We start from the raw sequence: 72,089 nt of genomic DNA on the forward strand, positions 1-72,089 counted from the left end.
AAACCAGCTGGAGATAAACTGTCTTTACCAGAGTGGCTGTCAAACACACACACACACACACACACACACACACACACACACACACACACACACACCACTTTTACATCCCAGTCTCTTGTACATCTAATGCAGACAGCACCTCTCTGGCTGCATCTTGCTGTTTTCTATCTTTATTTTCTTTCGAAGTCTGCTTCAGATGTTCACGTCTGCTTTACTGCGTTGGTACCAGAGTCGCGAAGTTCTTCTAACGAGAACGCCACACGCTGCGTTTTTATTGGTCTCCCACCGCGTGCCAGCACGGCCTTGAGCAGACTCTCTCGTGGTAGGTATCGATGGTTCACATCGAAATAAAATCTATTCCGATGCAATTCTTAAATTATTTCATTAGGGACTATTTTTACAATTGCTGATTAGATGATAGGCAAACCCAGCATCATACACTTTCAGTAATAGTTTTTATTTTTAGCTTGGAGCAATTTCAAAGAGAAAAGAGGTGATTCTATAGTTATGGTGCTACCGACAGCGAGGTTTGCCAGGGCGTCTCCGAGTGCCGTGTCCCTAACGGGCGTGACGGCCTCGCCCCCCTCAGTAGTCGTCGGCGTCACCTGCGCAGACGGCCAGCAGCGCCTTCTCGTAATGCCCCGAGGCAAAATTCTGAAAAGAAAAAAAAATATTATGTATTCGAAATAAAATGTCACAGTGTCTCTTAAAAAGAACCGTAATTCCTCTGAATGGCACTACGAAAGAGCCACGGGCCGTTAGCTTTTCCAGAACCATTTACCTTCCTCATCCGCAGATTTAGTATTTCCTAAGCACTAGTCTCAGTGAACGTTCCTGAAAAATAATACCATGGTCATAGGCAAGGGTACGTATTTCACATAACGTTGATTGAACCGTAACGTATATTTATAAGGGCGATAACGTGCGCTGGAATTGAATCTACTCAACTTTAGAAAGAAATGCCCTGTTGTTGTTATTATAAATCAGTGTAGTCTGGACAGCAAGTTGACAATATGTCTCAAAGGATTTTAAAAGTTTGTATTTATGAGTGCAGTAATTCTACCTCAATAAATGTTTCAGGAAAGTTATCATCAATTATCGACGAGCACAAATGTTTGTGCTAAAAAAAATATATACCATAATATCATGTGTAATAGTGAAAAGCGGAAAAGCAATGTATACCAACGAGAGGCAGTTTAACCACTGCGGTGCGAGCGGCGACTGTGGTCGGCAGCCACAAGTGAACGCGCCCGGCGACGGTAGCCGCCAGCCCTGATATGACTCTTCTAATTTTTCATTTATCAAAATAAAATTGTGAACATTTAAAAATAACCTAATGAAAACGTATATGTACATGTTACCTATTCTGATTTACATGACAATTAAAGCTGCCTGTAAAGTGAAACAAGCTTGCAGTGCTTTCAAGCTTTCCTCGTCACACAGGAGCGAGACGGACGCGTCGTCAACGCGCAGCGCAGACCCCTGTGCGGACCGCGAGTGCGGCTGCGGGCCAGGTGTCGCGGCCGGTGAGCGCCGGACCCAAGTGGTTAAGTACTTTACAGTCTATACAACGGGATACCATGATTCAATAAAAATATTCCTGGAGGCAGGAAAACATACTGTCGCTTATATGTTTTGAGAAAAAGACCTAACGTACCTGTCTTAGTCCATTCAAGCTGCTATAACACAACACCACAAGCTGCGTGGCTTCCAAACAGCAGGGGTTTGTGTCTCACGGTTCTGAGGCTGGCCAGGCAAGATCAGGGTGCCCGCTGGGTTGGCGTCGGGCATTCCTCTCACTCTAACCTCCCATGGCGGGAAGCACAAAGGTGCTCCCTCGGCCTGTTTTATAAGGACACTAATTCCATGTACAGACTCCACCTGCACGACCTAATCACCTCCCAAAGGCCCCGCCTCCTAACACCATCACCTGGGGGATTCGAATTTCAGCATATGAATTTTGGGGGGACACAAATATTCAGACCATAGCAACACCTACAAGAAAATTTCATCACTGGTTATCTGTGGTAGAGAATTAGGGCAATTTCTATTTTTTTTTAATGTGGTCCTCTTTAGTTTCTAAATCTTCCAAAAAACCATAGTGATAAATGAATATTATTATAAAATTTATCTTTGTTAGAAATCAACTATTATATGAATGTTCTTATATACAAAGTCATCTAATTACAATTCACTGTTTTAAATGCCCATAATAAAGTTGCATTAATCATATGTAAATATTAGCAGACTTTGAGATGGTTGTAATTACAGTAAATGAATTTATTCATCTCATAAATAACGTGCATTTCTTAATGGAAAATGTTGCTTATCACTTAAAGAGTTTGGGGTTTTGAAGGTGGAAGTAAGGAGAGGAAGATTTCTCTTAACTGCTCCATCAACTCTTCCTCTTGGAAACCCCCTGAGCTTCCCCGGGACCCGCAAAGTCTTCCGCGTTGTGTGGTCTCTTGGTCCTTGGGCCATCTAGTTGCCTCTGGATCACCCTTTCACTAAACTAAAAAGCTGTTTCTTGCAATTAAAAATTTCAGCTGAGAGCAATGCCTAAGAGGTAACAGCATTGAGCTCTGTGCAAAATACAAGGTAAGATTTATTCTTAGGTCCGTGTGCTTGGTTTAATGCCCGATCATACTTCAGAATTTAGCTCTTCAAGCAAATTGCAGAGAGTGAATATTTAACATGACTACATTCATGACTTTGCTGAAAACACATCGAAGAGGAATCACTTCTGTCAGTGAGGTGAAGGGATTTTCTAAGTTAGCCCCTGGGGATGCACTAATCGCTGTCTGGAGGACTGAAGTAGATTGTCCCCGTCTGAATACTCAACTTTTAAGACTCCACCATGAAGCGTAAATGAAGCTCTTAGCTCAGTTTCAAAAAACATAAAATAAATCGCGTGCGGGAGACTTACTTTGATATCATGAAACAGGGACTTTCCGTACCGCTCTTTGTAGCGCTTCCTTATGGTCAGCAAGTCTATTTCACTCCTGGCGATGAGAATCCTGATTACGGTTTTATTATGGAAACCGAAGTCCTACGAGATACAGAAAAAGGGGGGAGGGGATGAGACGATGGTACCTTAAAGTCAGTCGCAAATGGACACACTCCTTTTTGCGGCAACTTGCTTCTCTTGCTGTCTTCCTCAAACACTGGCGTCACCGTGCCCCTGCACCCAACTCTGTCCCTGGGAGACGCCTGTGTGAACCCCCTTCCCTCACTGCGTATTGAAAATGAGCTATTCTATTTTACTTCTTAAATGCCTTGTAACTTCTACTCCAGTGCTCCGACCCTGACCATTTCACCCGATTCTGCAATAGTTTCTCCCTTTTTTCAGCCTTGTCAACCTCCAAACTGTCTCCTTCGACCTCCCTGCATTAGGAAGTGCACGTCTGACCGTGTGGTCTTTCTAGGTAAAAGTTCTTCCTGCAGTGGGGCCGTTCTGAACTCTCTTAGATGAACACTGCCAGGTCGAAGACAGCAATTATATCTTCATTTTGTAGTGTGCCCATTATTGAAAAATTGTAAAAGTTATATAATTCTAGGTGCTTCGAATATTTGCTGATTTAAATTCAAATACTAAAAAATACAAAATCAATGTCTATGTACCAGCCCCAGAAATAATACTGGCTAACAAATATGGTTCACATTTTTCTTTTCAAATGGAGTAATCATGACATCTAGTGGCCAGAAAACATAATCTATTTTTTTGATGTCTGAATGTTTTGGATGTACTACTAAACATGTAATAATTTGAGGTGATAGAAATGAATGATCTAGCTGAGCGTCCAAATTTAAATTGTATAATAGATCATTCATCTAGAGTGCACCAGAGAAAAACACAGAAGGTTTCTTTGGTTCAGGGTGGTTGAAAGCAGCTTTTAAACAAATATTCGCCATTCGCAGTCCTCATATATCAAAAATTTGATTACCTGGATATACAATCCCTCTTACCGCCAAACCATTTGTGAGCACACACACACACCTTCCTTTTTGCCTTGTAATATGCACACAGCAAGGATACAGTTTTTATTATTAGAATCTTGAATTCTAGTCTTGAATTTGGGAAAAGTCATTCACAGGTAGAGCTTCATTCTGCTGTTGCAGTATTTGATTCTTTGGAGAAAGAAACTGTTGAAATCATCCTATAGCTTTGCTCAATACACAATTTCACGTAAATTTTTAATCAAATTGACTTTTTCTTCTTGGAAATAGCATAAAAGAGGAGCAGAGGACTGTGATCATTGATCAAGCTCCTGCATCCTGAGGGTCCATAGGTTTTCCTTGTGCATAAATTAAATATACTCTCTGCACAGGATTCATGATAAAATATTCTTGACTATTAGCATATTTTCCCAGCATGGTGGCTACTTTCAGGAAGGCGGCCTGCAAAAATTACTTTCAGAATAAAACACCCTGATTATTAAAATTACTATCTGTTGGATCGTTTTAAACAATTTCCTTTGAGTTTTCAAGGCTGTGAAACATAGTTTTCTTTTTCTAACTATGTGTCATGCCACTGTGGATAAGGTGTGCACTATCTGATGCCCTTCAGTGTTTGTTTTCTTAAAAATGAATGCTCCGAAGGATGTGTGACTGAACATCACACTAAGGTATGAAAAACATCCCTATTTAATTCCAAAAATAGCTTTAGAGTTTGTTGTTGTCTAGTTATCTCTTTAAGTACTTTTTGAAAAATAACACTTTGTGTTTAAAAATAACCACTGACATTATTTTGTGTTTTTAAGCTTCAGGAATATAGCAATTTCTTGCTCAGAGTTTGTAATGTTTTGACATTTTCTGCTTGATGCCATATGCTTTGTACTTGCATATGTATGATTTGCAGGTCTTTGGAAATATACAGAAACATTTGAATTTATCGGTTTCTGCAGATGCTGAGAGACTCTAAGGCACACAGGGGAGACAGACCCCCAGAGAACCACACTTCTTAGGTACCTTCTGTGATTTGATGCAGAAAGCAGAGTATCATTTTTATTTGTCGGGTCTTGTTTTTGGTGTATAATGCATTTTTTTTTTTTTTACTTCGGCCTATTTCCTTAGAAATGTAAATAACTAAAATAATGGAAGTAAAATGAATCCTTTGAGAAAACAGATACAATTTCTAGAGAAATTTAAAAAACCTATGTGCTTTACTTACATGGATTGCACTATGTAGTCTATAAGCAAAATAGGCTGGTTTGTCTCGAATACAGAGAACTAGAAGAAATCAGAGAAAAGAAGAAACATTGTAAATGACGATATATATATATATATATATATATATACATATATATATATATTCTCAGGATTTGAGAAACAATGAGAACACTCTCTTTTTTCTGTTATAACCCTCACACTTAAAAAATGGTAACACCATAACCCACAGAAAAAGATAAAGCAACAAAATTACAATGAGCCATGAAGATTATCACTTGGTCTGTCCCCATCTCTTGGGACTCTGCCACCTCCTTCCTACGGTCTAGCGAAGAAAAATGTATCCTCTTTACCTGAAAATTAAGTAATAGAGCTTCGAGGAGACCCAAGTGTCGCCGTTATTACAGACGTTTACCGCTGTGGGATTCGGGGTGGCGCGGCCCCGGCCCACTGGTCCGTCTTCCGGAACGCTATTGTTAGTCCCTCACAGATTTGTGAGTAGATCTGAACTCTCTCAAGGAGAAGCCGTATGGACCATAACTGGTCTGGACCAGTTTCAGAAGTCGCCTGCTCAAAACTGCCATGGCTTCGGGGCGGCCTGGAGCCCGGTGGGCCTGGTGGGCAGCTGCCTTTGGTGAAGGCCAGGTGTCGCCCACAGGCGTTCAGCCGTGTTTACGCGAAGAAGGGAACAAATGCGTGCGTCAACGAGTAATGTCGGAGAGGCCGTAACTTCTGGCCAAAACAAAATCACCATAGCAGCGTTTGCTCTGTAGTTCAAGTAAATTATTTTACATTGTGAGACCATATTCTCATCTCTTCCTTTTTAATACAGTGGAGCCCGTCGTAGCTCTGCGGTCACTGCTAGAATGTGAGCTTCCCAGGGCCGGGGCTCTTGTTGTTGTTTTGCTGTTCCATCTGCAGTGCCTACACCAGCCACCGCAACAGTAGGTGCTCAATAAATGCTTATTGGATGAATCAGCTAAAACGTTTTCTGGCATTTCTTATGCCCGCTGTTTCCCCCATGCCCGCTGCCCTGGGGCGGCGTCTGTAGTGGAAAGGGAGTGACCTTGAGACTCGGACAACTCGAGTCCTAGTCCCGACTGGCTGCCAACCCGCTGATGGACTTGGGGCAGCCACGTAACCTCCTGGTGCTTTGTTTGTAAAATGCGGGGTTTTGATGGGATCTATAATTCAATGCTGTTGAGAATTTGCTGGACTATGGGCACCTTATTCTCAGAAAAATACAGAGACATCAATAGTCACGTCTTGTAGACTACGCTGGGGTTTTCACGGAACCCATCGAACTGTTTTCAGGGAACCACAGACTAAAGCTCCTTCATAAATAAGCCATACCAACCCCCTCTCTCGGCTCCCACGCCCATGTCTGTCTCTGCCACTCCAGGAACGGGAGGCCCCAGGATTCATTTGTTCAACAAACAGCTAAGTGATTAGTTGACGTACAACCACCGTGGGGATGTTCACAGTGACCCCTAGATCCTAGTCCCTGAAATGTGGGCTGTCGGGTCATGGTGCGGTATGGGATAAAATGCAGGCAGTTCCACTGCAGCGTTTCTGAAAACTGCCACCGCGTCCCTCTGTGCAGGGCTCTCGTCTCCTACCCAGGAGAGAGTGGGGTGGGGCCGGGGGCCACTGTCACCACAGCTGCAGGGACCACTACCCGGCCAGTCTCTCTTACGGCGGCATTGACTCCCAAAAGCACAGTTAGCAGAGATGGCGACAAAACACAAAAACAGAAAGTCCCATTTTCTCTCAGCGGGAGGAAACCACGTTGCCAGCATTTATCTGCTTTTGACCAAGTGAGTTAGTAAATACACAGTGGGTGGAACAGGGTGAGAGGCCAACTCCGGGTGAGAACACCTGAGAATCCTGTGTTTCCTGTGCGGACGCTGAGCCGGCCGTCGGGGAAGAGAGTCGGCTCATCAGATCGCCAGGCCTCGGGCCGGAGCTCTGTATCGGCAGCTGACGGGTTTTTCTTCTACGGGGGCGTATACGCCTCTTAACCCTTTGCACTCGCTTGCTTTCTTTCTCGGTTCCTTTATTCTACTCAGGATTTAAATTTTTTAAATACCCCAGATTTTATAAAGCGGGGCAGTAGAATAAAAAACTGGAGTTTCTTTTCATACAAACTTATTTATTTGGATTTTTTTTTTATATTTCAAATTATCGATACATTCAAAGAGTGATTTTAATCTCTATAATTCTTGCTAACCGTGTCGAGTCACACTCGACATTCGAGTGCAAAGGGTTAAATAATGAAATTCAGGGGGAAAGGATTCAGTCAAGAGGTCACTCATGCACCTGTAACTCAGTCAGCGCCAGAGGCAGCATTTACCGCAGGACAACAGGCCTGCCGTGCTCCACATAAATGATTGCTTACCGATTGCAGCCAGCAGCTCCTGGAAGTGTCCGTCATAGCATTCGTTAATGGCATCTACCAGGTCTTGCCCAGAAATATTTTGAAATTCCTGGAAAACTTCAACACACCGGTGTAATTCAAAGGAGATTTTATAAATATTTTAAATTTGAAAATACAAATATTGATTAGAATGCTATACCCAGTATGAAAACAAACATTTTCTATAAAATAACTGAAAATGCCACGGCTGTTGGTTGTGTTTGATAGAACTATTGTCTGAAACGGATGCAAATGCTCTGAATTAGTAGAGCCAGCGTAAGTCGTGAAGCTCGGAGACCTGTCACCGCTCTGCTCTCCTGGGGAGCAACTCCTGCCTCGAGGGGGCCCCCCGCCCACGGCTGGGTTCAGGTGAGGGGCAGGTGTCCAGCGGTGTCAACGGCCCCTTGCCTAGGGCACCTGTGATAGTCAGACTCACGTCAACAGTGAACTCTCCACCAGGGCTTAAATACGAGAAGTGTAGATGTGCTCTGAGCTATGGTTGAAATAGTGGTCACAGAATCTAGAAAATGTATTCTGAGAAATACGGAATCATCTTCAGGGCATACGTTAGCGTCTGTTAACTTAAAATTGTGCTAAATCAAGCTTCCTTCTTTCAACAACTTACTTATCTGGCTTTATCCAGGCAACCTGTAGTCCCCCTCCATTCTCACAGCAAGATAGAAGCAAGGAGGGGTATTATTATTGTTGTCTCTTATTGACATATAAAGAATAGCAGTGGGTGTTGGGTTAGAGTAGGCGATTTTGAAAATAGTTTATAGGATTTTGTGGTGCTTTATATATAAATAAAACAAAAGTGTTGCTGTTTAACTCTTTGCACTTGGACGCTTCAGGAAAGTCAGACAAAGTGCAAACCAACAAGCGTGCACCCTCCAAGACCAACACGGCACCATCGTCATTGCACAAATCACGGCACCAATAATAACGACCTGATGCATCCTCCCGCTGGTTACATCACGCCCCTGCATACTTTCCAAGACGACATATAATACACCTAATCAGAAGTAGCTGCTGTAGTTGAGTAAGTTCTCCATCGAAAACAGAGATAAGTCTTTAAATGTTCAGTATTTGAAAGTCACACAATTCCGTCACTGGGAAAAACAAACAATGGAGAAAAGTGTATCCCTCGCTAAATGAGGCACGTCCGTGTGAATAAAACTCAAAATCAGTGCCTTGGAGAGACGACTGACTTCCTCTCCTGCTAGGTAACATTTTCCGCACCCAGCTAAACTATCTGCTTCTGTCTCGGCCGCCCTAGTTACCCAGCCACAGCTGCTGCTGGCTCTTGTTGCACAGGATGGTCTGCAGCATGGCTTTGTGCTCGCCCGTCTTCTGCTGGCAGGCTTCCCACAGCACCTGGAACACCGCCACCGGGCGCGGTCAGCGCCGGCCGCCCGCCAACGTCCTCCCCTTGGCCGGGAGCCGGCCTCTTACCGTCGCGTCCTGGGCCGCCACGCCGGGGTCTGCGTATCCCTCCTCCCGCGCTCCCTGCAGAGCAAGCGCAGGTGTCCTTTGTAGACCTTATTTCCAAATCGTGAAAGTGCCGGGGTGCAGGGCCCTGAGGGCCCCAGCCCTTATTTTTGAGATAAAAACAAATGGACCTAGAGATATCAGTGAATCCATCGCTCAGCGTCTGACCGCCGGGGCGGAACGACCGTTAGACTTCAGCGGCTGCTCGGGCTCTGGGACCTGTCACTGTCCTCTCCCCGCAGCTTAAAGACTCATTATTGTTAGACAATCTCTGTCCACTTTTCAAATTCTCTCTTTTGGTTTTAATGTATACCAAGCAACAAATAACTGAAAGCAATAAGTTATGCTCTATCCTCTGTGAATGTGTGAATATATGCCGTTTATTTAATGACATAAACGTATCACGGCTATCCTTAGTCTCACCTTGCGTGACCTATCAGTGGATTTGATGCAACTGACACTGTCTTCTTCCTGCTGCACCTTCGTCACCTGGCCTCCAGGCTCCTGCAATCTCCTGAACGGGTTCCTCTTACTTTTCAATCTCTTAATTTTGGAAGGTCCCAGTCATCAGTCTTTGATCACCTTTGTGTCTGGCTTTATGTGCCTTCTCTTGGTAATCTTCTCTGTTCACGTGACTGTAGATCCCAGCTGTGTTATTAGCATTACGATACCCACATTTACCTCTCCAGCTAAGATCTACCACCTGAACCTCAGCTGAGCGATGTCAGGAGGGTAGACTCATGAACGGCTTGGTGGTGTCCCCGCTGTAATGACTGAGTGCTCCTTCTACTAGTCCCCACCCCCAGAGCTCCCTGGAATGCTGATTGTTTAACAGAGTCTAGCACCTCCCTCTCCTCTCTCTCGTTGCCTTCCTCTAGCTTGATGCCTGCTTCCCGTAGCCTTCTGCCACAAGTGGAAGCTTCCTGAAACCCTCCCCTGAAGCAGACACTGGCAACATGCTTCGTGTACAGCCTGCAGAACTGGGAGCCAAACAAACCTCTTCTCTTTATAAAGTACCCAGCCTGGGGCATTCCTTTATAGCAACAAGAAGTGGACTAAGACGCCGTATATTACAAGAAAGAGATGAGCTTAGTAGATGATCGGCTGCTTTGCAAGCAGAAATAACAGTGAGGGGAGAGAATGTTTGGAGATTTGGTGCCTCTAAGAGTTAGAAAGGAAAACCACTTACTGACTCCAAGCATCGTGAGCATAGCCTTGAAGACACTTTGAAAGGCAAGGGCCTGATAGGACTCAGCCCTGCAGTGACACCCAGCTAACTGCATTGTCTGAGAGAGACCTTGAGGTTTTCTCTTGGAGTCATAAAAAAATGAGAGGCATAAGGGCGGGTGCAAGGATTTACAGAAGTTAGCCGTTTTTGGGAAACATACCTAGGAGAGAACTTCAGACGTGAAGTCACGTAAGGAACTAACTGGAAGCAAGTAGAGCATGATTCTTTTTTGAGTGTTTTAGGGATTCTCATTTCAAACACATCATAAACCCAGAGTAAAGGGGACGACTTAAGCTTTAAACAAACTGTTAGGCCTCTACATTCACCAAAAGCGAGCAGCGAAGGAGGCACCGGCCTCGAGGAGGATGCGCAGACGCTGGCTCACTTACATCTCCATGAACCCAGCCCACCGCAATACCGTCAGGTGGAACATGTGACACACCTGAGCCACCAGACGCCACAGCTGAGCCCGGCCTGGCTTTGGCCTTCAGTTGGCAAACTCTCCTAACGCTAAGCTTATTTCATAATAAAGTGTTGAACGCCTCGTGCAATCTATTGAATGCTGCACATTACATGGAAGTTGTGATGACTACGCACCATCGCAAAGTCAAAAAATCGTAAATTTCGTCCAAAGGCGGGACCAGGACTGTCTGTCCTGCACGGGGCCTCTTTGGGCTAAGCCAGGAAGGATAAAAAACAAGAAAGAACCCCTCAAAGCTCGTCAGCAGTAGCCACAGGAATGTTTAGGCTAAAAAAAAAATCCAGAAACTCATGGAGACTATTGGGTCTAGAGTGGTTCAGAGCAAGAAAGAAAGAATGGACAACGGTCTGTCTCGTATCTCTCTCCATGCTCTCCCCGAAAGCGTGGGGCGCTGGGTTCCCGGGGGGCTTGAGGCAGGACTCGCCCCTCCCTCCCAGACCCCGGGTCTTTCTCTGCCATGGGTTCCACCTGCCACCTTCATTCATGCTAAAAGGGAATAATTTACTCTTCGTTCTTTAAAGGCAATGAAATCTTTTCTTAATTTCACATTCTCGTGTACAAAATTCTATCATCTACCTATGGCTTTCAGTGAAATTTTCTGCTAAACACTCAGCTATATTTTGATGCATAAAGACAAGACTTAGGGATTTAGAAATGTTTGTTTCATTTTAAACACACACACACACACATGTGCATACAATACAGAACCAAACCAAAATATTGGCTTTTAAGACATTTTCCCAGCTGTGGGAAAGACATTTCCCAGCTTCTAGGTATCTGTCCAGTAATTAAGGGCTGAACGCTGACTCTTTCTCTCTGCCTTCCTGGATGCCTCTGCTAAAGGGAATGACGGGCACACAAGAGAGTATGCATAAAACAAAAGATAATTATATCTTAAAAATGTCATTCATATTACAATGCTAGTATGTGGAATGTTTTAAAGAAATGTGAATCGAATGGAAATAATAACATACCATTTAGTGCAGAAAAATGCAGTATATGACCAAACCAAAGCCTAATTTTAATTTGAAGTCACGTTCCTCTTTGGTAACATACGGTAGGTACCACAAATTTTTGCAGGTAGCCCTGGGATCACAGGCTGCATTTGGAGTCTGTAGAGTCAATTAAATTCTGGATTTCTACTTGTTAGCTCTTCAGACAGTCAGACAGCTAGAACCTTATGATTTTGATTCTGTTTTTTCATGTCTGAGGAGCTCATGAGAATATTTATATTGCAAGTGTTTTTCTTTTTGTTATTAGATGAGGAATATGCTAGTCTCCTTGCACAATACCAGGGACATAGGAGGAATCTAAAAACGTTAGTGTTACCCCCAACTTACTTAGCACTTTTAAAAATTGGAATTAACTTCTAATTGTAATTATAAAGTGTGGCTTTAATAATTCTGATCTTTTCACTCCTTTGGACTATACAATTATGGACCATCTGTTTGTATCTGTGGTCATCTCAAGTGTGGTAGATTTTTAGCTTTTTGGGAACAGAGCTGGTGCATCGCCCGTGTTAGTCTCTACGCCGTCTCCACTCAGGTTTGCAGCTCAGTGCTCTGAAGGTTATTGCGCAGAATCTACTGCTGGCCTCTAAGACGGTGGGTTTTCTGTTCTATTTTTTGGAGATGACGTGTATCTATTTTTTAATAGTGCGAAATGGTATGAATTTGGGAACGCCATACCTGGGCCAAGTTTATGAGAGTGTCTCTGAAGTGTCCTGATGTCTCCGAATAAATGTCCTCTTGAAGGTCCCTGCCGTACTCTGTACAAGAAACCACGGTAAAAATATGATTTATTACAGAACCACGAACCAATGTGCTTTGGGTAAGTTCATGCTACTTCCTCAGCAGTGAGTGCAAAGTCCAGCCAATATTGTCAATCTGTTGACATTTCTTTGTTGACTAACTGTCCCCCAAAGAAATCTGTCACCTGGTGGTAATGCAGGTATAGGTCTATTTTTTTTTTAATCTTTATTCCAAAATTTAAAAACAGGATTGAGAGTTATTTCATATTCTCTAATTTTCAAAATTCAGAATTGTATGTTCTATTTCCATAGACTGCAGCTAGCCCACCACTTTCCCAAATGCTTCCTCTTGTTTTAATATTTGAAGTGAAGGTTCTCACTCCATCCCTCTTGGAAAAGTCTCCTTTTTGTTCAAATGCAGTAGAGGCCACTGTCTGAAACGTTTTCTTGACATTCAATGTTATATAACCCGTAACATAATGGAACTTAAGGCATTAACCATTTTGTAAAAGTAGATATAGTTACCTTGTCTACTTTTGAATGTGCAAAAATCTGATTTTGAGGTAAATTGCAGGGATAATGAAAGCAAAGGAGACGTCTTTATAGAATTCACTGAGAGATTGCACTTTGCTTTATTTTGTGTATGTCCTGCGTCTCTCCTGGATAAGGGGTAAAATGCCCCCTAACCACCACGCTGGGGACTTCCCTGTCTTGATGAAAACATTCACCTCATCGAGACCTGTCATCATCTCCCTGGAAAACTTGCTTTCTCGATTGTCTGGGGCATTGTTGCATTTTGAGTCCACTAATCACCAGTTTTACTTAATGTTTTGATTGGTCTCGTGTGAGTCGTATTTCAAATGTAAGAGTGTCTTAGAAAATTCTTCAAAATGCATACACTGGAATATTTTATGTTATTTGAAAAACATGAAGTCCCTGTGCGTGTAAAATGTATTCACGTATGTGTGTTTCCTTACGCAAACTGTAGGCTTCTCGCATCTGGAAAATTTCTCCATTTGTCCTTGAAGCTAGTATGTCAATGAGGCAGTTCTCGTCGGTGCCCGCTCCCTGGGGGATGGAGAAAGAGGGAAGCACAGAAGCACTTTTACCGGGAAGGACAGTGCACCTCGAGTGGAATAACGGGATCCGGCACACTCGGGGCTCCGAGCGGAGGCAGGAGGAAAAGGAAGTTTGTTTGGGGCAAAGAGAGGCCCGATTTCTGTCTGGCCCTGCCACTTACTAGCTGTTTGACCCTGGGAGATAACACTATCTGCAGGAAACTGTTCCTTCCTTTAGAATAAATCAGGGTAGGGATTTCTAAACAACGTGGAAGAAATGTGTAAGCCGTGTTCATGGCGCCGAGTGTGTGCATTTGCTCTTGGAATATCAGCTCTTCAGCGAGCCGGAGTCAGAATATCGGCCTTCCAGTCCCCCAGGAGTGTTCCGGGCACCTGTCCCTGCCTCTCCCTGGTTGTGGAACTTTGTACAGTTTGTCTAAACACCTGCTCTCTGTGGTCTCCTACAGACAGACCATGCGTGCACTAGTAATCGCGTGTGGCCGTCGTTCTAAAGACGTGTCTTTTCAGGATGGGCTCATTTGACCTTGCCATCTGGGGACCACTGATAAAATGCACCGGCTACATCTAAACAGCAGCACGGGACTTTATTCTTATAAATTTTAGTCATATAATTTTGCAAGAGGTAGAAATTGATAGGCAACACTTGTTAAAAGTGATTAGTTAAAACGCACATGCATTTTAGACTGTGCCTATTCTGATCAGTGAACACGACGGCCCAAATCCGTGTTTCTGTGGCTTTTTTTCCCCGTTGCCTCTTTCCTGCCACACGCTGTTCACAGACTGTGGTGATCTGGTCACTGGCAAGCTTCGTGTTGGGATTACTGGACAATTCTGCAGGTGTTAATATCAGCACTTGGGAGGGAGTGAAAGACCCTCTTTGTTCCCCGTCCCCGGGCAACAGAATCTGCAACAAATCCACAGCTAATTCATTTCATGGAAATGACTTTCCCGTAAGGAAGAATTATTCTAATCGTTCAAAAGCAAAACTGTGATACATTTGAGCAACTGTTTTTGTAAAGGACTAATTTAAGGTCATAAAAAATAAAGATGCCATTTATATACTGTCTCTGATCTGATATCCTATTTTGACTTGAACCAAATTTTAACACATAATTTTAAAAGAGTTCCATGGTGTTTAACATGTTCTTCTCAACACGCAAACCCGAGTTGGGGAGAGGCGAGTGGAATCGCCCTGGATCCTTGTTAATCCCTTCCTGGGGGCGGCGCAGGGGAGCCGGCTCGGGAGGTCTGAGTCTGCCCCACGCGGAGCAGCGGACCGGCCACGGCTGTGCAGGCTCGCCTTGCTACCAAGGCCACTTCCTCTGACCGCGTTTCCACGGTTACCTCGTTGCTTAGCTACCCCTCCTCTCTGCCGTCTTACGAGGATGTGGGGGTATCACCGGGCAGTTTCCCCTCTGTTGCAATGCCAGCCTGTGGCCGTGACAGGTGTATCTGGGACGGATCCTTACCTTCATGGCGTGCCAGAGCTCGTGAGCGTCGTAGCAGGGCGGCGGGTACATGAGACCGACCATCACCTCCTTGAAGTGATGAGAAAGCCGCTCCTTCAGGTCCTCAATCAGGTCCTACAGAGACACAAATAAAATAGGTTTATTATACCAATAGTTTTATTACATCAGTTACTAAATGAGAGATGGGACAACTGGAGGAAGTCTTCTGGTAAGATTTCCTTTTCCATGGCTTTTTCTAGAAAACAAGTCAGTGTGGAAGTGAGAATGTGGAATTTCTGATTACGTTCATTGCCACAGAAAATCAATGGCAATGTCCGGTCTTACGGCCAAGACCGATCAGATCCAAGCCTGTGGTCTTCCCAGGGTTCCATGATTTCTGCAATTATGCTTTTGTTTATTTACTTTATTTTTTATTAGCAATCAACGTGTTATTCTGGAAAGATGCTTAAAAGTTGCACGATTGTCTAAATAATTTACCAGGAGAATAAACATAACATTAGATGTTTTTGTCATCTATTAATATTAGAGATTTCCTATGGCTTATATATTTTTTAAGTTAAAAAAGTTTCTGCTTTATTGAGGTCTAATAATATATGTATGATGAAAGACATGTATTTATTAACATATTTATTTTATTAACATATTTTTTTAGGGAATCACTAAAAGTGGACTGGCTGGGTCAAATGGTAAGTAAATGTTTAGCTTTTTAAGAAACTGCAAAGAGTTTTCAAAAGTTGCATCATTTTATATTCTCAGCAGTATGTTAGAGACCTATTACAGATCCTCACCACCACTTAGCATTAAATTTTTAATTTTAGCCTTCTAGTGGGCTTGTAGCTGTATATAAATATTGCTTTAATCTTATTTATATAATAATTTTAAAGAAATCCTGGAATTATCCATAAAAGTCATTGTGTCAAAAACAATAGGCAAGAAGTTATCTTTTTCATATAGAAATTAATGTTTTATATATAACACAATTACTGTTTTGTTATTACTTTACTTTTAATTGGTAAAAATCCCGACATCTAACAAGAGCAAAAATATAATACTCTTTAATATTGTGTTGACATTTTACTCCAAAATCAAAAACTCTTTTCATGAAGTTTCCCCGGACATGGAAAAATGACTGGTCGTATTCTCATTAATTATCTCAAGCCATGAATGACACTGAACTGAAAAGTGTTCTCTGACATATTCCAATTTGAATGCTCTCTCTTTACCACAAAAAGGTCCATTATAAAGTGATTGGATGTCTGCTTCTGCCCAATGAAGATGTAACTGTTCCAGAACCTTTCTGATAATATCAAGAAGTTTAACATATGCTATTGGAGTCGGAAAAAAGGGAAGTCATGAGGGATTAAGAAAATTGAAAGCATAATAGTTAAACATCTACCAAATGTAAAACCATAAACATTTAAGACCCAAAAATCTAAGACAATTGCGGGCACAATAAACACAATTAAAACTATACTCAGGCCGGGCGTGGTGGCTCACGCCTGTAATCCTAGCACTCTGGGAGGCCAAGGCGGGTGGATCGTTTGAGCCCAGGAGTTCTAGATCAGCCTGAGCAAGAGCAAGATCCTGTCTCTACCAAAAATAGAAAGAAATTAATTGGCCAACTAAAAACATATAGAAAAAACTAGCCAGGCATGGTGGTGCATGCCTGTAGTCCCAGCTACTCGGGAGGCTCAGGCAGAAGGTTCGCTTGAGCCCAGGAGTGTGAGGTTGCTGTGAGCTAGGCTGACGCCACGGCACTTAGCCCGGGCAACAGAGTGAGACTCTGTCTCAAAAAACAAACAAATAAACAAACAAAAAACAAAAAAAACTATACTCAGGCACTTCCTAATCAAGTTGTTGAAGAAAAAGTAATGTAATAAAAATCTTAAAAGTAGCCAGAGAAAAAAGACACCTTATGTCTTTCAAAAGATATAAGAATAAAGAAAAGATAGTCATACTATAGACTTCTCGCCAGATATTATATAAGCCAGAGATGATGGAAAGTATTTACAGGTGAAAAATGAAAGGAAAAAGTGAAAATTTATACTACTATAAATAGCAAAATATTTTTCAAAAATAAAGGTGAAATAAAGTTATTTTCTGATAATAGAAAAATTTCAAAATGTGTCACTAGTAGACAGTGTTAAAGGGAATTCTTTGGGTCAATGGAATGAGATACCACAATAAAACCTGGATCTACACAACTGAAAAATCTCTCTCTCTCTCTCTCTCTAAATATATATATGTATATATAAACTGTTAAATATGTAGGTAAACAAAGGAGACTATAATTTTTTTTTCAATCTTATTAAAAGAGATCACAAACTGTTTAAAGCAAAAGTAATGGCTCGTAACCAAAATGTCTGGGAAAAAAAAAAAAAGTAATGGCAACAATGTCTTATGGATATATAATGCGTAGAAGAAAGATATATGACAGAAATAGCTTAGAAGACCATGGGAAGATGAAATTATATTGTTATAAGGCTTTTAACTTATATAAAATTGTTATATTATATAAAGACAGACTTTCATAAATTAAGGGTGCATATTACAAACCACAGTGCAAAATTTACAAAGAAAAACACAGAAGTATAGCTAATAAGCCAATAGTGGATCTAAAATGAGATCCAAACAAAGGTTGAATTAGTCTAAAAGAGGACACAAGAAAAGTAGAGAAGAGGAAATATGAAATTTAAACAAAATAAATAATAGGTGATAGTGGTACTGACTGCTCAACTGTTTGACAGGTGATTTAACCCAGCCATGGGCTAGGTACGGCACCTCATGCCTGTAAGAAAATGCATGCTTTGGGAGCATGCCTATTGCTTTGGGAGGCTGAGGTAGGAGGATTGATTGAGCCCAGGAGTTTGAGACCAGCCTGGGCAGCACAGTGAGACCCCATTTCTACGCCCATCCCTCCCCCCAAAATAAGCGTAGTGGCTGGGCCTGTGGTATCCCAGCTATAGAGAGACTGAGGTAAAGGGGTAGCTTGATCCCAGGAGTTTGAGGCTGCAGTGAGCTATGATTGTGCCACTGCACTCCAGCCTAGGCGACAGAGCGAGATGTTTTCTCAAAAAAAAAGGCATATTAATAATTTCATCAAATAAAACATTTAGAACATTCCAATTGAAAAATAGCAATTATCAGATTGGAAAAATCAAGAGCCAGTTATATGCTGCTTATAACATACACATTTTACATATAAAGGCATGGAAAAGTAAAAGTAAAGTGATGGAAAATGACACATCATGAAAATGCTTATTTTAAGAAAATTTGAGTGGCTATATTATATCAAGAAAAGTACACTTCTGAGAAAGGAATATTTCCATGGATGGACAGGGATATTTCACATGGACAAAGGGTCAATTCATTGCTACAAATACAATCCTAAATATATATTTACCTAATAACATAAATTTGAAATATGAAGAAAAAAACTGACAAAACTGAAAGGAGAAATAGCCAAATCCACAAGTAGAGATTTAAAAATCTCTTCTTTCAGTAGTCGATAGAAAAATTAGAAAATAAATATAAATGATTGTGAGACTTGGCCTTCACTATAAAACGGTTGTATTTATAGCACATTACTGAGCAACAGTGGAATGCAGATTCCTCTCAAGCACACAGCCAACATTCATCATAAAAAACCAGATACTGGGTAAAAATAAAGAATCTCAATAAATTTATCAGAGTTACATCATCCAGTGTATATTCTCTCACCATAACACCATTACTTTCAAAATTAATAATGAAAAGATACCTGGAGAGTCCCAGATAGTTGGAAATTAGACAACATACTTTTATATTATCCAAAGATCAAAGAATAAATCACAAGGAAGTTGGAAAGTACTTTAAATTCAGTGAAGCTGAAAACACAACATGTCAAACTTCGTGAAATGTAGCTAAGACAGTGCTTAAAGATAAATTTTTAGCTTTATATATTTATAGTAGCAGAAGAGAAACATAAAATAAATCACCTAAGCTTTCATTTAAAAAACTCTAGGGGAAAAAAAGTAAATTAAATCCAGAATTAGAAGGAAGGAAATAAAAATTATAAGAGAAGAAATAAATGACAAAAAAATTAATAAACACTAGACACTGTCAATAAAATCAAATTCAGATTCTCTGAAAAGTTCAATAATGTTGGCAAAATTCTAGACTGATCAAGAAGAAAACAGAGAAAATACAAAATACCAATATTGGAAGTGTAAGCATGGCATGTTATAGACATCAAAGGATAAAAAGAGAATATTATGAACATATTTATGCCACTTTATTTTAAAGTTTAGTCGAAATGTACAACTTACATGACAGATACAAATTACTAACATAGATTCAATCATGAATAGAAAGTCTGGATTGCCCTGAATTAATTAAAGAAATTAAATTTGTAATTAATGCCCCTTCCCCAAATCTCTAGACCCGGGTGGAATCACTGATATAATCTGACCAGCATTTAAGGAAGAAGTAAAATAAACCCTACACAAAATCTTGTAGAAAATAGTGGATGGAAGATTTCTTAATTCATTTGACATGGCTGTGTTGCCCTAATACAGAAATCATGAAGGACTTCACAAGCAAAGACAACCGCGGGCTGATTTCCCTTCTGAACACAGATATGAAAACATGTATTCAATTATTTAAAATCACATCTCGCAATTCATGAAAGGAATGACACATAATGATCAAGTTGGGTTTATCTCAGGAATGCAAGTTTGGTTTCTACTTAAAAATTAATAAATGTAATTCACCACTTTAGCAGTATAGGGAGAAGAGCTATGTGAGGATATCAACAAATGAAGCACTAGAGAATGTTTGACATGCAATCGTGATAAAAACCCTTGGCGAAGAATAGGAGGAGACTTCTCCAAGGTAATAGATGCCATTTGAGAAATTTCCACAGCTAAGATGATACCAGTGAAAACTAAATGCCAATTCCTTAAGATTGAGAACAAGGCAAAGACATTTGCTCTTATTACTTCTACTTCAAATTGTTCCAGAGATATAATAGATATTTAAAAAGAAAAGCTAAAACTCTCAGTCAGCTGGAAGAAAGCATAGGAAAAAATCTTTGCTACTTGGTGTAGACAAAAAATTCTTAGATGATAAATAAAGTACAAACCATAAATGCAAAAAATGATGACTTTGACTTTGTTGAAAGTCATCACCCATTGTTGATGATGACTGTTCACCACTTTGTTGAAAGTCATCACCAAAGTCACCTCAATTCTTTGAAAGGAATTTTAAGGAAGTAAAGAAAAAGCACAGGTTGTTACTTCACATATCTGATAAAAGTCTTGTGCTCAGAAGGTAAAAGGTAAAAGGTAAGGTAGAAGGTAAAAGTAGCTCTTAAAACTCAATAGTTATAAGACAAACAACCTGATAAAAATATGGACATGTGATCTGAAATGATACTTCACCAAATAAAACATACAGTTTAGAAATATGCCCAGGAAATGATGCTTAAGACATTAGTCATTGGATGTTAAAACCACAATGAGATACCACTACATATTTTCTAGAGTGGCTAAAATTGAAAAGACTGATAATATCAGGTGTTTGGTAAGTGGATCATTTGAAATTGTCATTTTATCATCGATGGGAATGTAAAATATTGCAACCAATTTAGAAAATTATTTTATAGCTCTTTATAAATGTAAATGTACTTTAAAATGGTCCATCAAATCCACTCCTAGCTATTAACCAACAAAAATAAAAATTTATGAACACACAGAATATGAATGCTTATAGCTCCAGCTTGGGAATGACCCAAATGCCTATCAAAAGGTAAACGAGTAAGCAAATATTCATATATCCATATGCTTGAAAAATACTCAGCAATAAAAGGAAATGAACTACGAACTACTAATATACATAGCAACACCTATGGCTCTTAAAAACACTAGGCTGGGAAAATAAATCCAAACACAAAAGAGCACATGTCACATGATTTCACCTATATAAAATTCCAGAAACAGTAAAGTTAATCTGCAAAGACAAGAGGAGAGCAGAGAGGCAGCCGCTGTCAGCAGGAGGGTGGCAGGGTGTGGCCTACAGAGGGGCAGGGATGAACTCTGGGGTGTCGGACATGTTCTAGATCTTGGTGCTGCATGTGATCAAACTGCACTAAAATGAATATCTCTTATTTTACAGAAATTGTACTCAAAATTGTGGATTTTTAATTTTAAAGCATTATTTTTGGCATCTATAAAGTGAATATTTTCTAAATCCTTATATACTTCTTTCGAATAGATCTTCTACTGTATTTATGTCCCATACTACTCAATCCCTGGTTTCAAGTTATTGATCAAGTAATTGACTAGTTTTTAGCATTTTTCCACACTAGTATAGTTTAGAAAACGTCCTGTTATTAATATCGGTGACATAAAGCAACAATTCTTTCATAAGGCTGGGGAAAGAGGCCCTCGAGAATTCCAGGTGACAGCAGGAGTCTGTGAGGTTGTTCAGGTGAGTGTGGTGTCCTCTTGGGAACTGGCATGCTTGTGCCTTTGCTCCAGCTGAACATCACGGAAATGAAAGAAACAGGACACGTGCACTTAAGCCATGCTGCCATAAACCTACTTTATTATTAGGGGTCAAAACAAGGCCCTTTGAGGACAGGCATTGAAATTTATCGAACTGTAAAAATTCATAAAAGAGACAGTATCAATAAAATGAGGGTCCGTGAAAAAGTGTAGCTATAAGCTTGGCCGTGAAAGGTGAAGTGAGCCTTGGTCGGGCCAAGGCTCGGTGATACCAACAACAGTGTTTAAGGACAGAGACAATTCCCGTCTGGGTAGAGCAAACAAAAGCTGCATACGAAACACACAGTTAGCCTTAAATCACTGTTGAATTTATCTGAAAGCTAACTGTTTTGCAAAAGACTGTGGATGTCTTCATTCCAGTCCTCCCTGCGCAGAGAGGAGAGGCCCTCTGGGTGGGGCCGGAGCGGGCTGAACAGAGGGGCGTGGTGACAGTGACAACCACTGATACTTCCTGAGTGTCCACCATCTACCAGACAGTGCCCTGAGCATTAGAATGACTGTGGTAATTCACCATACCGCCCCCAGGGACTGCGGTTGCCCCACGATGCCGATAACAGTGTGCACCTCGGTGCCCAAACCTGCTCCATGTCCCGCAAGGGAGTGACAGAGCCTGGGTGTGAGCTCGAGCGCTCGGCCTCCAGGCAATTTTCCTGCCACGTGTGTGGTCCCCAGGGAGCCACTAGTGATGCACCAGGCAGGTGACGGGCAGAGCACGCAGGTGGTGACTGCGGCAATTTGAGACACTGAAATCTCGCCGCAGTGCACTGAAGATCTGAATGCAGACAGACCAGTTCAACACACCAGTTCAACACACCTGTATCTCGAGAGGATAACGTGGCCCTTGGCAACTGATGGAAAGGCAGGAACATTAAAATTCCATCTCTTCCACGAGCCTTCCTCTATCCCTAAGTACAGCTGAATATTCATTTGCCACCACTGTTTTTGCATTTATTATACTATATTTTAGTATAGTATAAAATATACTATACTGTTTTTTGCAGTATTTTTTTGCAAAATACTGTTTTGCATTTATTATACTATATTTTAACAACCACACTGCACGATAAACATATCACATCCCAAAAGCCTGTCATGACATGGACTTTCTCACAGATTCTTCTACATTCCGCATCTAGCTCTAGCACAGGGCTGAGTATACAACACACGCAGAGAACGGGAGCATAAACAACACACATGTGACTATAAAAACAAATGGAAGAGCAAATGAATGAATGAGGAAAGAGGAAAACCCTGACTTACTGATTTGGTGAATAAAGAAAGGTGAGAATAAAGAAATAAAGAATAAATAAATAAATGAAATAAATAAAAAATAAAGAAAGGCGGCGTCCAAGCTACAGCTAGGTCAGGCATTGCAGCGGCCTTTTGTTCGGTCTCCAGCCACGTGTCTTTGGTCACTGCTCCCGCCCCGTCCACTGACCACGGCATCCCGGGCCCTTCACCCACCCGTCATCAGATGGTTTGGCGCCAACCCTGAACGCCACCTGCGCGGTCCACGGCGGGCTGAGGTCAGTTGCGCCACTAGATGGTGCTGGGACCTTTGTTTTGTGATGAGTGTGTGTGTGTGTGTGTGTGTGTGTGTGTGTGTGTACGGTAAACTGATTTTGTAAAAAAAAAAAAAAAATTTGATAAACTAATATAATTTTGGGAAAAGAAACAACATCGGCCACCGTCTAGCATCGCCGGCACGCACAGGTGCCCTCCCGTTTCCCAAGACCCGCCCTGACGTGGCCCGCTGTGAGGCTGACGGGCGCCGCTGAGGAAACTGCAGGTGACTCACGTCGCAGCCAGCCCGACAGCGCCACGGATACATGGGCGCTTATGGATACATGGGCGCCGAGTTACGGATACATGGGCGCTTTCCTATTCCTTACTCTGCTCACCTCTGTCTTGCCACGGACAACGGGCGAGAAGTCGAACTGCGACTCACATTTCGCTTGTCTGAATCTGCTCGGGGGGACAGCCGCATGTGCTTTTACCCCATGGGCCTTTTCTGTTATTATAACAAATGGTATCAACTGGTTCCACGGCCAGTGATGCAAACTGAATAGAGTGAAACGTAGGCTCCGTCTGGATTTCACCCACCCCAGCAGCCACCGTGCACACACTTGCGCAACTTTACGTCATAAAAAGCCTGCGTGCGGGCTCTTAGTCACATCGCAGTGGTGAGCGAACACTCTGTCAAACAGTTCCATTTTGCAGATATTTCACGTTAATGGTTCCATTTGCCGTGAAAACGTGTGGGTTCTTACCTTTCGGCTGATAGTGATGACACTTTGACCTTCTAGAGAAACTGAGTATATCAAAGCTACAATCCGCCCCTCCGCACACCGGGATGAAATACCACAGCCATTCTTGAGACTCGAGGCGAGATCTCAGCAGAAAGAGAACCCCCTGGGTGTGAAGCCCGGGGAAAGTGGAAACCAGAGGACCAGCAAACGGGCTGCCCTTGGAGACGGCCGTGCAGGGCACAGGCCGGCCCTGAGGACTGCATGGTTTCCCCAGGGACAAGTGCTTTGCTGGAGTATAAGTTCTTTAATAGATTTTAAATTCCTTGAGTGTTAAGTGTCTCATTTTCTCATTGCTTTCATCTGCTACAGTGTAACTTTGCAGAGCTTGATAAAGTACTGTTTTAGCCTAAATTTAACCTGATAGAATATAAAAAGCAAAGACTTATGTAAACCTTCAGGTTAAAACAAAAGTTACTGAGAAATGACAGCCCTCCTAGCACTATGGATGTTACAGCACTGTTGGATGATCAGTGATGGAAACTTTTATGGTTTTTATGTTCTCTGTCAAAAGAAAACTAGCACTGGTGTCACGGCCCCAGAAGCTAAGGGAATAGCTTTATGTGTAGAAAATGCTATACCTGGTCGTTGTCTTTGGCCTAATCCAATTAACAGCCCTCCTGGTCTTGGCACTCGTATTGTTAATTCTTTCTGAAACCAACAGCTATCTTTTGTTTCACGTATTATAGTCGTTCAAAGACTGGGGTTGAGAGAGGGAGTCAGCGTATGTGCACTGGCTCTATGGAGAAAGTTTTATGGTAGTGTTTTACCGACAGTGCTCAGCTGAGAAGTAATTGGTATTTCAGGCCCCTGTGGCCTAAAGAGTTTTTGTTCTGAATCTGTGGTTTAAATGCACAACAAAAGCGAGGACTCCTTAATGGGTGCTTGCTTTGAAATTAGAATGTGATTACTTTCAAACACTATGGATAGTTTTATTGCCTTAAAGTATTTTTAAACTGCCATTCTTTTTTAATGGTCTCTATAACTGCATGCTGGTGAGAAGAAAAGCTACTAGAGAATTCTCTTTTGCTGGGAGTTAGGTGAGGGCCTGCAGAGAATTGCAGGAAAAGATGTTATTTTCTTGACCTGGTGATCATTAGTTTTTCCCGAGCCTTCCCTACAGCTCGACACGGGCATTCCCAGCACAGCACTCTCGGCTTAATTGGGCCACCCGGCAGTGTGAGGTCACCAGGCGTTCCGTGTGGGGGTGCTGAGCGATTTTCGGGAAAGGGCTGGTGGGCACCGTGCACACACCCCTCACACACACATGCGTCCTGTGGTCTGGGTTTTATTCCTTGAAGCATGTTAGAGGAACGAGCTGTTCCTGACGTGCAGTGAGGTCTGAAATCTTTGTGGTCCGTGAGACTGAGAAAACAATAGCACCTGTTTTCCGAGTGCTGCAGCTGTGGGGAGGGTTTGCTAGAGACGGGGCGGGCGCAGAGCCGTACCTGGCCGCACATGTCCCGGTAGGCCGCCACGATCACCTGCCGCTGGGCGCCGCAGCGCCGGGGCAGCACGCTCACCAGCACGTCCTTGTCGCAGTCTGGGAGAGAAGACATTCGGCGGTTAGCACAGTTGCCGCCCTGCGGTTAAGGGAGAACCCACCCACCGTCTGGGGATCAAAACCAGCGCGAGGCATTATCCCCGACGGCGCCTTCGAGCGGAGAGCGGTTTCCCCGAGGTTGGGAATGACCCGACAGCCCCGATGAAGCCCAGGCTCCTCCCGCCTCTGATTTGGGCGCTGTTGCTGGCAGCGCCTCCCTCCTCTGCCCAGATCCAGTGAGAAGCACAGGGCGCAAAGGAAGCACAGTCCTTCCTCAACCACCCTTACCCCACCCCAAAAAGGCTTCCTCGGCCTTCGGGCTGATTAATGTGTAATTAATCAATTAGTGTGTGTGTGTGTGTGTGTGTGTGTGTGTCTTGTGCGGGGAGGGCCCTGCAGCTCTAAGGTTTAAGCGGGCACAGGGCCTTTCTCGCCGCGCAGCCGGGCGGCCGGGCTGGCCGTGGGCACGCGGCAAGGTGAGGGCACCTGCCCTCGTTCAGAGCCGCCAGGGGCAGGAGCAGTGATGGAGAAGGAAATCGGGAAAGCACCAGGTGTCCGTGCAGCTCTGAGGGACGGTGGGACCCCGCCACACTCTGCAAGGGACGGGGTCTCCCCTGCCCACAGCACAGACTGCCTCTGGAACTCGAGTCTGCCGCTTCCTCTGGAGCCGGCACGCTGAGCCCACAGACCAGCGTGGCGCCGGCTCGTTCAGGTGAGTGTAGCTCTAAGCACAGTCGCGGTGGAGCCACCGAGATGTCAGCCTTTCCCTCTTATGACCGAGGGTTAGACGGGTTTCTTTCTGACTAGCGGCCTGCGACCTCCCTCTTTTATATAGCATTTGTTTTAGAAAACTTGCAATTGTAACAGAGGGAATGGCCTGAAAAAGGGTAAAATGTCTCCCAAGTTGTCTCTTTAAACCGCACCCTCCGCTCTTTTTGAGAATTAAATCCTGCCTCCCTGCCCACGGCCAGTAATCAGAAGGGCAGGCCAGTGTCCTCTGTGTTTTTTCTGCTGCAGGAGACGGCTCAGGATCGCCGGGGCGGAGACTGTCCTCACCGAGAGGCTACAGTCACACAGCACAGCCCGGAGCTGAGAACTCCTTTTAAAAGCTCTGCGTGGCCGGCGGTGGCTCACGCCTGTAATCCTAGCACTCTGGGAGGATGAGGTGGGCGGATTGCTCGAGGTCAGGAGTTCGAAACCAGCCTGAGCAAGAGCAAGACCCCGTCTCTACTATAAATAGAAAGAAATTAATTGGCCAACTAACATATATAGAAAAAAATTAGCTGGGCATGGTGGTGCATGCCTGTAGTCCCAGCTACTCGGGAGGCTGAGGCAGGAGGATGGCTTGAGCCCAGGAGTTTGAGGTTGCTGTGAGCTAGGCTGATGCCATGGCACTCACTCTAGCCTGGGCAACAAAGTGAGACTCTGCCTCAAAAAAAAGAAAAAAAGAAAAATAATAAATAAATAAAAGCTCTGCATTTCCGAGTATAGACAGGACAGTGGTGCTTGCCAATGAGAGTCTCCCATCCTTCTCACTTACCGGAAAATCAATAAACTTCTCTTTCCTTCTCCTCATTCTTGGCCCAGGGGACCAGTACCGAACCTTTGGTAACACAACGGTAAATTCTTTCTTTGCCCCTTGGCTAGGTAATCTTCCCCCAGCCTTGTGCCTGGTTTTATAACCCAGAAATGTCTTTCTCAAGGGTCTGTGAGCAAGGGTCTCTTTGAAATGTAATCATCGAGGAAGACGGAGCCCCTGTCTCCCAGTGTCTGCGTGACGGTAGGAGCCTGACTTTGCTAAGTGCCAATGGGCGATCACAGGTGGCCTAATCACTAATGCCGGGTCCAGCATCCTCCAGTACTCTTCCGCCAGCTCACCCCAGTGCTTAACAACTCTCCTGCCTTCAGCCTGTGTCACCTCCTGCAATAATCTTGACCCCTATTGCAATAGTCTTGAATAGAGTCTTCCTAGCCTGTTTAATTCTTCCCGGTATAATTTTTCTTTGACAGGAGGAGATGCTTAACAGAGATTTAAAAAGTGCATTGAAAGACTAGTGTTAAGCAAATCATCTATTTGGAAACTGAAGCCATCCTGGATGGGTTCAGCATGAGAGGCAGGCTATGAGTCAGGTGCAGTGAATGAGGGCAAGTGATTAGGGTCTTCACAGGTGACCGTGGCAATGAGAAGCGGGAGGAAGATCAGGTCTGAGAGCTGTAGTAGGGAGGAAGGAGGCATAGACTCAGCTGCAAAGATTGAAACCATGGCTTCTAAGGGAAACAGCAGCCTCCACTGAAAAGGCATAGAGAAACTCAGTATCTGAGTCTAGCCTGGTTAGGTCCCTGGACTCAGGGGAAAATAAGTAGTTGTAGAGGAGTGTGTTAACTGCATGATGAATATTCCAAAATGAACATATCTATTAATAATAAATAGAAGGTTTTTCAATAACTTTCATTGCCTTGTTCTTACTATCATCACACTTATATAATTATTATCATCTTTTATTTTGTTGTTGTTGTTCTGTTGAGAATATCCGCAACCTACCCTACTAAATTGCTCTTTATTTTTAATTTTTCACAGCAATTCTTGTTCATTTTTCCTTCCAGAGATATTTTAGAATAATTTTATATGGATCTCAACATTTTATTACAAATTTTTAATTAAAATAGCTGTAAACTTAGGAATCAACTTTTCCTGCTTCTAAAAGTTTATTCTGAAGAAATAATCATAGATATGAATAAAAATTTATATGCAGGTGTTTGTTACATCATTTTTAATATCCCAAATTAGAAACCACTTTAATACTTTCAATAGGAGAAACCAATTTTGTAAGAGTTGTCTTTCTATAACTAACACGATGCATCTGCCAAATTATGTAAGGGTTTTTCTTTTCTAAAAGACAAAGATTTATAAGAGTCTTTTGCTAAGGAAAAGAAGCTTTATTTTTCTAAAACTCCTCATATTTGCATTTCCATTGATATTTTTAGTTATATTATTTTAATTTTATTTCTTAACACATAATTGCTTAATTGAAAAACATTAAATTTTATGTTTACCTTATATCTAGAAAACTAAACTCTGTTGTGATATTTAATAACTTTTTCTTTATCTTGGATTTCTAGATATAGAATATCTTCTTCAAATATGAACAACTTTGATTTTTTTGTTTAAAATCATTGTATGTTTTTCTTTCTTGTCCTAATGCTTTAGGACAGGGATTTTTAGATAATCCTTATTTTCTAATTTTAACAGAAAATCCTAGCATGATGAACCACTGCAATCTTACAGGCTTTTATGTTGTACAGTCAACTCTTGCTATTTGTGGTATTCACATCCTACAAAATTGCCATGGACATTGAATGAGTAAGTGCTGAACTATAATGCTCCTGGCGAAAGTACAGGGTGAGCTTCCTACAACCCTCCGGTTGTAATATGTTTTTGTTAACTGAAGCGTCATTTGCGTTATCGGTTTGTTTGTCAATATCCTTGTAAAACAAACCAGTTTCACCAGCACTGAAAAATCTTCTCCTGCACTTGTCCTTTTCCTGTTTAACACTTAGGAGACTTTTTTAAATTTATTTTTTTTATATATCAGCATATTATGGGGGTACAAATTTTAAGGTTTCAAATAATGCCCTTGCTCCCCCTACCCCAACAAGTCTGAGCCTCAAGCGTGACCATCTCCCAGATGGTGCACATCTCACTCATTATGTATGTATATACCTGCCCCCCCAACCACCCATTACCCAATTAATGTATTTCCTATGTGTCCACTTAGGTGCAGCTCAGTTAATACCAGTTTGCTGGTGAGTATTTGTGGTGCTTATTTTTCCATTCTTGGGATACTTCACTTAGTAGAATGGGTTCCAGCTCTATCCAGGAAAATACAAGAGGTGCTGATCACCGTTGTTTCTTATAGCTGAGTAGTGCTCCATGGTATACATATACCACATTTCATTAATCCACTCATGAATTGATGGGCACTTGGGTTGTTTCCACAATTTTGCAATTATGAATTGTGCTGCTATAAACATTTGAGTGCAGGTGTCTTTTTCATAGAGTGACTTTTGTTCTTTTGGGTAGATGCCCAGTAGTGGAATTGCTGGATCAAATGGCAGATCCACTTGTATCGCTTTAAGGTATCTCCATATTGCTTTCCACAGAGGTTGCACTGGTTTGTAGTCCCACCAGCAGTGCAGGAGTGTTCCTTTTTGTAAGTTCCACAGCCTCTGGAACTGCAGAATTTGTCTCCCCTGTGGGCCACCAATACTTTCAAAAGAAAACTGACCACGATTTTTATTTTTATTATCAGCTGATATTTTTATTATCAGCTATCATCTCATGAACCCATAATTTGAGCTACTTTTCCATCTTTTCCACAGCTTCATAAGATAGAATAGATTGTTACTTTAGCATTTTCTGAGCAGCCCCCTGCACAGATCAATCAATCCATTTTCTCTTCTTTTTTTCTTGGCTGTGTCATTGAACTCATGGATCCTGCTTGAGTTTAGCTTACAGAACACATACATTTTCTCCTGGGTACTTTTTTTTTTTTTGGTGCATAGGAACACTAGCCAGCGCTTTATGCTCAAGGCCATTTTAAGCAGCAAAATCACTAACAAAAAACATAAAAATGCAAAATTGTGGCACTAAATAGGCCACCAAAAGGCACTTGTTTATAGCAAAAACAGGAAGGCGGAGTGTCAAACCTCGTTTGATCTCAACTGGGAATACGCATTCTAACGACTAGCTTTGCTCACCTCTCTCCACATCTGCAAACGACCCTGACAGCACTGTGAGCATTAATCTGGGGGTGACAGATCATTTTAGTGAGTAGACAAATCTGTAAACGCGGGATCCATGAATGAGGGTGGACAGTGTGGTCAGATGGGTAAAACTGGCCTAGTAAATGATAAAAAATCATTTTAGTGAGTAGACAAATCTGTAAACGCGGGATCCATGAATGAGGGTGGACGGTATGGTCAGATGGGTAAAACTGGCCTAGTAGGAGAGAAAATGATAATTACTAAAATTTCAAATTATGCCTAAATAGCACTGAATGGTCTACAGGAAACAAACTTTTAAAGTGTCTGTAAAGACACAGACAGATTAAAAGTAAAGAGGTGGAGAATGGCATACCATACTAACATAACCAAAAGGAAGCTGCAGGAGCTATATTAATTCTAGACAAAAGACTTTTCAAAGCAAAGAAGATTATCGGGACACAAAGTGCCGTTACATAATGAGAGAGTGGTCAGTCCTCCACCCACACACAAGAAACCTGAATGTGCATGTGCCGAAAAGCAGAGTGTCAAGAGATAAGGAAAAGCTAACAGAAATGCAAAGAGAAGTAGCTGAATCCACTGGCACATCAGGACAGCGGCCGAGAGCTCCAGTGGGCGGGAAACCAGTGAGGACGGAGCGGAATGAGCGGCCCCGTCCACCAACGGATCCACCTGGCTTCTGGGGAACACTTAAGGCAACGGCAGCACGACACACACTCTTGTTACGCTCCCATGGAACATTCACCAAGACATACCACATTCTGGGCCACAAAACACACCCTAACAAATTCAAAAGAATAGAAATCATACAAAATACGCTCTCAGCCCACAGTGAAATTAAACTAGAAATCAACAACAGAGAGACAGCTAGAAAACCCCCAACATATTTAGATTAAACAACACACCTCTAAATAACACACGGGGCAAAGAAGAAGTCTCAAAAGGATTTTAAAAAATTTCAAACAAAATGAAAATGAAAACATAAATTTTCAAAATGTGTGAGATACAGTGAATGCAATACTTAGAGAAAAATTTATAACGTTGAATACGCATATGTGAAAAAAAGAAAGATCTGAAGTCAGTAATCTAAGCTTCACCTGAGGAAACTAGAACAGTAAAAAAAATAAATCTAAAGTAAACAGAAGAAAAGAAATAATAAAAATTAGAATAGAAATTGACGAAATTAAAAACAGAAAATCAATAGAAAAAAATCAATGACACCAAATGCCGTTTCTTTGAAAAGATCAATAAAATCTATAAGCATTAGCCAGGCTAACTAGGAAAAGCAGAGATCGACACAAATCACTAATATCAGAAATAAAAATGAGGCTATATCTACTGATCTCATAGACCTTAAAATGATAAAAATATATATGAACAACTCTCAGAACACACATTTGATGGTCTAGATGAAATGGATCAACTCCTCCAAAGACACACTGTACCCAAACTCATACAAAGAAAAATAGACAATCCGAATAGGCCAGTATCTATTAAAGAAATCGAATTAATAATTAATGACCTGACAAAACAGAAAGCCCTAGGCCCAGGTGGGTTCACTGGTGGACTCTACCAAACTTTTACAGAAGAAATACAATTATCTACAATTTCTTTCAGAAAATAGAAGCAGAAGGAGCACTTTCTAACTCATTCTATGATGACAGCATTACTTTAATACCAAAACCAGAGTAAGACATTACAAGAAAACTACTGACCATCATCTCTCATGAACATATGTGCAAGAATCTTCAAAAAACTATCAAATCAAATATAACATTGTATAAAAAGAATTATACTTTATGATTAAGTGATATTTATTTTTCATCTATGCAAGGCTGGTTCAACACTCTAATATCAATTAATGTCATCCATCACATCAACGGGCTAAAGGAAAACAATCATACGAATATATTGACAGGTGTAGAAAAAGCATTTGACAAAAAGCCCTATACCTATTCGAGATAAAAACTCTTAGCAAACTGGGAATAGAAGGGACCTTCCTCAGCTTGATAAAGAACATCAAAAACCTATGGCCAGCCTCATACTGAGGGGTGCAAAAGATCGGGAACAAGGAGAGGATTCCTGTCCACTCTGCACAGCACTGAGTGTTTCAAAAGAGAATAATTTTGACTTGTGTGCTTCCTTTTCAAGATTTAGGAATGTAGGTTAAAATGGTTCTACTTGACCAGGACCTCATAGGGCTGACCTGACAATTACATACATTAATAGATACAAAATAAATACAGTTCTAAGAATGCATGGGCAGGGGCAGTAGCTTCTAATGGTGAGGGAATGGAAAGCAGACAGCAATATTCGGGAATGTTAGTGAGAAGTGCTCCTTTTTTAGATGATTAGTGAATTTTTCTATAATTTAAGGCAATTTCTGTTGAAACTACTCATTTTCTTTTACTTCAGAATACACTTTTGCTTTTGGATTTTTCTAAATAAAACACAACAGCCAGGGAAGGGAAAACCTTAGTAATGGCCTTTTTCAATTGCACTCTGCCAGGGTCCTCAGACTCTACTTTTAAAGCATTTTGAGCTGTGCTCTTGCTCTGGCGAGCTCCAGTGGACAGCAAGCAATCACAGCCAAACCCCCTGAAATACTCAGCCTAAAACACTGACAAACGACAGATTACGATGGCCAAGATGAGTCCATATTCTGACCCTGAAGTTGCAATGATAGGAAAATTGAAACTGCAGTGAAGAAAACCTTTTCAGTGAACAGATTGCTGTGACCTGTAGTTTTAAACCAAAAATTGTACTCTGGAAGAAAAAGTTAATTTGCAGCTTTTGATTACCTTGTCTTTATATTTTTTCAGTGATGACTTATATTTTAAAAAGGCATAAAAGCGTTGCAAACTCCTAATGTCGACTTTAGAAAGCGTGCTCAAAGTTCTTTCTTGTTTTGCTAGGGGGCGCTGCCAGTGAGCGAAACAGGCAGGCAAGGCCCGTGGGGGCAGCCTGTCTTTAAAGCTAAGAGCTTGCTTTCTCATGAAGGCTTTGCGTGTCTTATGCAAACGTCTCTTTTATGCTGTCTCTGTTTATCTGTGTGCTCTTCAGAAGTCTTCTTAAAACAGGTTTTGTTTTGGGAGGCCATACGGATGGATGTTTCATACCTCCATATCATATCTGAGAGTTTAGATCTTTTAAAGGAAGACCCCAGTGATTTCCCTCCTTTTTTCTTTCTCTATTCTCTTTCTAAACTCTAGTCTCATTTATTATTAAGCACCTGCATGCCAGACTCCACGCTCTAGGAGTTCACCGTCTAGTCGGCAGCGGAGACAAAAGCTAGCTCAGTGCACAGAAGGTGGGGACTAGGAGGCAGGTGGGGCCAGGAGGCAGGTGGGGCCAGGAGGCAGGTGGGGCCAGGAGGCAGGTGGGGGCCAGGAGGCAGGTGGGGCCCGGGAGGCAGGTGGGGGCAAGGAGGCAGGTGGGGGCCAGGAGGCAGGTGGGGGCCAGGAGGCAGGTGGGGGCCAGGAGGCAGGTGGGGGCCAGGAGGCAGGTGGGGGCCAGTAGCAGGTGGGGGCCAGGAGGCAGGTGGGGCCAGGAGGCAGGTGGAGGCCAGGAGGCAGGTGGGGGCCAGGAGGCAGGTGGGGGCCCAGGAGGCAGGTGGGGGCCAGGAGGCAGGTAGGGGCCCAGGAGGCAGGTGGTGCCAGGAGGCAGGTGGGGGCCAGGAGGCAGGTGGGGGCCCAGGAGGCAGGTGGGGGCCAGGAGGCAGGTAGGGGCCCAGGAGGCAGGTGGTGCCAGGAGGCAGGTGGGGGCCAGGAGGCAGGTGGGGGCCCAGGAGGCAGGTGGGGGCCAGGAGGCAGGTAGGGGCCCAAGAGGCAGGTGGTGCCAGGAGGCAGGTGGGGGCCAGGAGCAGGTGGGGGCCCAGGAGGCAGGTGGGGGCCAGGAGGCAGGTGGGGCCAGGAGGCAGGTGGGGACCAGGAGGCAGGTGGGGGCCAGGAGGCAGGTGGGGGCCAGGAGCAGGTGGGGGCCAGGAGGCAGGTGGGGCCCAGGAGGAAGGTGGAGGCCAGGAGGCAGGTGGGGCCAGGAGGCAGGTGGGGACCAGGAGGCAGGTGGGGACCAGGAGGCAGGTGGTGCCAGGAGGCAGGTGGGGGCCAGGAGGCAGGTGGGGACCAGGTGGCAGGTGGGGGCCAGGAGGCAGGTGGGGGCCAGGAGGCAGGTGGGGACCAGGAGGCAGGTGGGGACCAGGAGGCAGGTGGGGGCCAGGAGGCAGGTGGGGGCCAGGAGGCAGGTGGGGACCAGGAGGCAGGTGGGGGCCAGGAGCAGGTGGGGGCCAGGAGGCAGGTGGGGGCCAGGAGGCAGGTGGGGCCCAGGAGGCAGGTGGGGCCCAGGAGGCAGGTGGGGGCCAGGAGGCAGGTGGGGGCCAGGAGGCAGGTGGGGACCAGGAGGCAGGTGGGGGCCAGGAGGCAGGTGGGGACCAGGAGGCAGGTGGGGACCAGGAGGCAGGTGGGGGCCAGGAGGCAGGTGGGGGCCAGGAGCAGGTGGGGGCCAGGAGGCAGGTGGGGGCCAGGAGGCAGGTGGGGACCAGGAGGCATGTGGGGACCAGGAGGCAGGTGGGGACCAGGAGGCAGGTGGGGGCCAGGAGGCAGGTGGGGACCAGGAGGCAGGTGGGGACCAGGAGGCAGGTGGGGACCAGGAGGCAGGTGGGGACCAAGAGGCAGGTGGGGGCCAGGAGGCAGGTGGGGGCCAGGAGGCAGGTGGGGACCAGGAGGCAGGACGCTGTGCGGCTGGCACGGGGGACTAGGTAGAGGCATCAGCGCCCACAGAAGGACTCAGGGAGGGAGGCTCATTTGAACAGACGCTTGAAAGAAGAGAATTTAGATGAAAAGTAGATGAGAGAAAAAAATGCCATAATTAGGCCAATTTATAGAGATGTTATAAAGAAATAAAATAAAAGCAGAGACATTTGAGGGAATGGCCAGAAGCTTGATTTGACTGGAAGTGGAAGTAGCAAAAAAAAAAAAAAAAAAAAAAAAAAAAAAAAAGAATGGCAAAAGTTAAAAAAAGGATGTTTTGTCCTAGATTGAAGTATTTATTTCAGTTTGGGATGTCATTTAGTGGTTGGTGACGAGGCATTTAAGGATTTCAGTGAAGCTTGTCTACACTAGATTTGCGACGTCTCAAAGGCAAGTCTGTTCACCATTCTTGTCTTCTTCCATCACTTTGCTTCTCGTTCCACTCCTTCGCCCGGGTTTCTGTTTCATGTGCGTCTGCCTTTTTAAGTCATCAGCTATTTTACACCCACAGTATAGTCTTCCAAGAAAGTCAAACGAAAGAAGTGGCAGTAAAAGCCGGGGGAGATGATGAGACTCACCAAAGCCTTGCAGGGCCGCCCCGAGCACCTGGGCGTCCAGGACGGGGTTGAAATCGGGCGCCGGGAAGATGGTCCCTTGCACCTGGTGGGAAGAGGCCACGAGAAGGAGACTGTCATGACGCACATCAAAGCCTTCAACACTTTTTACAGATAAATGAAACCACAAGTGTCTTCCGTATGTTGAAGTTACGACAAGACATACACACGAGTCTACCAAACAGACGCCCTGATTGTGTGAGCTGTAGAGAGCAGATCTGGTTGAGTTTATCTTACAATGTCCATTGGCCTCTGCCGTGTCACCCTCTATTTTTCAAACAGGAAGCCGTGACAATTGAACCAATAGTGGAAACATGCAGGAATCAAACTGAAAATATTTGTCTTTTTAACAAACAGTACGTATTTTCTTAGGAATTGGAGATTATATTTCAGGAACTGAGAAAAGAACTGTATTGGGGCAATTCCTGTCATTAACAGGAATTACGAGTGGCACTGGCCAACACAGCTTTTTTTTATTTTTATTTTTATTTTTTTTGCAAATAAGAGGCCCTAAAATCATATTAGAGAAAATTGATATGTTTGAATTTGGATTATGGGATTCACAAAAGTCTAGGTGGCGTACACAGGGCAGAGATTATTCAGCGGGAGCTCATGGCTGCAGAGGAAAACACGAATGCCTGACAGCCATTCCATTTCAGTTCTCTCTCTCGCCGATAATCCGATGGCAGAACATTTAAGGCAGCTTGTGGGCCCCGTGGTTTATTATTTGAGACGGAACCAGCCAGGACTAAGCACTATGGGGCCACACTCAGCACAACAGAGCTGTCGATTAGAGATTATTAATATTAAGCAGGGCAGCTCTCCCGTTTGTAGTCTGTGTGCCCAGAAACACTGGGGGGAAAACGCCTTCCCGCAGCAAGTGAGCCTCCTGGGCCTGGAGCAGGACTCAGACGTTCCCCGAGCTCTCCCGCAGCGACTCAGTCCTGGCTGCAGAGCGTTCCAGTGCCCAGCGTCTAGCAGTTGAAAATTACGTAGTTAATGAGAACGAGACTAAGCCATGATTTCTATTAATAGTTAAATGAATACACACACGCCAATAGCAAAATATTTATCAAAGGATTTGTAGAATTAGGAACATAAAACTGAGAATTAGATTCCGTTTGGATCCCATTTCACTGATATTAATGAACATAAAAGTTGTCTATCTAAAGCATACCAAAACCATATAATGATTGTGGGATGGCCGTATTTTCATACTTAGAAGTATAACTACGTTAGTGGCATGAAGCAGATTCTTTCAATCGTTATATTTATCACACTTATTGTTTTGCAGTAGGAAAACAAAACAGAAATAAATCCAACAGATAAACATGAATTAGCCCGGAGAAGAGGGTTTGGGGGAAAGAGCTGATCCCAGGTGACAGGGCGGACATTCACCCCAACCAGATGCGTGAACAGGTACATCACCTGCTAAAACCTGGTAGTTGAGGTGCATGAGATGCAAGATACAGAGTTGGGGGGTGGAGAGACAAGATTATTCTCAGACATCTAACAATTTTTAAGTAAGAAAGTGATACAATTTGATCTGAATTCCAGTGGTAACAATTTATAGCAATGTAAAGGGTAAATCAATACAGGCTGCAAGGGTGACTAATTTGGAATCCCATTGGAGATATAATGTAGACCAGCACTGAGGCAAATATTTAATAACATGTTTTCAATAAATATAGACTGCTTGGTTAACTGAATTTAACCCACTAATTTTGTGACACAAATTTTAACTTAAGCTAGTAACAGTAGTTTAACCTGCAAGTCAGAGACTGTTGTTTTGGGTGTTTTTCATAATTTATATCTTTAATGCAATGCCTTTTTTAATATACAGATTCCTATTTTGTTCTGGTCTCAGAACAAACTGGCAATTTTGAACAAGCGCACATTTTTTAATGTGACAATGAAAAATAATATGTGTGCATATATTAAGATTATTTTATTGTTATTGCTCTGAAAATGGATGGATTTAGAAATAGTATCACTTGTCTAAGGCAAAATAAATTCTAATGCCTGTCATTTCAATTTGAATTCTTACCACAAGTGAATCAAAACATCATCTTTGCATCTAGTCATTTATGAATTTGGGTTTTGACAGAGGAATAAAGAACCATCCCGTTTTTAGAAGATAGAACAAATAGCCACATAAACTTGCTATGCAGAAAAGCATGAGCACTTTGCACCTAAAATTTGTTTCTAGAAACTACCTCCCCCATCCCATGAATAGATTTCTTAAACTGACAGAAAGATTTCACAATGATCAATATTTGGGACCGAGTACAGACAGAAAAAAAGTCCCACACATTTTGTTCATGGAGTTGATAAAACTATTTTCACCATCTCATAGCCACAGGGACATCCGTAAATGCCTCGGATTCCATCGATTCGCAGCCAACCCGGCGGCCGGGACCCAGAAAGCCACAGCCTTCCAAATGCAGCCTCCCCAACCACCCGCATTCCAATCCTTTTTCCCAAGTGGCTTTTGAGCCACATGCACCTAGACAACCCGAGAACCTCGGGACGTTTAGAGTTTGACGTGTCAGCCCGTGGGGCCGACAGTCTGACCTGCGGCCCGGCTGGCCTGCGCGTTTCAGTGGGTGACGAGGCGTGTTTGAAGCGCCTTAGTTTTGGCGGAGCTGAGATCGTTAGATCTCTAGTTAATGTAGGATTTTTAGAGCCCTGAGACGAAATTCCACGGAGCTCTTTGGGATTCCCTTTTCGTAGGTTCCTTCCCTGGAGCCAGGCGCTGACTCAGCCTCATCCCTGGGGTCTAGAATGGGCCAGACCGGAACGGTCTACACTGCCTGAGGACCTGCAGCCACTGACACCCTCTGCCTCGTGTCTCCCTGAGTTGCTCCGAAGTCTCCCATGGCTGCAGACACAACCACACTGAGGGCGAGTTAACAGCACAGTGTCCTCTGCCTTCCCCTCCCACAGCCGACGAGCCCCTCGGCCCGGTTCCGTGGTCCTGTCCCCCGGTGGTTCCGTGTGACCGCCCTCCTTCCTCCCCCGCCTGGCCCCGTTCCACAGGCCTTCGCCGCTCCTCCTCCGTGTCCCGTCCAGCAAGCTGCCAGGACAGCCGTGCGCTGCGCTGCAGGTGGCTTTACCACCGTAACTGCAACATGAGACATGTGCTCAGCGAACGCAAGGGCAAAGGTGGTGAGTTATATCACAAAGTCCAACAGAATACCACGGAATCCGGAGGGAGGAGAGGATCTTCACGTGAGAAACGGGAAAGAGTTCAAGGGAAGGCTTTCTGGGGAGGGCTGTTATATTTGTTTTTGTGTGTGTGTGTAAAAAACATGTTTCCTATAAAGAATGTAAGCAATGCAGAAAACAATAAGAAAAAATTAAATCTCACTACTCGGAATTAGCAATCATAAACACTGAATGCTATAAAATTCGAAGGATAAATATTTTTAAAAGACAAAATTATTTTTAAACAACTTTTTGTTAAAGAAACAAATACATTCAATGAAGTACAAAATTTTAAGCATACAGCTAACTGAATTATTATATATGCTCTAAGGTATCTGTGTCCTAGATCAGGATAGAAAGCAAGAACTACTTTTTATGAGATGCAATTTGGGATAAATACTGCTTAAATCCAATGAAAAAAGATTAATGAAGAAATATCAAAAATTTTACTACATTAAAAAAATCCATTTTAAGCACTAGAAATATTATTCTTTAAAACATTACTTTCAGGTTAGGAGAAGAAATAACAAAAACATTAGGATTGGGTTGTTATATTTTGTGAACAATTTTCAAGTTTTAGATAGATCCAAATAAAACCATATCAAAGATGAGGATATTAATACTCCCACATTTCTCCTAATTCTCCTCTTCTCACTTTCAGTATTGTTAGGTGTATTATTAATAATATGATACCATCAAAATTTGTAACATTTATATTCTACTAGTATAACATTATCATAATGCCCACAATTATTGAGTATCATTTCAATAAACATATAGAAATACATTAATGGAATTAAATCTTATAACCAATTATTTTACTTAGGCTTTTGTGTACCTAAAGTGTTAATAAGTTCTTAACTGGGTTTTGCCAACAATCATTTTTTTCCTCCCAAGAAATGCCTATGAGTGATGTTTTATTTGAGGTGAAAATCTCATGTTTGATTAGATTGCAACAGGTAGAAGTGCATTATTTGGAAATTTTATGTTTCTTGGAAACCAGGTTTAATTTTATAAAAATAATGTTGCCATTTTTCACACCTGGGACTAGTTCTAGGACCAGAGCTTCACATCTTGATCTTTCTCCTGTGAATCGCATATATATGAAGGTTCATGTATATATTTAATGTTCCTCTGAAATTCCATCTCTCCTAAGTGCTTTCTGGTCGCCACAGCTAAAAAAAATTCTCTCTCAGGAGTGGCTGTAACAGCTGCCCCTCACAGAGCTTCAAGCACCGCACAAAGCTCCGCTCGACGGCACCGCATTCACCCTCAGAGCCACCAGTATTCACCCTCAGAGCCACCCGTGGTGTCAGCGGCGCGTAAATGCCAGCACCCAGGCTCAGCGAGGCTGGGAATTCACTAAACACATCCCTACTTCTGGAAAAATGCTTGCTTTCCTGATCCCTGGCTGGTGTCACCCTGCATGAAGAATGGCACCAGTTTCTAGTGTAATGCCTATGCCATAGTGGACGTTTTTTTCCTTAGTTGTTGGAACATTTGATAGTTGCATATGAATTGGACTTCCTCTAAAACAATAATAAACAAAATACGATAATTTAAAATAGTGCCTTTTGTTAATTTAAGGTTAATAAAACTCTCATACACATCTGATTCAGTAGCACAGACACTGAAACTTCCAGTTTTTTTTATATATAAGTAAATATATTTTTTTGGCAGGGGATCTGGGGATACTAATTACTGATTCTTTAATTTGTTTTTTCTGTTATCCTGCTTACTGAGGAGGCTGTAGTATTCACATCGCACCTCTAGCTCTGTCAGGGCGAGTGGTCCCTGGCCTACCGCTTACCGTCACTGCGCATCAGAAACGGCTGGAAAGGAGCGGTTCTGAGAAAGAGGCAGGAATGCGGTGATTTTGTCCAAAATCTCCAAGCTGGTCGCACACTTCTAGCATCAGTCTTTGGGTTGCACTCATGCCCGTCAGCAGACTGCTGGATAGTGGCTTCTTTGCAAAACAGAACCCCTTCCTTCTGCACCTGTTCCACCCGCATGGAGTGCAGCCGGCCCAGCGTTTCCGACCCAGCTCGGACGCCACCTGTGCCGTGAGTCTTTCCAGATTCTCTCCAGTGTGGTTCGTGTCATTCGCGCTGCATCTCTGCTGCACGGGGCGCTCTGCTTTTGGCATTTGTCTTTACCTCTAAATTTTAAACCTCTGCGGGCGGGTCCCTGTCTTTTCCTGCTTTCCAGAGCGTCTAGGGTCGCGCCTCAGACGTGACGAGAGCTCAAGGAACATTTAAAGTGTAAACATCTATGTACCACAGTGACGTTGTTAGTTTACCCAGTAGTTTTACAAATTCACTCTTCATACAGCAGGCTCTGCTGGAGGCATTTCCACCCGCGTTTCCTTGGTAATCCCCTCAGCGGTCTTGCGGGACCGACATTTATTCCGCGAGGGAGGAGGTTGTGAGGCTGAGTCAGTTGTCCGAAGCCACACAGGTACGTGTGCCATGACGCCAGCACTCAGGCCCAATTCAACTTCAGGTTAGTGCCCTTTCCATCACAGCTGTAATTCGTGTGAAATAAAATAACATGCACTATGCGGGCTTTTTTTTCTTAATTGTTGCAAGGGGAAAAAAATTTCCATTTGCAAAGGACCCGACAGGTAGAAACAAAATGTTAAAAGCATGAGCTCTTATTTTTATGTCAGTTCAAAGAGAAAGAAGAAAGCAGTGTGTGTGCTTGTGTGTGTGTGCGTGTGTGGCTGTGTGTGTGTGTGAGAGTGAGTATGAGTGAGTGTGTGTGTGTGAGTGTGTGAGTGAGTGTGAGAGTGAGTATGAGTGAGTGTGTGTGAGTGTGTGTGTGAGTGTGTGAGTGAGTGTGTGTGAGAGTGAGTATGAGTGAGTGTGTGTGAGTGTGTGTGTGAGTGTGTGAGTGTGTGTGTGAGAGTGAGTATGAGTGAGTGTGTGTGAGTGTGTGTGTGTGAGTGTGTGTGAGAGTGAGTATGAGTGAGTGTGTGTGAGTGTGTGTGAGTGTGAGTGAGTGTGTGTGTGAGAGTGAGTATGAGTGAGTGTGTGTGAGTGTGTGTGTGTGAGTGTGTGAGTGTGTGTGAGAGTGAGTATGAGTGTGTGTGAGTGTGTGTGAGTGTGTGAGTGAGTGTGTGTGTGAGTGAGTATGAGTGAGTGTGTGTGAGTGTGTGTGAGTGTGTGTGTGTGTGTGAGAGTGAGTATGAGTGAGTGTGTGTGAGTGTGTGAGTGTGTGTGAGAGTGAGTATGAGTGAGTGTGTGTGAGTGTGTGTGAGTGTGTGTGTGTGTGAGAGTGTGTGTGAGTGAGTGTGTGAGTGTGTGTGTGTGAGTGTGTGTATGTGAGTGTATGTGTGTATGAGTGTGTATGTGTATGAGTGTGTGTGAGTGTGTGTGTGTGAGAGTGAGTATGAGTGAGTGTGTGTGTGTGTGAGTGTGTGAGTGTGTGTGAGTATGAGTGAGTGTGTGTGAGTGTGTGTGTGAGTGTGTGTGTGTGAGAGTGAGTATGAGTGAGTGTGTGTGAGTGTGTGTGAGTGTGTGTGTGAGTGTGTGAGTGTGTGTGTGAGTGAGTATGAGTGAGTGTGTGTGAGTGTGTGTGTGAGAGTATGAGTGAGTGTGTGTGAGTGTGTGTGTGTGAGTGTGTGAGTGTGTGTGAGAGTGAGTATGAGTGAGTGTGTGTGAGTGTGTGTGTGTGAGTGTGTGAGTGAGTGTGTGAGAGTGAGTATGAGTGAGTGTGTGTGTGTGTGAGTGAGTGTGTGAGAGTGTGTGTGTGAGTGTGTGTATGTGAGTGTATGTGTGTATGAGTGTGTATGTGTGTGAGTGTGTGTGTGAGTGTGTGTGTGTGTGTGTGTGTGTGTGTGTGTGTGTGTGTGTGTGAGTTTTAGAGGGAGGGATTTAGACGGAGCAAGGACAGAAGTTGCCACTGGCTGGGCTGCCGAAACGAGCTGGAGGACGGAACGTCTAATGTTTGATTGCAGGTTACTTGCAGAGCCGCCGTGCGAACCCCCTGCTGACGCGAACCCTAACACAGGGCAGTGGGGAGCTCTAGCTGACGGCGGAGTTCCGTGAGAGGGAAGGGATGAGGGCCGTGCGGGTGACCGGGTGACCCAGAACGCCTGCACGAGCTGGCTGGGCGTCCCCTACGCTAATTAATCAGAAGAAATGGAAACGCAGAGCTTCCAGAGAGCTGCCAACCTGCACCCCCCCGTGCTCCTCTAACCGCAGAGAAGAATTTTCAGGGAAACAGCAGCTCTGGGATAGAACTTTCGTGAACCTAATTAAATATTAAAGGACAGTATGACTTTAGCTTATGTCTGGGTTATGCTTACAAAGACATATATATTATCTACTAAAAATAAAGTTTAATGAACTGATGGCTGGTTCGTTGTCATTAGTACAGCTAGCGATATTAGCATAGGTTTAGTTAGTTTTTTCAAATTGATGCGGAAGCTTTTATAGATATGAACCAATTACTAAATTAGTTGCTGCTAAAGTCTTTACAACTGAGCAGATAGGTGTCAAGGAGGTTAAGAACATCTCTAATCATCAGGGAAATGCAAATCAAAACCACAGCGAGGTATCACCTAACTCCAGTGAGAATGGCTTTTACCAAAAAGTCCCCAAACAACAGATACTGGCGTGGAGTCAGAGAGAAAGGAGCACTCACAGGCTGCTGGTGGGACTGCAAACTATCAACAGTACAGCCGCTATGGAAAGTAGTATGGAGAGACCTCAAACAATTAAAAGTAGACCCACCGTTTGATCCAGAAATCCCATTGTGGAGCATTTACTCTAAAGAAAAAAAGTCATTTTCTCTAAAGACACTTGCACTTAAATGTTTATTGCAGCACAATTTGCAACTGCAAAGATGTGCAATTAACCCAAGTGCCCATCAGTAAATGAGTGGATTAACAGAATGTGGTACACGTATACAATGGAGTATTACTCAGCCATAAAATAAATGGTGAACTAATACCTCTTGTATTAACCTGAATGGAAGTAGAGACCATTCTAATAAGTGAAGTATCACAAGAATGGAAAAATGAACACCACATGTACTGGCCATTAAATTGGAACTAACTGAGGGGCACACCCATGCACATATGGTAGTAAAACTCGATGGAAGCCAAGCAGGTGGGAGGGGGAAGGAGGGGTTGGGTATATTCACACCTAATGGGCACAATGCACACTATCTGGGTGATGGACACACTTACAACTTTGAGTCAAACTGTGCAAAAGCAACTCATGTAACCAAAATGTTTGTACCTCCGTAATATTCTGAAATTTAAAAAGTCTGAAAGAAAAAAAGAAAGAGGAAAACTGATTTCACCTACAGAATCTAAAAGCCCCAACTTAAGCATTATATAAGGTATCCATGCAACAAAAATCATTTGTACTCCATTAATATTTTGAAATTTTAAAAAACAAAATAATTAAGCAAATAAATAAATAAAAAGAAAATCTAAAAGAGTATCTTCATTAACATGATGCCACTATTTCAGGAAACAATTTCCCAGTAAGATATAATTGAAAGTTATATCTTCACTATAATTAAGATTGAAAATTATATCTTAATAGAACACTGCTAAACTTAACCTAATTAGAGTAAAAGAGAGAGAGCATCCAATGACCACTGAGTCCGCAAGGCTCCAGATATCCGATTTCTGATCCCTGGAACCCGCCGTGTTATCTAACAAGGCAGGAGGGCTTTGCAGCTGTGATTGAGTTAAGGCTGTGGAGATGGGAGACTGTGCTGGATTATCTGGGGGGCCGTCAATGTAATTCCAACAGCTTTCTATACGAGTGGGCAGAGGAGGATCTGACTACAGGACACGATAGTGAGGGCAGGGTGCCCTGCTGCCAGCCGTGACGATGGAGGAGGGGAACGTGACCAAGGAACGCAGGTGGCCCCTGGGAGCCGGAGGGCAGGAAACCGCTTCCCCCTCGAGTCCCCGGGATGAGCCGGCCCTGCCTACACCCGAACTGTAGCCCGGGGAAGCCGACTTCAGATTTCTGACTTCCAGAACTGTGAGGGAATAAACCTGTGTTATTTTAAGCCTCTAAACTCTTGGTCATTTGTTGTAGTCTGTGTTGCAAATTTGCCCAATCCCATTCAAGCTCCCTCCACCATCCTCAAAAGATGTGTGTATGTCTGGAAGAGAAAAGAGCAATGAAAGAAAAATAATAATACAGAAAACAGAAAAAAAAATTCAGTTCGCGAAAGAATAACATTTTTAAATGAAAAGGGATCACCTCATATTAGAGCATATTAGTGGAGAAAATGAGACTGACATTTGAAACATAATGTGAAACATAATATTTAGATATTAACAGTCAGGTTACTTACAAATTAAATAATAAAATTGGCCTCAGAATTCTCTTCTGCAAAATTAAATGTGAAAAGTCATTTCATCAGCCTTTCCAGATTCCAGAGGAAAAAGTCTAGGAAGCAAAAGTTTTAAACCCAGAAAAATTATACTTTGAAAGAAAGGAGAAAGGAAAAAATCTATACGTCTTTTCCCAAACATAATACTCAAGAATTATTCCAACCAAATGGAAGCTGAATCAGTGTTAAAAAAAAAAAGCGAGGGGAAGAAAAGAAGTGGCCCCATACCATTAGAACTGTAATCCAAAAATAATAGTACAACACTTACTGAGTTTTAGATATACAACAAGAATAGTGCTAAATAATTTAAGTTACCTTACGCTATGGTATGAGTGTTGTGCGCCATACAAAATTCATGTTGAAATCTAATTACCAAGGTGTGCTATGGAAGGTGGGGCCTCTGGGAGGTGATTAGGTCACGATGCCTCTGCCCTCAAGAATGGGATCTGGTGCTCCTAAGAAAGAGCTTGACAAGGGGAGCCCCTCCCATTCTGCCCTCTGCCTCCTGCCTCAGGAACACACAGCAGTCCTTCCCCCCGGGGGACACAGCACCCAAGTGCCGTCCTGGGAGCAGAGACTAGACCCTCACCAGACAAGGGACAAGCTGGTGCCACGATCTTAGACTTCCCAGCCTCCAGAACTGTAAGAAAGTAAATTCTTGGTCTTTATGAATGACCCAGTTTCAAGGTCTCAGGTACTTTGTTATAGCAGCATGAAACGGACTAAGACAGCTTATTTAACTTCCGGAGATTAAATGATCACATACGTATACAAACAAACGAGGCTGGTACTGTTGCCACAGGTGAGGGAATGCAGACTTAGAGAGGGCCACTTCTGTTGTTAGATTAGGTGGTTAGTAAGTAATGGAGCCCAGATAAAAACCCAAATCTAATTCCAAAGCCCATGCTCATAGTTGCTAGACTAGACTCCCATGTGTGGCAGAAAAAGAGATGGGAATGTTTAAAAAAAGTGGTATGTAATATATGTTTAATGTGATCAGTTGAGCAAATGGGGACATCTCTGACATAAAAAGTTAAGAAAAATCATTTTTTACTTCATTGTATACAAATTTTCAAATATTTTAAAAGCTATCATAAGAGGAAATAGGTTGCCAAGTGCTCTGCTTTGGCTTTTCGTATCTTTACGTATAGGCATAACACATCTGTTTCCAGTGGAATCACACTTACATTTTATTTGGTAATCTGCCTTTTCTCTTCATAATACACCACTCCATATGATATTTCTTGTAATTAATTGTGCTATTTTCTTATTTTTGAAGATAAATATCATGGAGCAGATTGAAAAATGCTACTCCACCCTCCTTATGAATGGCCTAACTAATAGTATAATAATATGTCATTGCATGCTTTTTATTTTCATCAATATATTATTTAAAAAGAACTAACATTTAAATCCAATGAACATATCTATAAAATAGCAAAATAAATAGCAAGTCATCATGTTCTAGCAATGAAGGAGGCACCATAGTTATTTGTGTAGCTACTGTGCAATTTAAACAGTACTTTCATATTCTTTATCTAATTTGATGTTATCAACAAGGGTGTATAAGGCAAAGCAGATATTTCCATTTCTATATTATATATGAAAAAAGGTGACTCAATATTTATACACAGCCACTGGATTAATAATTGGCGGCCTAGAAAAAGGGTGTTCTCGATTTACACCGGTACTATGCAAGCATATCTCACTTGTCAGTCTGCATTTTACTTCCCTAATTATTATCCTCATATTTCAAAAAACTAAGGTTCCTTTTTCTTTGGTTATGGCTTATTAAATGGTTAAAGGGTCTTATGTACACAAATTAATCTAGAGAGTATAAAACATGCAATAACTAAAAAATTTTACAGGGTTAAATGTGAAGCAAATTTACATAATTAGGACTTCAGGGACTGTCCATGCTCAAGGAACACACCCGGGCATGTGGATTTCACACCTAATGTGGAGACTGTTGGCATTTAGTGTATGGAGAATTGCATTACATGGATTTATTAGGACAATTTCTACAAAATGATCTTGCAGACCTTAGATAAACGGTGATTCTAAAACTTCAGCAACTTTTATCTAATTTGATATTTTTAGAGAAGTTAGTAATCAGCACTCTCAAAGCACAGTAATCTATTTCACAAATAGAAACAGACTCCTATTGATTAAAAATTCTCTAGCTTTCAATAACAGAGATCAATGATATTGTTATCTAGAGATCTGTATGTTCTTGAGATGTTAATGAGAAAAAGAATGGTCATTTTGCCTACCCTTTTTCCTTTTTGAATGTAGATAGATTACTGTGGACAATATCACAAAGTTCTATTACCAAGAGATTTTATCTTTATAATAATGCTTGGTTCTGGCTGTTTTTTTTTCTCTTTCCTTAGTTAATAGTTATTGAAGCGAGGGTATATGATTTTAAAGTAAAGCCAGTTTTCAGCTAAACAAAATTCTGGCTAGGTAAGCCATAAATAAGTTATTTAGTTATATAATAAAGAACTTGTACATTTTTATACTAAAGAAATTTAATACAAACAGAAGTTTCAGAATTTTGGAATTAATCTTGATAGACATATGATTAATATGTATTACAGAGTTAGAGATAAAAGCCAGTTTGTTTAGGATAATTCTTACCTTGAGATGTTTTAAATAAGTATCCTACATAGCATTTCTATTCTATTTGGTGAATGAAGATACAGAAATCTCAAAAAAGAAAAAAAGAATTACTCTAAAGATAAAAAATGTGGCCTCATTTTTATGAGTGGAAGGCATTTGATTATTAGAAGTTTTCTTTCTTTATAAACATTAGTTGTACATCTAGCTATAATTAACCCAGAGGATGAAGGAAACAAAAGGAGCATATTTTATTTTCATTGGTTTTATATCAGTTTGCTAACAGGTTTATACTTCTAACATGAAGTGCACTGATGCCGTTATAGCAACAAACCCAAGATTAAGGAGATAATTTAGATCGGTGGTTCCCAAACTCTTTGGCACCAGGGACCAGTTTCATGGAAGACAATTTTTGCATGGATGGGAGGTGGGGAGATGGTTTTGGAATGATTCAAGTGCATTACCTTTATTGTGCATTTTATTTCTTTTATTATTATATTGTAACATATAATTAAATAATTCTACAACTCACCATAATGCAGAATCTAATGCCTCCGCTGATCTGACAGGAGGTGGAGCTCAGGCGCTGAGGGAGGGATGGGGAGCGGTTGTAAATACAGATGAAGCTTTGCTCACCTGCCGCTCACCTCCTGCCCGTTACTAACAGGTTGTGGCCTCATCCATGGCCTGGGGGTTGGGGACCACAGATTTAGATATCTTAGCTGAATATAGCTGAAATGATTTTAAAATACAGTAGAAAGTAATTTTTAATTTCTCAAGAATACCTGGGCTTTATAAGGAAATTGGATTTATATTTTGTTACGCTTTTACCTATAAAAGTTGATAAATAGCAATTAATAGGTGATCTAAGTGTGAATTATATAGCTCAGAAGTCATCATCAAACATATAGGAAGGACTAATGAGCCCAAGTTTAATTTAACTACCTGGAAAAATCATTTTAGTGTTTTCCAAATAAGTAAAAAATTTGTTTGCATAATCAAAAAGTGAAATTTACAATGTGTCCAAGAGACATTTACTGAAAAAAAAAAAAAACTAAACAAAAAACCTATTAAATGCTTAAATGTTTCCTTAACCTTCTCTGAAACTGTTTGTTTCGCTTCACTCCGTTACCCTATTTTATTGACTTTCTTCGTCTATATCTACTTAATCCCCAAAGAATTATTTAACATCTTCGAAATCAAGTAAGTCTACACTTTCTCTTTTCCAGTGGCCTGCTTTTCTTGCTGCCGCAGAGTCTATGTGAAAGGGATCCCATTATGGTAACGGTTTCACCACACACTTTGGTCTTCCTAAGCCGGGGTGTGGGGACACCACTCCTAAGAGCCGCAGGAAGCTGTCAACGCTTTCTGCCACTGACTGAATGCCTCCATCTCCGAGAGATCTCGGGGGAAACACATCTATAAATAACAGCCACGTTTGCATCTCACGTGTCTTCCTTCTGTATTGTGTGCCCCGTCTCTGGGTGTGGGGAGTTGAGCACAAAAAGGAGGATATACATCTATCCAGCAAGTGAAAAATTGGAGCGAATATCATGTACCATGTACCAGGAAACATTTGATAATGTGAAAAATAGAAGGGATCCAGTAACGTTAAGACCTTCTCTTCCTTTCTCTCGAGGTGGTGTGCTCATCTCAGTACAGCGAGGCAGGCTTGGTTTCCATTCATCTGTGTTCCTTGCCGTACAACGCAGCAGTTTACTTAAACTCCCCTGATTCATGCTTTGCAGAGACGTAGTTACAGATACTTTGTAAACTCGAGTTATTATGAAGATTAATGAGATACACATTTCAATTGACAGTAGTCATCATTAATCCTATTCCTATTTTTCCTCCTTTTCCTTATTACGATCATTAGCTTCAGCCTGTAATGTCACTCGGGTTTGGAGCAGTCTTCTGAGAGCTCCATGGAACACTAATTTGTTTTCAGGAATAGCTTCCGATATAAAATTAGAAGTGCCTAACTTAATAGAGTTGTAAAATTAAAGCCTTTTGGGTGCCCACAGATATATATTCTTTCAATTTCCCTTATATTGACTTTAGAAATTCATAATAAATGTTTTCGAAATATTGTTGGCCTGAAATGGTTTGTACTGCGCAACCTTGGGAAGTGCCCAGATCTCTGGATCCTAATAGCTTCCAGGGCCTGCGGGTCTTTCTCTGATCAAGACTGAACAGAAGAAATAAAGGCGACCGTCTACATTGACCAGGCAAACACGGCACCCATGAGACTCGATGGGTGGCAGTGCTCAAGGGAAAATTTATAGCATCAAATGCATATATTAGAACAAAGGAAAAGTCCGAAATAAAAAATTAAGCTTTCACTATAAAAATTAGAAAAATCACAGAAAATTACATTCCGAGCAAGTATTAATAGAAGGTAGGAAGTGATAAAAATGAGCAGAAATAAAAAAAATAAATGAATTAAGAAGCTTATTGCTTGAACAACAGTAAAATTCATAAAACTCTAGCCAGATGGACAAAGAAAAGCAAAGACATGAACATATAACACTTGGCTATATGAATCTGAGGTTCAGGCAGAGGTGCTGGGTTGAGATATAAATTCAAGAAAGAATCTGCTTGTCGACTGTAATTAAAACCATGATACTGGATGCTATGGCCGAAGGAGAGACCATATGTAGGAGAGAGAGAAGTTTTAAGAATTTAGCGCTGTTAGAGAGAGCAGTTCCGGTGGAGCATTTGCAGGGGAAACCCACTTAGCGTGGATTCAGAGAGAACTGGAGCAGAGAAATCAGATGCAATGAGAGCAGCACACTTTTGAGTTTTGCCATAACAAAGAGAAGTTGACAGCCATTGGTGAGGGAAGTGTGTCTACGTAATTTTTAGCATGATAGAACCCATTCACAAATAAAAATTAGGCTGAGTTTAAGAGGAAATATATTTTCACTCATGAAACTTTTGATGTTACTCAACTTTTTCATGACATTTGAGATAATTATATATACACATACATTCATGCATATATATATGTATATTTTTTCCATCAGTAATATTAATAGATACAAACTTAACCTCCTCTCTAGAAGCAGTGCTTTGGGCTGATGAAGACCAGGGATTTTCAATTAGGCAGAAGTGGAATCAACTTTTGGCACTGGTACTTAATGAAACTGAATTAATAACTCACACTGTGGGGGTGCTTTCTATGTTCTAGGTACTCTTGTATTTTTTTTTTTTTTGAGACAGAGTCTCACTCTGTTGCCCTGGCTAGAGTGCTGTTGTGTCAGCCTAGCTCACAGCAACCTCAATCTCCTGGGCTCAGTTGATCCTCTTGCCTCAGCCTCCCGAGTAGCTGGGACTACAGGAATGCGCCACCATGCCTGGCTAATTTTTTCTATATATTCTTAGTTGGCCAATTAATTTCTTTCTATTTTTCTTAGTAGAGATGGGGGTCTCACTCTTGCTCAGGCTGGTTTTGAACTCCTGACCTTGACCAATCCGCCTGCCTCAGCCTCCCAGAATGCTAGGATTACAGACATGAGCCACCACGCCTGGCCTAAGACCAGGAATTTTGAATTAGGCAGAAGCGGAGTCAACCTTTGGCACTGGTACTTAAGAAAGCTGAATAATAATTCACACTGCAGGGTGCTTTCTCTGTTCCAGGCACTCTTCTTAGTGCTTTGTCTGCCAACTAATTCTCAAGAGACACTTACAAGATAGGTGCTACTATCATGCACACTTAACAGGTAGGAAAACTGAGAAGCAGAAAGATTAAGTAAATTGTCCCATCACATGGATCCTAGCAGAGAAGCCGGCTCCGAATGTGTCTGACCACTACTTCGCAGCCACGCTTGCTCACCCCTACGTTGAAAGCAATCTGTGGCTATTACAATGTGATTTTTAAAAATTACCAACATGCATATGTATCATTTCAAGGAAAAAAGTTACTATGTTTCATTTTTCCAGTCCAATACTTATTGGTTCTACAGAAGCTCCAGTAAAACTTGAAACCACGAACCAGCATGATTCATAACCTTTGTTGAGTCAAAGTGTGTAAAGTTCAGACAATGCAGTCTTGTGATAGTGAAAAGCAATCTAAAGTATGAATAACCTTTTAATAGTATTTATTCAGTAAGTCATATTGCAGATAAACAATCAAAGTCAGATTTCTTGGATGGAAGTTTTTCTCCCAGGAATTCCTTTCTATACGAGAGGAGCCTGCTTTGCAAATAACCCGGCCTTATCAGCAGCCTCTGCTCCCACAGGAAGTATTCCCAGCCTGCAACCACTCCTAGTAATATGCCCCGGGTTTCGCTCTGATTTGCAGAGTGCTTTTCCTTCGCTACCTGTAGCCCACTGCTAAAAATAAATGCATGTATTCTGCTCTGGCTGGGCTAAGACGCTGGAAGTTTCCTTGAGAGGTAGACTTTGCCTACCTCCCTGTGCCTGACTTTAGTGCTCTTGAGCCATTTGGGGGCAAACTCATGAATACAAGTATCTCTGTAAAGATACTGTTGCTAATTTTCTTTTACTTGGGTTCACAAAGAATCTACTCTGCTTTATAACATGAAGCCATAAATTATGTAGAATCACCATCCTTAGGCATTTCTCTCTCTCTCTCTCTCTGGCAGAAATGGTTTGGAGTTAGACAGGAACCTATTATTGTATTTGCCTCTTCCTGGCTTTTTGTCCCTGGGCAAAGTATTTAACTTCTCTTAAAGTCAGCATTTTTACCTGGAAAATGGGATGCTAACGTTGTCCTTGAATGATGTAAAGACTAAAAATAATATATATATATAAAACCACTTACTAGAATATCTAGTACCTCCAAGAAGGACTTCAAAACTTCTGCATGTTAAATAGTATTCTTATAAAGCAGTTTGCTGTGAGTGTTAAATTAGACAGGGTCTGCAAAGCCCCTGATGTATAGCAGACAGGAAATTATCACGAAAGTTTTCCTACTTTATATGTAATATGTAATGCTATTTCAGGTATGAAATGTGATATCAATATGTTATATCACTTTTATTAACAATACTGCTATGATTAGCCTTTGTCAGACAATAAACACGGTAGAAATATGAAAAGGTGTGAAAAGGATAGAACAGGGGACAGGATTAAGTTAACTTAGGGGCCAAAGGGAAGGTCTCATCACAGAAATGAATCTGTCATAAATTAAATGCTGCTATACAAAACGGGGGGGGGAGGTCAAATCACTCCCCCCCCCCCGCGTTTGTTCTGTTTTGTCAAAACAGAACAAATCACTCAACAATTTCACAAGAATTGGGCAATATATTCTGAAAAGGTGATACATTTTAGCAAGATAGAATATGAGTTTTAGGAACTCGGGATCCCTGGGTTTGGATCCTGGAGTGGGCACATTTTTTTTACACTGTGTAATGCAGTTTCTTCCATTCAGACAGATATCTTATACTAGCATCTTCCGGAAACACGATTTAAGTCTGACTAATTAATGAATCAAAACACTTTCAGGCTTGCAGTAATCACCTAATTAAAGCTTGCTTTCAATAGGTGGTCTTCCAAGCAAGCACATAGATAAAATACACCTGTTGTACCAAAGGTAAATTTACCTTCTTAATGTAAAAACCACCTTAGTCACTGAGGGCTGACTAACTCCATAATTCTAGACAGTAATTTTTAAAATACTAAGTATGCTTATTTCTTATATAGATGTAACCACTTTTATACCTGCCTCTTGCTTGATGTATATTTAAATTTGCTATAATTTGTAACAACTAACAGTAATGAACCACTTCAGTGGCTTTCAAAAATGGTAACCCATTTTCACCAAGTGTTTAAGTTCCAATATCATATATGCCGAATCAGAACTGCTGAGTAGAGGGGCTAGGAGTGTATTTTTGACAAGAAACCCAGTCAATATTTATCCACATCAAGAAATGAGGGGGGAGGGGGGAAATGGGCATTTATTGAAACCTTAAAATCTGTACCCCCATAATATGCTGAAATAAAAAAAAAAAAAGAAATGAGAACTTTCTTGCCTACAGAAGAGCTTGCGTTTTGCTTGAGGGCACCAGACAGAAGCAAAGAAGGTTAGGTAGTAATATTGGCCCCAATACTGTCTTCTTGACAGCAAATTCTAAGCCCTTGGGCCATATAACTTAAGATAGAAAATTGCTTTAAAATATAATGACATTGATTACACAAAACCATTTTGCCATCTGTACTTGCTGTGATTACACATAAAATGTAGCATTTATCTCTAATAAAACTGAAAAAATGCTTAAAATGGATATTTAGTTATACTCAAATCCAACTCTTTAATCTCCAATTTTCTTCATCTGCTCTAGAAGCATAGCAAATCTTTGCATGTCTTTAAAATCTTGTTATCATGATAATTTTTAATAATCCCTGAAATATAATTTAAATGTTCCCTAAATGTTTCATTTGAAAAATTGACATATAAATATTAATGAAACTAAATAGTGCACAGAATATAATGGTAATTATATCCAAATAATCGTACTTGAATGAATGGATAAACAATAGGCATTTTCAAATTAAGTCATTTGCCATACTGGCCTAAATTATCCGATACATTGTATTTCTCTGCAGTGGAATATAACTGCCTCAAAATTAATAAAACAAGGATGATAACTTTAAAATGCAGCTATATATTCAGGGAACCCAATGGCTACGTGGCCTTTTTAAAAGTTAGTGGACTATCAGGGTGGCTGCACTGAAATGGTTCAGACGAGGAAAAAACTGAAATGACTCCATTATCATATACGGTATGTCAACAGACAATTAGTCAAAAATAAACAATTTTCTGAAGAAAGCATGGAATTAAAAATTAATGATAAAAATTATTTTAACTTCTTATAAAGAGGAATAAATATAGAGGTAAAAATGTTGTTATAACTTCAGTTAGATTTCCGGATCAGGTTACTTAATATAAAAACAGCAGTAACTAACTTGCCTCCATGGGATACTGTGTTGCTTCAAAATTAACACAGATTTGAGATTTAATAATATAAACTCCATGCAATAGTTATATTGAAACTAGGCATTATCAATTTAATGAAAACAAAACACCATTATTTCCTGTTGAAAATGTCAGGTAGGACAAAGGAAACTTCATAAATAAGGATAAAGTATCAAATCGATGGAAAGTTTTACAGAAATAACCATGATACTTACATAGTCCCCACAAAACATTCTGATGACAATGGATAACTTGAGAGCAGATCAAAATATTTCAGTAAGAGGTCAGTTGCAGAGACCTGTCTTGCTGTGAAGCCAGACCAAACTGAGGTTCGCTGTTCAATCAAATTTAAATGATGTTCTCCAGCTCTCAGGCAAGAAACTGTGAAAGCAATTCTGGGTACGGCCTCAGTCGAGATACAGCATTTATTCCTACCTGTCTATCAGTCATCTGTGGGTAGGCAGACTCATTGCACAGAGTAAACAGAGCCATTAACCTAACCCCTGGTTGTGTGTTGATCTAAGACACATAAATGAGCCAACTCATGAGAGAGGTGTAATCTTTCGAAAAACCTGATGACTTAAGGAAAGGTAAGTTGATAAGCCGCAAGGTTAATGATTTATATTCTGCTTTGTTGTGGTTAGTTAACATCCAGACACTGCCAGGTGCTCCAGCCCTGACTTCGTATTCTACACTGCGAGGTTCTATGTGCATCTGCGCCGCTTTACAAATACTCTGACCACTGTAGGGTACGCTCTTATGCGAAAAGGTAACACATTTGGGACAGAATTCAATCCTCAGAAATAAAACTGTCTGGAGAAATACATTCATCATTATTTTCGGCACTTAATTTTCACATATGTATTATTTTAATATTTAACTTTATTGCATTTCAAGGAAACAAATTTTAGAAAAACCTCCAAAGTCCAATATAGTGTTAAGAGCTATCTATCCTTATAAGTTTCCTATGTCAGTCCAAAAATAACAGAAGAAATGTGTGTATTATGTACGTCATGTCACTACTTGCCATTTAGCGAATAGTATAGTATTCATTTAGACTATTAAACATGTTAAAAGATCTTGAAGAAGAATTAGAAATACATAATTTTTGGTTGTAAGAACAGAATATTACAAGGTAAGTGTCAACTGAATGGCCTCCATAGCTCTAGAACTACTTTACCCAAATAAACTTGATGTTAAAATATGAGTAAAAATCATGAGACAGAATGTCTTAATGATATATATATATATATATATATAATGAGCAGAAAAACATCTAAATTCTTCACCATTCAATTCATAATATAACCTCTTAACTTAATAATATCCTTGGTCCTGTGAAACATGTATAGAAGCATGCTGCCTGGCTCAAAGATGTTACAGTCTGGTGTATGTGTCTATATTTCTCAGTGTCTGCATAGGGGTCTTGTGTTTTCTTTGTTGTATATTTAGACAGTAGATAGCAATTATAAAATAATAGTTACACTTATGAAATATATAGGCTTCAGAATTAGAAACAAAAGAAAATGAGTTTTCAACTAAAATTGTCTATCTTTTACGATTATTTAAATAAAAGAGTTATGGAAATCACGGCTTTCGTTACAGATGAAACGTGCCAGTGTGAAATAAAACGCTCCCAACCTAGGTCTCCTTTCCCATCTGTATCCAAGCACTCGACCCGTGTATTCCTCTCACCCAGGGATTTCAATGCCAAAACCGTCCCATTTCTATACAACATCGCCAATTTCTTCCCTTATTACTCCAATAGCTTAAAATCATGTTATATTATCTGTCGTTTTAAAAAGCCAGTAACCGACCAACCAGCCAGAAACGAATCTCCCTACTCCACATTCTCCACCTGCTACAACCTCATTTTTCGTTTTCTTTTCACAGGGAAACTCCGTCAGCTATCTCTACCCGCTCCTTCACTCGGACTAGTCCTGCTTCATCCCATCCCAATCAAGTTTTCCCCACAGCACTGAAACTGCCGCTGTCGTGGACGGCGGTGGCCTCTGCAAATCCGGTAGCGCGTTTATTCTCTGTTCTCGCCGCCACGTGGCTGCCTAGTCCCTCCCTAACCCTCGTCCCCCTGGAGCACCGCCCTCCCTCCGTTCATTTCAGGTTGCATTTCCTCAGTCGCCTCTACTGTGAATTTTACTGACGTGACTATCTCTCTCTACCTTATTCTCTTTCTTGGTTCATTTTTTTTACTAATAGAAATTATATTTTTCTTTGTATTTTTAGTGTGCCTCTAGCACTAGAACAACAAGCTCTATGAATAGAAACATTTTTAGTCTTGTTCACCACCACAATTACAGTACATCAAGGAGTGTATAAAATATTTAAAAATATTTTTAAAAGCATCCAATAAATGTTTTTTGAATTAGTAAGTTTGGTCTTCCAAGAATTTGGAGCTGAGGGCAAGACCACCAACCATGTCTGCGAGGCCATTGTCCTTCCCCGGTGACCGTCTCTACATTTCTGTCACCCTCTGTCGTATATACAGAGCTTCCCTTAGCTTAAGAACCAAGGTCATGCGTCACCAGATCTATGTACTACTTCTCTGAATTTCTTCTCCTGGAACGTTATTTATTTTTTAATTAATCAATTAATTTTATTATTATTATTTTTTGAGCCAGAGTCTCACTCTGTTGCCCGGGCTGGAGGGCCGTGGCGTCAGCCTAGCTCACAGCAACCTCAAACTCCTGGGCTCAAGCAATCCTCCTGCCTCAGCCTCCCGAGTAGCTGGGACTACAGGCATGCACCACCATGCCTGGCTAATTTTTTTCTTTTATATATATATATATATATATATATATATATATATATATATATTTTTTTTTTTTTTTTAGTTGTCCGGCTAATTTCTTTCTATTTTTTTTAGTAGAGACGGGGTCTCACTCTTGCTCAGGCTGGTCTCGAACTCCTGACCTTGAGCGATCCTCTTGCCTCGGCCTCCCAGAGTGCTAGGATTACAGGCATGAGACACTGAGCCCAGAAAGAACTTTAAAAAATATTATTGGTCACCCTAGCTAGCAACAGTTATACCCTCACTCTTTGTATACTTCAAGATTCTTTCTAAAACAAAATAGCAAAAATGATTACACCTTTCCTGAATTGTACTCCTTATCATTTATAACAATAGGTTTTTGTTGCATATACCACACTTGTTTTACTCAAAATGCAGCAATTTTTTATGATGGATTGCTAAAGAGAATTGATGTCGAAATTTAAAGCAATTTGTCAGGTAAATCTACATACAATACACTGTACATATCCATGTTTTAGGTAAATGAACAAAATATGATTTCAAAAATTATGTTTATTTCTGCACTTGGTACATATTCTGATATTCTAAAGTCTGTTTAAGATTCACTGGAATTGGAAATTCGTGCTGACCCTTCCCATTTTGTAGCAATAGAAGTTATGAATAAAAATTACCCGATTTTAATTATTTCTCAAATTATATCTCCTAATCCTTGTAGAATAAATTTAATTAAAATTCAAAGAAAAGAGTAACTTAATATAAAATCATTTTCATCACTTTGAAAATTAAATTCTGGCATATTAGTCATGTATATTAATTTGAAACAAAGTTTACATTCCTAGAATAATAATTTTTATATAACCCACACAGAGATTAGAAGTCAGAGGATCATTATCATTAAAGAAAAAAAAAGTGCTGCTAAATTGGTCTCATCTGAATATTATTAATAGATAATATAAAACTTAAAAGCAAAGTGTATTTCAAAACAGTATCAAATGTCTCTGAATCATATATACATTTGGTTTATAAATACTTCCTTTTTGTTTTGAAATAAACTATGTTCAACATGATTAACCTGCGATAGGGAAGAATATATTCTTAGGGAACAAATGTGGGAGTAAGTAGAGCCTCAAACTTGACTGAACTCTTCTTAGAATCCGTAAAATAAAGTTCATATCATAATATGAAAATACTCTGTTTTTAACGTATGCCAATGTTACCCGTTGAAATAAGATACATAATTTTATTAAAGCACTGGATTTCGTTATGATGTGTGACTATAAAACAATAAAAATGTTTAAATATATATATATATATATATATATATATGCAAGCACTGTATTGCCCTTCCCTCTGAAAGGCTGCCCTTAAACTACAGCCATGCAGCCATGGTTCCAGGGGTAAAAGACAACATGTGTTAGCACCGAAGGTGCCGGTTCTGCTCTAAGCACTTTAAATGTGTGAGCTTGCTCCTCAAAACAACTCTGGCGCCATTGCTACTCATGGGACAGATGGAGGCTGCGCACGCTGGAGATTCGATTCGGGCCTCTGCAGGGACTCTCGAGACAGCTCTGGCAAGGCGGGCCACGCTGGCTCTTGCCCAGCCGCCGCGGGCTCTGCTCCCCGAGTCCCTCCCGCCACGCGGGCCTGCGCCCGCCACGCTGACCCTTCGCCTGGGCAGCAGACCTTGTCTCCGGAGAGCTCCGTCGAAGTCCCGCTGGAGTCTTTCCTGTCCTTCCTTCTCGTCATGTGGCCAAGCCAGGCAGACCAACCAGTCATGGTGGTGGTATTTGGTTATTTGGGATTTCTTTGGGGGATGCTGCATTTTGATACCCCAACTCCATGACAAATTTATTATACGAACACAGAACCCCGCACTGGGGTTTCTCTATTTTCCAGTGTCTCAGGCCCATTTTCTGCACCATATTGCAACTCCGCTGGCGTCTGCCCAAGAATTGGAAATCGTCACTTTGGCTGTCGTCTAGTTGCTCTGATGCAGCAGGAAGCATGACTCCTTCCGCCTAGTAAGTGGACTTGTGGGTTCCCCTTTTCGGTTAAAGTGACTTCATTAACACCGCAACATGGGGCTGCCGTGTAGACTGAACTCTGGCGGGGTGGTGGGTGGGGGACTTCCACCTCAGGACCCATCTGAACATCCTGCTGCTTGCCCGGCCCCCTTTGGTGACATGCCGTCGGGAGGGGGCCGCTGGCTATGCCCTACACAATTCCACCGGGAGATGTGCCGTGCGTTTTCATTTAATAAGGAAACCCTCCTCCTCATTGCCTTCCTTGTTTCAACAACTATATGACTTTAACACAGGACATTGGGCACCTCATGTCTCCAAATAAGTTTTCGTCCTTCTGCAAAAGGAACGATTCCAATTAAAGCCTCCATAACAATAAGCCAAGAATTGTTTTCACGTCGTGCTTTTCCTAAGTCGTGGTAGGTCACTTTCTAGTCCAGAGCGCCAGGGATTACCACTGGGTGTCAGCCAAGGGCTTTGCCAACGTTCAGTCCTCCCGGCCGTTCTCACCTGGCACAACCCACTGGAGCCTGGGGTCTAACAGCCACCGTGGGAGTGGCCGGGTCACAGCAGGCTGGACTGCGAGATGCTTCCCTGAAACTCTAAAAAGGAAAAAAAATACAAAAACCCCAAAAAACCTGCCATTGCTCAAAGCCCCTCTCAAATTCAGGTTTTCCCCCCCTCTTGGTGATTTTGCGAGCCGGGGGCTCACACCTTTCTCAGGCGTTGTCCGTGGACGCCCCAGACCAAACCACCTCATCAGTCTCTGTGCTGCTTGCTTTGATTTTGGAGTTTGCAGAGAAAATAATTTATTTTTGGTTGTCTGAGGGATGCCCTAGGCACCACTGTCCAGATGGTGTCCAGGAATTTCACTATTTTTCTGAGCCCCCCCGACCCTAGTGGAGTTAATCAGCCGCCCTCCAGGACCGTATGATTAACGGCATTTATAATTCGGTTTTACTTTAGCGTTCGGAGCGGTATATAAACGTTATATCATTAATATAACAAATCACAGCACTTTCCAAGTGCATCAGCCTAATTCTCGCCTCGTCAGGTGCAGCAGTGAGGAGGGGAATTTAAATGTCTCGGTGAGAGCACAGTAAATGTGTATTTTCCCATCTATGTCCCCTGAATGCAAATTGGCAGTAAATTTCTTCATGAGAGGAGACGGCAAAGGCAGCAGCATGGGGCAAACTGGTCGCAGGACCACAGCCTCCCTGGGCCTGCCACACGGCTTGACTCCTCAGCTCAATACTGCGCCTGACTCCTGGCCTGGGGTTATTATTTTTATAACCTACAGAGAATCTCGGGGATGCATCAGTTTTTCTCACAGGCCATTAAACAAGGAATTTGCAGGTATTAACTTAATATACCTGCATCGAAAAGACCTTTAATTAAAATCAGAATTTCTTTATGCACCTCAGGTATCCAACCCTCGTATATCCTAATTGTTTTAGATTAGCCACTTGAGTGGGCTTCGACGATTTAAAAATTTCCCGTCTACCACGCTCCATTAGCAGAAGGGGAAGAGCGGGTTTGCAGGACAGCCTTTCCCTAGCAGTCTGGGTGAGGTAAGAGTCCTTGCTATGAACGTTAGGACTAGAACAGTAATCCCACCCTCTGGGGGTGGGACGAGCCCCGCTTGAGACACTGCGGCCACCCTGGCGCCTGCTCTCCTTTGCGGCGGCTCACCGTGCCGCCCCAGTTTAGTCACATCGCCTGTTGGTTTTTTATTGTCAGGCCCTGTATGACATTATGTGGACGCCACCCTCAGGCCACCTTGCTCACGCCACCATGGATACCTGCTCCTCTGCCCTGCAGCCTTAACGCGCATCGGCTCAGAGGGGATTATAAGCTTCTTTTTGTACATAATCATGTTTTTAAGAAAGTCATTGAGACGAGGGTAGAGAAAGCCAGTTTGTCACAGTCCCTTTTCCTGTTTGGAGAACTGGGGTGGCCGGCGGACCCCCTTAATCTTCACGCCGGGGCTCGTGGCAACCTCAGTAGCTGCGCCATCCACCTCCTCATCATCGATGTTATTTTCATCGAACCTTCTGACACATTTGGTTTAATTTCTCTGAGGTTTTTTTTTTTTTTCCCACCCCTTTTTATTTGTATTTTTTTTTTCTTTTGAATAATCCTACTCATTTTCCCATCCATAACCCGACGTGCGGCAGCGGGGCCGTGAGTCTCCCACGATTTCCTTCACGCCATCCTGTCCCTGCAACGATAAAGCCCTAGACAGGGCTCCTCAAACTTTTTAAACAGGGGCCAGTTCACTGTCCTCAGACCGCGGGAGGGCCATTGGAGAGCGCGGTGCACATTCCACACATGCGCACTGTGGGCTGGGGTTGAGTCGGCTGCTAAGCAGGACAGGCAGCGGCGGCAAAAGCACCCGGCCGGCTGGATAAATGTGCTAGGCAGGCGGCATGTGGCCCGTGGGCCATAGTTTGAGGACGCCTGCCCTAGCAGGAGTGCAGGCAGGGGGAGCCCCTTATTTGCACAGCATCGACCACATCCTGACCAGAAATATCGAATTAGGAGAATCATTAGAATTACCAGAACTAATAAAAGTTACTTATAGTCTCAACATTCCAGCCACAGCAGGAATATCATGTTTAAAATCAAAGGGTACATTTGGATGGACAGTTTTCCTTTCCAAAATTTGTGGGTTTTTTTCTTAGGTTTTAAAATTTTTTTTATTTTAGCGTATTATGGGGGTACAAATGTTAAGGTTACATATATTGCCCATGCCCCCCTCTTTACTCCCCTTGAGTAAGAGCTTCAAGCGCGTCCCTCCCCCAAACGTTGCACATCTTACTCGTTGTGGTTGTATATACCCATTCTCTCCTCCCCCCTCTCACCCTGCCAATACCCAATAAATGTTACTGCTATATGTCCACTTAGGAGTTGATCGGTTAATACCAATTTCCTGGTGAGCACATGTGGTGCTTGTTTTTCCATTCTTGAGATACTTCACTTAGTAGAATGGGTTCCAGCTCTATCCAGGAAAATACAAGAGGTGCTGTATCACCGTTGTTTCTTAAAGCTGAGTAGTACTCCATGGTATACATATACTACATTTTATTAATCCACTCGTGAATTGATGGGCACTTGGGTTGTCTACACAGCTTTGCAATTGTGAATTGTGCTGCTGTAAACATCTGAGGGCAGGTGTCTTTCTCATTTGCCCTTTGACTGGAGACCAGGTGGCAGCTGCTGTGTTTGCCCTCTGTCCACGCGCCTGCGACAGCTACGACCATTTCTGCCACAGCTGCAGCCCCCGGGTCCTGAGGAGGTGCTGGGGCGCTGGCCCACCTGCAGCGGGGGGTGCAAGGGAGAGGGCGCTCTGATCTCTGTGCACGGCGCTGGCTTTCGTGGAGGGTCACCAGGGAGTTTGCAATCACCTACAAAGAGGCTCAACCGTTCACCTGAACACCCTTGTGTCTGCGCGGTCTCCCCATTCCCTCCCATGTGCAAGCAGTTAGTGATTCTTGTTTGCACAGGGCCCGTAGTTTGATTAAAGTAGGTATCTCCCCGCAGCCTTTGGCATTACAGTCTGAGCCCCGCGCCCTGAGCCTGTGGGCCTGGAAGCCACCAGCGCTTGCTCTTACTTTCAACTTCTCCAGCACAGGAGGAAGCAGCCAAGGCAGGACGTCGCTGGCTGACCTCTGCTGGGTCTGAATGTCTTCTGCCACCCAGGTAGCGTCCTCGCGCCCATGCCAGGAGCGGACGTCTCCGGCGCCCACTGGGGGGACGTCTCCAGCGCCCACCGGGGGGACGTCTCCAGCGCCCACCGGGAGGACACGTCTCCTCCCAACAGTGGCTGTGGCGCTTGTGCCGCTTTGCACCAGGACGGGCAGAAATTCATCCTGGCGACGGGGGCTGCCAACCTCCCCCCTTCCTCGTTTTTAGTTTTCCCAGACGGAGCCTTTGCCGTTCCTTAAATTACGGAGCACACCACGCCGACGGCCCAGAGCCCAACAGATGTGGCAACGGAAAGGATTCCTGAGGTTCCGCAACGCGCACGAGGACAGTTTCACTGAAGTGGTAGAAAGAGCGTGGGAGAGCCAGAGGTCTGCAGAGATTTTCAGGCCCCGCTTCCCAAAGGCTTTCTCACGCCCACAGGACACGCTTCACGCCCAGACCGCACCACCGAAGTCTGTGCGGTGAGTGACGTTTGGGGGATCTTCCTACAGGTTTCCAGTGGGGTCTGTTACACCTCTGATCACTTAATCAGTTTAAGGCTGTCTCCCTGGAAATACGAGCTGTGAGCCGTGAACAATTTTACCAGTTTGGTGCCATCAAAGAAGTTTCGAACTTTAAACAGCATGTTATAAATTATTAGCTGGAATACCCCCTTCCTGTATCTTGACCAAGAGTCAGTTCCAGACTTTCAGCTATCCCTGGAGATGAATGCAGAGCTGCCTTGTTCCAGCTACAACACACAGGCATACGTTGTTACGCTGCACTTGCCTGCATGTCGCAGATACTGCGCTTTATAAAAACTGAAGATGCGTGGCCACCTTGCGTGGAGCACAGCTGTGGGCACCGCTATTTTCCCGATAGCGTGTGCTCACTTTGCGTCTCTGTCACATTTTGCTAATTCTAGCGATATTTCAGACTTTAAATTATCATCATTGTATCTTTTGTGGTGATCTGTGATCCGTGATCGCTGACGTTACTAGCGTAACTGGTTTTGGGTGCCAGGAGCCGCGCGCGTGTGAGCCGGCAAACTCCCTCCGAGACGGCCGTGTGTGTTCCGACTGCTTCTCCGGCCGCGGTTCCCCGTCCCTTCCCTCGCCCCAGGCCTCCCTGTTCCCTGAGACACAACAACAGCAACGTTAGCCACGTGACAACCCGGCAGTGAATGGCCTCCAAGTGTTGGAGTGAAAGGAAGACTTGCGTGTCTCCCACTTTTAAACAAAAGCTAGGCATGGTTGAGCTTAGAGAGGAAGCCAAGTTCAAAGCCAGGGCAGGCAGGAAGTGGGGCCTCTTGTGCCAAGCAGTCAGCCGAGCTGAATGCAGAGGACGTGCCTGAAGGGATGGAACGTGCCACGCCACTGAACACACAAATGGTAAGAAAGTGCAGGCGCCTATTGCTGACGTGGAGAAACTTTTAGGGGTCTGGACAGAAGATCAAACCAGCATTTCGCCAATCCAAAGTCTAATCCAATGTCTCTCTCCGTCTTCAAGGAATTGAGGGAGCTACAGAAGAAACGGTTGAAGCCAGCAGAGGTTGTTCGTGAGGACTGAGGAAGGGAGCTGTCCCCGTAACATAAAAGTGAAGCAACAAGTGCTGATACAGAAGCTGCAACAAGTTATCTAGAAGGTTTAGCTAAGATGATTGAGGAAGGTGGCTACACTGAACAATATGTTTTCAATGCAGGCAAAACGGCCTTCTGTGGGAAGAAGATGCCATTCAACACTTTCACAGCCAGAGAGAGTAAGCCCATGCCTGGCTTCAGAGCTTTAAGGGGCAGGCCGACTGGACGACGGCACGTCTATCTGCGTACGGTATGGGGTACTGAATATTTTAAGCCTGTTGTTGAGACCTGCTGCTCAGGAAAAAAAAAAAGATTCCTCCCAAAATATTACTGATAGTTAACAATGCACACAGCACCCAGCAGTTCTGACGCAGATGTGCAAGGAGATGGACGTTGTTTTCATGGCTACCAGCACAACACGCCAGCCCAAGGGTCAGGGGGTCATTTTGACTGCCAGGTCTTATTGTTTTAGAAATAGATTTCATGAGGCTGTAGCCGCCATAGATAGCTGTTCCTCTGACAGATCTGGGCAAAGTAAATCGAAAGCTTTCTGGGGAGAGCTCACTCACCGTTCTAGATGTGACTAAGAACCTTCGAGATTCACGGGAGATCAAAGTATCCACACTAATGGGAGTTAGGAAGAAGTCGATTCCAACCCTCGTGCATGACTCTGACGGTTCAGGACTCCGGTGGGGGAAGTCACTGCAGGTGTCGTGGAAACAGCAAGAGGACGGGAATTAGAGGTGGAGCCTGGAGATGGGACCAAATGGCTGCCATCTCATGACCAGACTTGGACAGATGAGGAGCTGCTTGTTATGGATGAGCAAAGAAACTGGTTTCCTGAGACAGAACCCAGTCCTGGGGAAGTTTGTGACAATTGTTGAAATGGTGACAAAGGATTTATAATATTTTATAAACTTACTTGTGAAAGCAGTGGCAGGGTTTGTGACAATCTACTGTAATTTTTAAAGACGCTCTACGATGGGCAAAATGCTGTCTAGCAGAATCACATGCTAAGAAAAATCTTTCATGTAAGGAAGAGTCAAGCGCTGTAGCAAACTTCATCCTTGCCTCATTGAGAAACAGCCATAAAACACCCTCACCTTTAGCAACCATCGCCCTGGCTGGTCAGCACCATCACCATGGAGGGGACACCCTCCACCAGCAACCATTGCCCTGGTGGGTCAGCACCATCATCATGGAGGGGAGACCCTCCTCCAGCAACCATCGCCCTGGTCAGTCAGTGCCATCACCATGGATGTGAGACCCTTCCCCAGCAACTATCGCCGTGGTTGGTCAGCACCATCACTGTGGAGGTGAGACTCTCCACCAGCAACCATCGCCCTGGTTGGTCAGCACCATCACCATGGAGGGGACACCCTCCCCCAGCAACCATCACCTGGCCGGTCAGCTCCATCACCATGGAGGCGAGACCCTCCCCCAGCAACCATCGCCCTGGCCAGTCAGCACCATCACCATGGAGGCGAGACCCTCCCCCAGCAACCATCGCCCTGGCCAGTCAGCTCCATCACCATGGAGGCGAGACCCTCCCCCAGCAACCATCGCCCTGGCCGGTCAGCACCATCACCATGGAGGGGAGACCCTCCACCAGCAACCATCACCCTGGTGGGTCAGCACCATCACCATGGAGGGGAGACCGTCCACCAGCAATCATTACCCTGGTGGGTCAACTCCATCACCATGGAGGGGAGACCCTCCTCCAGCAATCATTACCCTGGTGGGTCAGCACCATCACCATGGAGGGGAGACCGTTCACCAGCAACCATCGCCCTGGCCAGTCAGCACCATCACCATGGAGGTGAGACCTTCCACCAGCAACCATCGCCCTGGCCAGTCAGCACCATCACCATGGAGGGGAGACCCTCCACCAGCAACCATCGCCCTGGCCAGTCAGCACCATCACCATGGAGGTGAGACCCTCCGCCAGCAACCATCGCCCTGGCCAGTCAGCACCATCACCATGGAGGCGAGACCCTCCTCCAGCAACCATTGCCCTGGCCGGTCAGCACCATCACCATGGAGGTGAGACCTTCCACCAGCAACCATCGCCCTGGCCGGTCAGCTCCATCACCATGGAGGCGAGACCCTCCGCCAGCAAAAAGATGACAACTTGCTGAAGGTTCAGATGATCGTTAGCATTTTCAGCAATAATTTTAATTAAGGTATGTACATTTTTTTTTAGCACAATGCTACTGCACACTTAATAGACTATAGCACAGTGTAAACACTACATTCACATGCACTGTGAAAACCAAAACTGGAAACCAAAAAATTTGTGTGACCCAGTTTAGTGCGACGTTTACTTTTTTACAGTAACCAAACCCGTAGTAGCTCCGAGGCTGCCTGTAACTGTATTTTAAGCATCCTAAAGTACAGAAGGCCTGGCCCAAATGTACACAGTTAATAGGAAGTAGGGGTTTGAATCCAAACATTCTGGCTCTGGACCTGAGGTCCTCTGGCCCCAAGTCCTCGTTAACATTTCTGGAGTATTTGTTATTGTCATTAGAGTAATTAATTCAGAGTCTCATAAGACAAAGTCACTAAACTGACAGGTACCAGTGAGCGAGAACCACAACCTCCCTATGCACTAAGCCAGTACCCCGCCTGGCCTGGCGTAGGGGACTCATGTTTATTAAACGAAACAAAACTGAAGTTATTACTTTATGATCCCACTTTATGTTTATGTATCATGTATATCCAAAACAAGAGCTCTAGTCTGGTTTAGCTCATCATGAATAAAGAAAGGTGGCACACAAATAATTTAGACTGTGGGGCCAGTTCCAGTCCCAACATTCATCTGAGTCACAGAATAATTGACCTGGCTGATTCCTTTTGAAAAAATGAAGCCAATCAGTGCGGAGTCCTGCAGGCTCCCTCCGCTGCATACGCAGCCCAGGGACACAAAGATTTTGCTAGTTTTGAGTTGTGGAATCCATCATGCCAGTGTTTTGCACACAGAAAAAAAATGATGTTTAGATACAGGCATGCAATGTGTGGTAATCAAATCACAGTATTGTATAATATACATTTATAGCGTCATTTACATTGTCACACCACATAAATCTGTTGAAAGAGAGATACTGGTGCAATAAGATGTCTCTTTTTGCCTTCAGGCTGCTCAGCATGTGTCTGCCGCTGTTCCTGTCTTCCACCCCGGGGAGGCGGGCAGGGACAGGGCACCTACTCAGAACAGCAATGATCCGCACACTCAGCCCTATGGGGACGGCAGGGAAGGCCTCTTTCCCCATTATGACAATAAATTCACCATCTTGGTGGAAAAGATTTTCCCTCCATCCGTGATCCTAGTAGAAACTATTTGCTTTGGTCAACACACGGATTTTCGATGGTAAAAAAATTGTGTTGATCTATGATTAAATGTTATGCTGCTGAATGGAGAAGATTAAAGGCCGATTGTCTGATCAGGCTGAGGGGGGCAGGGGAGCCTTCTTCCATGACTGCCTACAGCCACGTTCCTGGCGTCTACCACTGAAGTTACAAGGACATAGTGTTACAAAGGGCAAATATATTTGCAAAAACAGTAATTAGCATGTTACATACCAAGTGTGTTTTAAGCGATATATAAATAGAGCTATAGATTTAAAATAGGCTAATCCTCATATGACCCCAGAGATGGGCATTATTATTTCTTCCATTTCACAGAGGAGGAAACTAAGGCACCAAGAAATTGCTCGAGGTCAAGAGGTTTGTTACTGACAAAACAGGAATATGAGTCTGGGTAGTTTGTTTGCAGTCCATTCTCTGAACGCTACACTGTACTTCTCTAATGGAATTGTCACTATTATTATTACTCATTATTATTCATGGAACAGAGCTGTGGAAAAATAGTGTTGATAAAATATTAAATTACTTCATATAAATGAATTATTACAAGAGTATTAATGGGTTTTAACTTCTCATACAGACTCTAAAATGCATCATGGCAATTCCAACTTTCAGTGAACTCACGGCAGAAGAGAGTCAGAAAGATGCGGGGTTTTGCAGAGCTCCCTTTGGTATGTGCTGTTGCTTACCTTGGCGCCGGAGTTTTGGGTTGACCCCAGCACAGGATGTGGTGAAGCTACTTGCTGTCTGCAGTAGATGGCTTGGAACTATCACATGCAGCTGCTCACAGGCTGCAGTACATCAGCAGGAGCAAGCAGTCGCCTAGATGCAAAAGTGGATTAGACAGTTCAAGTCTCCCAATAAAGAAGACATATTATTTTCAAATTTCAGGAACATTTTCTTTTTAAGTAAAGCTTTCCTATTACTTCTTAAGCGACAAACCCACAGACAACATCATACTGAGCAGGGAAAAACGGAAAGCATTCCTGCTTAGAACTGGAACCAGACGAGGTTGCCCTCTATCACTGCTTCTATTCAACATAGTGCTGGAAGTCCTAGACAGAGCAATTAGAGAAGAGAATCGAATCAAGGGCATCCAAATGAGGCCAGAAGAGCTCAAACTATCGCTCTTTGTTGACCATATGATCTTATATCTAGAAAACCCCAAAGATTTTGCCATAAGACTACTGGAATTGATGAACAAACTCAGCGAAGTCTCAGGTTACAAAATAAATGTACAGAAATCAGTAGCATTCCTATATGCCAACAACAGTCAAACTGAGAACAAAATCAAAGACTCAATACTCTTCACAATAGCAACAAAGAAAATAAAGTACCTTAGAATATATTTAACTAAGGAGGTGAAAGACCTCTATAAGGAAAACCATGAAACACTGAGGAAGGAAAGAGCAGAGGACATAAACAGGTGAAATATCAGACCATGCTCATGGGTCAGCAGAATTAGCATTGTTACAATGTCTCTATGACCCACAGTGATCTACAGATTCAATGCAATTCCTATTAAAATATGAACATAATTTTTCACAGACCTAGAAAAAATAATTCTATGCTTTGTATGGAACCAGAGAAGATCCCATATAGGAAAAGCAATCTTAAGCAAAAAGAAGAAATTGGGAGGCATTAATTTACCAGACTTCAAGCTATAGTACAAAGCTATAGTAACTAAAACAGCATAGTATTGGCACAAGAATAGAGACATAGACCATTAAAACAGAACTGAGAACCCAGATATAAAACCATCCTCATATAGCCATCTAATCTTTGACAAAGCAGACAAAAACATACACTGGAGGAAAGAATCCTTACTTAATAAATTGTGCTAGGAAAATTGGATAGTCACATGTAGAAGACTAAAACAGGATCTACACCTCTCACCTCTCACAAAAATCAACTCACAGTGAATAACAGACTTAAATCTAAGGTGTGAAACTATAAGAATTCTAGAAGAAAATGTTGGAAAAACTCTTATAGACATTGCACTAGGGGAAGAATTCATGAAGAGACCCCAAAGGCAATCAGAGCAACAATAAAAATAAATAAATGAGACCTGATCAAATTTAAAAGCTTCTGCACAGCCAAGGAAACTATCACAAGAGCAAACAGACAAACTACCGAATGAGAGAAAATATTTCCATGCTACACATTTGATAAAGGACTGATAACTAGAATCTATTTAGAACTCAGGAAAATCAGCAAGAAAAATATCAAACAACCCTATCAAAAAGTAAGCAAAGGACATGAACAGAAACCTTTCAAAGGAAGATGGCCAACAAACATATCAAAAAATGCTCAACATCATCAGGGAAATGCAAATCAAAACCACACTGAGATATCACTTATCTCCAGTGAGAATGGCCTTTATCAAAATGTCTTAAAACAATAAATGTTGGTGTGGATGTGTAGAGATAGGAACACTCCTACACTGCTGGTGGGACTGCAAACTAGTACAACCTCTGTGGAAAGCAATATGGAGATACCTCAAAGAGATACAAGTAGACCTACCATTCTATCCAGCAATCCCATTACTGGGTATCTACCCAAAAGAACAAAAGACATTCTAAAAAAAGACACCTGCACTAGAATATGTATAGCAGCACAATTCACAGTGGCAAAGGCGTGGAAACAACTCAAGTGCCCATCGATACATGAGTGGATTAATAAAATGTGGTATATGTATACCATGGAGTTCTACTCAGCCACGAAAAACAATCCTGATATAGCAGCTCTTATATTATCCTGGATAGAGCTGGAGCCCATTCTACTAAGTGGAATATCATAAGAATGGAAAAACAAGCACCACATGTACTCACCATCAAATTGGTATTAACTGACCAACACTTAAGTACACACATAGTAGTAACATTCATCAGGTGTCGGGCAGGTGGGAGGGGGAGGGGATGGGTATATATACACCTAATGGGCACGGTGTGGACCATTTGGGGGATAGACATGCTTGAAGCTCTGATTCAGGTGGGGCAAAGGCAATATATGTAACCTCAACATTTGTACCCCTGTAATATGCTGAAATAAAATAAAAATTCTGAGGAAGGAGCCTAGTGACCTTTCTTTTTTTACCAGCTCTACACGTGATTTGGACACACACCTACGTTTGAGAACCGCAGCTTTGAAAGACTATTGTACTTCCCCTGAGCAGTCACTGAGAAGTAGTGATTGGGTAATTTAAGAGAACTTGCTTGTTGCTTCTGACTTCCACTACTCTCCCAGTATTGTAGCTCTGCGAATATTCTTCTCCTTATCTCGAACTTGGCCCTGAGAGGGTGGTACAGGAGCTGTTTTAGGGCGCTGAGGACTGGAGTTCGGGCCAGTGGCATGTGGGCGAGGAGGGGTGGATGCGATGGTCCTTAAGTCCTGAGAGTGAGGTCCTTACATTGGCCAGGCTTTCATGAGTAGCTTTAGTTTTCAAGCCAAGACCTGCTAAGATGGGGTAAATGAAGAAAAGGAGGTTTCAGTTTCCATTACTCTTATTATGTTCAACCTCACCCGGCAGCCCAGCCACCCCACGAAGCATCTCGATGGATGGGTGGCCAGGTCCTGTGCAGGCCCACTGCCTCTGCCGAGCGTGCATTTTCGTCACGTAACCTGACATCTCTACATGCGGTTCTCTGGACGCACTGTTGTGTACCTCTCCAGCTGATTTATCGTAGGCTCTTTAGCCTTATTTAAATAGTCATGTAGCTTCATTTATTTAATCCACCGTAAATTGCAGAGCTTATTGAAAATATAAAGCTCCAACATTTTAACCTATTTTTACTACCATGTGTGCTGACATGTATTCACACAGCACATTACTATGTGCAAAGCATGTGCACACGCATCTTCCTTCGCGGGGCGCGCAGAGCAGCGGCGTGCGGAGCGGGAGGCGGGATCAGAAGTGCGGAGCTG

At 42.7% G+C, this 72,089-nt stretch overlaps 1 protein-coding gene across 1 annotated transcript; it reads right to left on the reverse strand.

Annotated features, from left to right (window-relative positions):
• Positions 1–585: 585 nt before the first annotated feature.
• ANXA10 (annexin A10) lies at positions 586–41,289 on the reverse strand. Its single transcript, XM_076010761.1, has 14 exons — positions 41,149–41,289; positions 40,623–40,651; positions 38,532–38,736; positions 35,577–35,658; positions 25,377–25,471; positions 15,078–15,191; positions 13,507–13,597; positions 12,468–12,547; positions 9,035–9,088; positions 8,863–8,956; positions 7,565–7,660; positions 5,171–5,229; positions 2,927–3,049; positions 586–654 (listed from the first exon to the last, which is right to left on the reverse strand). Exons 1-14 carry the CDS (start codon positions 41,287–41,289, stop codon positions 586–588), a joined length of 1,332 nt encoding a protein of 443 aa, XP_075866876.1.
• Between the last annotated feature and the right edge of the window lie 30,800 nt (positions 41,290–72,089).

The sequence above is a fragment of the Microcebus murinus genome, chromosome 15 (assembly GCF_040939455.1).
Source record: "Microcebus murinus isolate Inina chromosome 15, M.murinus_Inina_mat1.0, whole genome shotgun sequence".
In the NCBI taxonomy this organism is placed as follows: domain Eukaryota; kingdom Metazoa; phylum Chordata; class Mammalia; order Primates; family Cheirogaleidae; genus Microcebus; species Microcebus murinus.

Coding starts and splice junctions, on each gene's coding strand:
- ANXA10 (XM_076010761.1), bottom strand. CDS start 41,289: ATGGCACACGTACCTGTGTGGCTTCGGACAACTGACTCAGCCTCACAA. Junction 9,089..12,467: donor CTCTCATAAACTTGGCCCAG/GTATGGCGTTCC, acceptor CTTGCTCTGCAG/GGAGCGCGGGAGGAGGGATA. Junction 3,050..5,170: donor GACTACATAGTGCAATCCAT/GTAAGTAAAGCA, acceptor TGTATCTCGTAG/GACTTCGGTTTCCATAATAA.